At 43.3% G+C, this 72089-nt stretch overlaps 1 protein-coding gene across 1 annotated transcript; it reads left to right on the plus strand.

Moving 5' to 3' along the window:
* Positions 1-26228: 26228 nt before the first annotated feature.
* On the plus strand, positions 26229-32453 carry LOC138729898 (hydrocephalus-inducing protein homolog). Its single transcript, XM_069874489.1, has 5 exons — positions 26229-26354; positions 27793-28048; positions 29950-30093; positions 31739-31882; positions 32379-32453. The coding sequence occupies exons 1-5, from the start codon at positions 26290-26292 to the stop codon at positions 32451-32453; spliced, it is 684 nt and encodes a 227-aa protein (XP_069730590.1). The 5' UTR covers positions 26229-26289.
* The last annotated feature ends 39636 nt before the right edge of the window (positions 32454-72089 follow it).

Consider the following 72089-nt stretch of genomic DNA (forward strand, 5'->3'; position numbering starts at 1 on the left):
ACATTCCTTCCTTTTCTTTGCTTAAGGACCCTCACATTCCCCCCTTTTCTTTGAGACTGAGTCAATTCTTTGACTCCTAGTCCTCGGTATAGAGGGGCTGTCTCCGATTCAGTCCTGCACGAACCTCATGAGGGGGTTTATCAGGCATGGTCCTATGAGCAATACTGCAACACTGAGAAAGGAATTTGAATTGGTTTGAATGCTTGCGGGGATTCCCAAAATACATGGAACACTGGAAAAATTGCATTTAAACAAAAGGCCACACTACTGTATGTTATACAAGCAAGTTTCCCCAAATGTTTACAGAGGCATCCAACCTATGGGAAAATAAGGCTCCTCTTAATGGACACATTAACAATAATATTACAGTTCACTTTAGTTAGCCTTGATTTTTAAAGGTGTTACGCGTTCTGTTGTCCACTGACTGGTAGGTGATTTTCTTCACTAGATCCAAGTTCTTCCACCCCAATTGCTGCCCAGGCTGTTAGCAATACTTCGTATGGCCCCTTCCACTGTTCTCCCGGTGGTTTTCCTGTAGAATCTTTAACAGAAAACTCATCTCCGGGTGTAAAGGGATGTACAGCTTGATCTTAAACCTCTACACCATGCAGCTTGTTTTCTTTTTATTTTGTTTGTTTCTCAAACAAGTTCAGCTAGTTTTGTTAGCTGATTAGACAAATTCTCACCTAATTCTGTGAGATCTTCTCCTGTACACTGCAATTGGTATACAGGGCTAATACTTTACTTCTATTATTTCAGAATGCAAGCAAGGCCAAAGGCAATGCTCGATGCCAACATAGATTGGCTTCTTGTCAAATTTTTTAGCTGAGCTGATTGCTGTTTTATCAGCAACAATCTGATGATTCACTTTCTCCACCTGGCCTCTGGCCTGTGGTCAGTATGGAGAATGTAACTGCCAATCAGTTCTTAAAATTTCACTAATCTTTTTACCATTTTAGCATAAATGTGTACCTCTACCTGGCAATATTGCTGCAGGCACTCCAAACGAGGTATAATCTCAACCAACAATACTCATGTGACTTTTGCTTTACTTGTCCTGCAAGGAAAAGCTTCTGGCCAACCTGAGAAAGCATCTGTTAATGCTAATGAATACCAGTGCCCTCCCCCCCCCCCCCATTTTATTGGAAGTTCAGAGAGATCGATTTGCATTCCTATTATTCACACCCCAAAGGGTTTGTTTTGTTTTCCTGCCATATTGATAATCAATTTTATATCTTCTCTTGAATATTTATCCAATTTTAAATCAGAATCAGGGATTTGAAGTTTACTGTCTGGAATCAAAGCAGATATTACTTCTGCATTTTTCTGCTGCCATCCTGGCCTCAAAATCTCCTGCCAATTTGTTACCAATTTTCCAGCCGGTATTACCTCTCTGGTGACCTTTGTAGTGTGTGATAGCCACTTCTTCTGGAAGATTTACAGCTTCCAGCAGCTTTAGGATTTCTGCTGCATGTTTAACGTGTTTTCCCTGGGCAGTAAGGAGTCCTTGCTCTCTCCATACAAGCACCATATAGCATCGTGAGCATGCACCACTCCAAAGATGTCCTTTTGCTAACTCCAGTGCTTGAGTTAAGGTGATTATTTCAGCTTTCTGGGCTGACATTCCTCGGGTAATTGTCTGTCTTCGATCACTTCTCTGGTGGTAGCCACTGCATATCCAGCCTTGCGATGTCCTTACTTCATGAAGCTGCTTCTGTCAGTGTACCAGGAATCTTCTGCATATTCTGAAGCAGCTCCCCTAAGGAAAGATGCTGGATTCACAGTGTTAGTGGTGATTATATCCACATCTTGATCTAGAGGGGGAAAGCCAGTGACCTTTCCATGCCAACACCGCTGAGGCTGTGTGTGACACCATGGCAGTGGTTTTTGGCCCATAGTGAATTCTTGGGCTTCTTGTATATTCAGAACTACAGCTGCATCTGCCTGTAGGCATCCAGGCCATCCAACTGCCTGGAGAAGTAGGCTGCAGCCCTTTTTGCAGGGACCTAGCTGCTGTGTCAGCACCTCTAGGGCCATACCCTGTCTTTCATGAGTTTTAATTGTTCAAATGCCGTTTTTGCCTCCCAGTCCAACCAATTTCAATGATCCCATTGGATATTCTTTCAATGGTTCATACAACGGTTTCACTAAGAGTCCATCCATAAATGACACCAACCTGTCATTCCCAGAAAGGTTCTGATTTCCTTTACCATTCCTGGCATGAGTGTACAGCAAATAGCTTCCTTTTGGGCTGTCTGTGTCCTCTGGAGATCTCGAATCCAAGGTAAGCAAGTTGTCACTGCATAGGCTGGGCCTTCTGCTGAAACACCTGATACCTGCTCAGTCCAAAAGTTCAATAGACTTAAGGTCCATCACTCACAGTCCTCTTCTGTTTGTGTAACTCTCAGGAGGTCACATACTGCAGCAGGGTTCCAGTCCCATGTTTCCAGGTCTCATGCTAGCTGGTTCTCAAAAATAGTTCAGCTGTTCTCGATACTTTGGGGCAATACTGTTCAGGTTAGTTGTGTTTTACTACCAGTTTCAGGGTTTTCCTATTCAAAGGCAAGTCACCTTTTGGCTTTCTTCAGCCAAAATCAAGCAGAAGAAGGCATCCTTCAAATCCAGTACGGTAAACCACAACTGATCTTTTAATTGGTTGGCAAGGTACAGGGATTTGCTACCACTAGATGTAGCTTTTATCTAGTTTCTTTACAGGAAATATTGGAGCATTATATTCTGCTTTTCGTTCTTTTAATAACCCATATTGTCAAATAATCATTTTTATCCCCCTTGCAATCTTCTAATTGCAGTGGGTGTTACCTGACACGGGCCAAATTTACCTCCGCATGCTCCACATTTCAGCCTTCCAGATATCTCAGAAGTCAACATGACTGGATAAACCTGTCCCAAAATCTCTGCTGTTACCGGTGTTTTTTCCACCTGTTTTAAAGACAAACTCAATACTATGATTAGTTGATGATCTCTAGCTTTAAATTCTGTACCTCCTGTCCCAAGTCTCTAACTGCTTTAGTAAATCTTTTCTCATTAAGGTCTAGGGGCTCCTAGCAAACAAATTCATGTGTGCCCACTTGTTTTCCAATTCATATTTAGCAGACTGCACAAAGAATGCTTTTTTTGGTTTGGCCAGTAGCTCTTATTACAATCACAATATTTCATTTTCATCTACAGGAATCAGTTGCTGGTTTACACAGAGGCTCCTGTATCTATCAAGAACATAACCCTTTCATTCGTATTCCCCAGTCATTCAAGCTTAGCTACAGCACCCGATTCTGATTCCTCTACAGTATGCACATCGATTATTTCTTAATTCCAGACCCCATTCTCACGCCACGTTCTCTTGCCGCTCCAGGTGATTTTGCAAACTGGAAAACATATCTGCACACATTACTTCTCCCAGTTCTCCTCACACTTCAAGAACAACATTAATTACAACAAGGTGTTATGGCCACTCTTCCCACAATTGAGCTCATACACCAGCCACCACTGATTATTAAAAAGCTTTTATCAGGGTTTACCTGTTTGTCCACCACTCGGTGGACCACTGATCCCCTTATGATTTAAGATCTTCATGATCTAAAATACATCGCAGCTGGCTCTTCTTTAAAGCGCAGCCACTCTGCCAGCCTCCCATCTTGTGGGTTCTGCGTTCTGGCTCCCCAGCCACAAATCACTCGCACTGCATAGGTGGATCTTCCCTTGTTGTCCTGGAGTAAGTTGCCGCCTGTTTGCTTTTACTTTGACCCATTTAAAAACAACAACAACTATGAGGCAGCACAGGGAAAAATCAAGCAACCAATAACCAAACTATATCTGATAATCCGATGATCCTGACGCATTAATGACTGAAGACAGAAATATAAACCCAAAACCGACAAAGACCTCAGAACAGGAGGGGACCGGGGGTAACCCGGCAAAAACCCGAACAGAGCCGAACAGAGCCGGCAAAAACCAGAACAGAGCCGGCAAAAACCCGAACAGAGCCGGCAAAAATCCAAACAGAGCCGAACAGAGCTGGCAAATCCTGAACAGAGCCGGCAAAAACCCAGACAAAGCTGGCAAAACCAGACTCAGAACGTGAGGGGGCTGGGGGGGGTAAACCCCCTGTCTTCCCCCTCCAGGAGTGGTGGGGCGTCCCCTCACCAACTCTGCCTCTGGGAAGCAATACTGCGTCCCGTTTCTTCCCTTGGAGAAAAAAAATTATCATTTTTTAAAAAAACAATAACAAGTGACTGAAATCAGAAATTTTGCATTTCACAGCCAGAAAGCGCACTACAGTAAAAATAAAAAAAAAGGAAAGAAAAATGGGTAGTGGTTGCTTCCTACTTTCAGTTATGATATAAAAAATCATTAAAGGTTTATCAGCCTGTAAAACTGCTCTTTTTCTTGAGGCTACAGGGTCCATCTGTCCACCCAATTCCAACAAACTTTTACATCAAAGAATGCTTATGATGGTTTAGAAGGAGCATTTCCATTTATGCTTTTTATGGTGGTAATAAAATAAGTAAAAGACACCCTTCCCCTTTATGTTCCGGTCCACATAGTGTAAGTTCCATGAAACATCTTGAAATTAAAAAAAAAAAAAAGGAGGGAAAGATGAACACGATACTGTGTTATATTTGTAATTAAGATGTCTATAGATGAAATCCATTTACTCACGTCACACATCACAAACAGTCTGTACGTGCTTGGTGAGGTGGTCACATCTGGGATATGTTAGCGTCTACATGTGTATTTTTCACTAGTAGGTTTGATTTACAGTATGTGTACTTGAAAAATAATTTGTGAGCTGTAGCATTATGATGTTATGGCATCATTAAATTCTTGATGCGCATTATCATTATGCTTATAAGCCAGTTGTCTCTCAGACTGGCTGAAGGCTGTGCAATATTTGGAAAAAAATAGCCAGAAAACCTACATGGCTCTTTTCTTGCAGCACCATCATTAATTTATCGCTGTCCACGTAAGAAATACACATCAATACTATTAAAACTCTTCATTGCTGAGTCTCTCCAGCATCTGCTCTTTTCACCTCTATGTGTGTCCATAAATACAGCCCTGTGTAATTCTGCTTATGCTCTCCAATATAACACCGTGTAACATACAGGAAAGTGTATAAACGTATAGCTTGATCGAGCTGAGTTCATACAGCTGCTGTGCCTTTAATTCTTGCATTTCTTGATGTGTAAGTCTGTGGGCGACACTTGTGCTGATGCCTGTCGTGCACATTATGTCTCTGTAATGAAACACCTGGAATTTGATGCACTCTGCTCCCACTGTCTAAATAACAGAAAAATGAGCATTTAGGTGATCACCCACGGGATATGGCATTGGAATTTCTGTCAGTTCAAGACATGATGCAAAATAATTTGACATCTGCTGACAGAGGCTTTTTAGTAACTTGTGTGTCTGTGGACATGGGTCAAACATGCTATTTCATCACAGCACTCTGCCACCTGAAGAGCGTCGCTTAATTCCGGTGAAAACCAAGAACCTCTCAGAAGAGTATGCAGAAAAAGTTGGATGTGGGGGTCCTTAAGGAAAGAAAAGGAAGGAATGTGAAAGCCATTCTGGCAGGGGGCTGCCGGGCTGGCAGCTGCTGGCACATCTCCGCCCCCTGAGATGATGCTCGGATGGGAGGGTGCTGCACACACCCCCTGGGATAAGAATACACAGACAATAAGAGATTGCTGGAGTCCATCAGAATGTAACACGACTACACCGAATGTACCCTTAGACCAGCCAAGAAGATTGCAACTAACAATTTTGTATGTGCCTACTTTTACCATAAATGTAACTCCACAGGCACAGCCGGGGTCGCTCCCCTTGAAGAGCTCCTTGAAGGTCCTCCCCGGGCTGTCCCACTCCCCCTTCCCTTTCTCCCTCCTTCCCTCTCTCTCTGCTTCCCTCTCTCCCTCCCTCCTTTCCTCCCTCCTGCCTTCACAAGCTGTCTCGCTCCTCCCTCCCTCCCTTTCTCCCTCTCTCCCCCCTCCCTCCCTCCCTCCCCACTTCCCGGCTGTCCCGCTCCCCCTTCCCTCTCTCCCTCCTTCCTTCTCTCCCTCCCTCCCTCTTCCCTTCCTCCCTCCCTTCCAGCACAGAAAGAAGCTCCAGGAATGCTGGGGAGGGCCTGGATCAGGGAGGGCAGGGATAGGATGAGGGGGAAGCTGAAAGAGGGGAGATGAAGTTGAGATTTTAGGAAGAAATATTTTCTTGTGGGAGTGGCGAGGCCCTGACCCAGGTTGCCCAGAGAAGCCGTGGCCGCCCCATCCCTGGAGGGTTCAAGGCCAGGTTGGATGGGGCTTGGAGCCCCTGATCCAGTGGGAGGTGTCCCTGCCCATGGCAGGGGTGGCACTGGATGAGCTTTGGGGTCCCTTCCTACCCAAACCGTTCCATGAGTCTATGACAATCCGTATCAGAATGGAGAAGATACTGATGCCAAACTTGATGCATAATTTGGCTTTCTGTAGGGCTTATCATCTTCTAAATCCTTCTGAAGTCTTTTTGAGAGCCTTCTAGTAGCATGTGGGGAGAGCCTGTTAATACTCCTGCTTGAAAAATGTGCTGTTTAAAGAAGGAGCAGCAGGTCTAGGGTGCCAAGCAAACAGGTGCTGCGCTAAGACTCATGGCATGACCTGGGGATACCATTTGATTCCTTTGTTTCTAAGTACTAACCATCCTATGGGATGACAAAAGAAGTCTTTCAAGCAGTGTGGCATCCTAATTTTAACTTAGGTGTTTAGCTTGAAACCAATTCCTCTGTACAGTTTGAACATCTGAAAGTGGGAGAAGGCCACCTGAGTATTTGTGGAAGCAGATGTCTTCTATAGTCATGTGTGTGCCCCTGGGGGGAGCAGGTAGTGGTGAAGTTGGGGAGCTTTCTGACTATTCATGTGGCTGAGTTCTCCAGATCTAGAGTTGGGGTGTGTACAGCTCATTTCATTGAAGCTCTCAGGGTGTTGTTGCTTGTGCCTGACCTCTCTGGCTCTCTGTTGGCCACTGGAGCCCATCCATAAAGATGAGTGCTCGAAGGAGGTTTGCTTTTATGCTGGAAGTTATGGAAGTGCTGCAGTTCAAAGATGGAGCATAAGTGGAAGTAATAGTTTATGAAGGGAGAATCCAAAATAGTTGCGTTTCAATTTTTCTGACAAAAGGCAGGACTAGGGTCGCATGTGGAATATGTGAAAATTACCCCGGTTGTTTGGTGTTCTGTGCTAGAATAGCCAGAGGGTGTGGTTAGGAGGGAACAAAGCTTTTGTCTGCCTGTTACTGGGTGGGATGCTCTGTTCCAGACCTCTTTTTCTCCTGCTAAAGTAGACAGGAGAAACTTGTAAAACAGAAAACTGTGCTACAAATGTGGCATGCAACATGTATGCCTTTTGACTGCTGGTAAATGTTTTAAAAACTTTGGAGTTGCATGAAGTTCTTGCAACCGTTGAATATTTTCTGTTTGCAAGGTTGGTAGCATTATATGAAGAACCAGAGGAACCAAGTAGTGCACCGGAGTATCCTTTTTATCCTTGTGAATGGTTCATAGAGATCTCACACCAAACAGCAATACTGCTACTGACTCGTAGAAGAGCTGAACAGGCTGATTTAGAAGATGTATGCTGAGAATACGGCTTTTATGGATGCCTTTTAGCATTCTTACAAGCTAACAAAGTTTGACAGAATGCAAGAGAACTGTGTGTGCGCCAGCAATTACGATGTTAAGTTATAGGCCGTTACAGAATGACTTGTAGCATGAGTTTTGAGTATTTACAGTATCTGTGGCTTCTGAAGTCTTTAATGATACAAGAGGGACAAGAAAGGAACATCTTTTGTTTCTTGCTGGTTTTAAGCAGCAGCCCCTTTTAGCTCTCACTTCTGTTTCTTGTTTATTCCTTGTAGCTTCAAAACTTCTACATTTAAGAGAGGAAAAGAGGAGGAGGGTGTAGTGAAACATGAGAATTTCTGCTGTGTCAACTGATGTCTTGGTTTAGTTCTTTTTTTTCCTTAGGGACTGTACCAATGGACTTGAAAAGCTTTCTTATTTTTGTAACTTTTTCCTGGAGAATAAAAAAATTGTAATAATCTTGAGCAGTTTAATGCAATTTTGGTCATGCATATTGCAGCACTGACTTCATTGTAAGTGTGAAAACTAAAATGCAGTTCTGCTGCCTAACTGAAGAAATACTTAACATCTGAACATCAGCTTTCTGAAGCATCATCTGGGAGCTTCGGTTCCTGAGAATCCAGAAATAGAGACACTTTGCTTGGAAGTGGCAGAGATGAAATTAAAATATGAAGCTGTGTTGGAAGAAAATAAAAACCTGAAAATAAAGGTAAGAGATAAGTATCAACCACAACAGGTTGTTTAGCCTGGAGAAGAGGAGGCTGAGGGGAGACCTCATTGCTCTCTACAACTACCTGAAAGGAGGTTGTAGAGAGGAGGGAGCTGGGCTCTTCTCCCTAGTGACAGGGGACAGGACAAGAGGGAATGGCCTCAGGCTCCACCAGGGGAGGGTCAGGCTGGACATCAGGAAAAAATTTTTCAAAGAAAGGGTCATTGGGCACTGTCAGAGGCTGCCCAGGGAGGGGGTTGAGTCCCCTTCCCTGGAGGGGTTTAAGGGCCAGGTGGACGACGTGCTGAGGGACGTGGTTTAGTGTTTGATAGGAATGGTTGGACTTGATGATCCAGTGGGTCTCCTCCAACCTGGTGATTCTATGATTCTAATGTATCTCTTGTAAAGGCTTTCAAAAGGCAAATGGAAGGAGGGCTATTGTATATTAGTTTGCATGTGACCTGGCAGACTTGGATGTAGCAGGATGTTACCAGTGGAGGGACTCCTATCCATGTGGAACTGGCACTTTTCAGCTAAAATTATCTAGGTATTTCTGACACAAGAGTGGATCTGAAGTGCCAGCTGAGGCACAGCTGTTCTGTAATGGGTTCACAGGCTGTGAAACAGCTCTGGGGAGCAAACAACTTGCCTTTATGAGAGGTTACTGACTATAAACCTAATGACATTGCAGAATGGAACCTTTGAGAACCTTGATAAGCTGGAGGCTTATGTGCTGCTGTAGGTTTCCATGCAATTGTTGGAAGAGGGTGGCTGTTCTTTTATGTGACCATCACTCTGGGTTTGTTACTGGGAAACAACCACCCCACTTTAGTTCCAGGAGGAGGAGTTCTTGGTCATTACTCCTTTGTATTTCTCTCCTGGAGTGCCCTTTTGCTGTCTTAGTAGCTCTCAACCTCCTCTGTTATCCACTGTGAGTCCTTCCAGCTACATTTGTTATTTCTTACTAGGAATGATACTGAAAATGCTGGCAAATAAACTCTCTAAGACTCATTATGGAGTTTTACAAAGCAAGCATCCTTGATTACAGTGTTGGATGCATGGAGGAATAATTCCATCGATTGTGCCTAACGACGCAAGCTTGTTGCAGAATTGATTTCCCATCTGCCTGCATATGTATAACATTTCCCAGTAATCTCATGCATATTCTGTTACTTCCAAGAACTAATTTTAATATCATTATGAACTTCACAAAAGGCAAATCTCCCCTAATTTGTACCAGTTCCCTTGTCTGTTCAACTGTGCATTCTTTAGGTAAGGAGAACCTATAAACAAATGGAAAGGATAACATAAGACACATCTGTCCAGCACGTAATATACCTAACACAAGGAGTTATTCCTAGCAAAAACAGTGTCTGACAAACATGCTGGGAGACACGCTGTCTGAAAAGCAGCAGCTGGCTTTCAACAAAATAGTTACTTGGATGAGTCTTAAATGAAGTTAGAAAACTGATTCTACTTTAGCTCAAACCAGAATATCCCAGTTTTGCAACAGTTGCTACTTCTTGCATCATATCCCTGCTTTTCTTTTGGACCCGTTGATTCTCATCTAGAGGTCCACACCTTTCTCCCTGCAAGATAACAAGCAAAGCAGAATGACACTAACATTGTTAGCCCAGCTGGGCTTTCCCCTCAGGCCTCTGTACCCCCTTGGTTCCCACGTGGTGAGCAGTCGGGGATTGCTGTTCTGCAGTCCATGTAGCAGCAACCTTCTTAGTCGGTGAATAATGAATCCGAGGTCCTTTTCCAGCTTACTTCACAGCTCTGTATATAGTCAAAAGTACTCTGTACGGTCCTTTCCACCTGGGTTCGGAGGCCCAGGACTTGATATACACCCAGTCTCCAAGCTGGAATGGATGTGCTGGTGTATCAAGGCCTGGAATTTGTTAGCAGTCACTAATTTCTGCAACTCCTAGAGAGTCCTTCCTAAAGACAGCAAATAGTTATTAATGTCCAAGTTCCCTTGAGTGGTGATATCTCCTGGGATATGCAGCATCTCCATGTAGCAGGTAAAATTGGATAAGGCCTCCTTATCCAATCCAAGGTTGAATTAAAATTCTTAATAATGTTGAAGGTAGAGCTTCTACTCAGGTCATAGAAGTTTCCTGACATGTTTTACCCAACTGCAGCTTCAAAGTGTAATTCATTCTCTCTGCTTTCCCACTAAACTGAGGCCTGTAAGGCATATGCAAATCCCAAGAAATTCCTAGGACACTGCTTATTTGTTTGATTACTTCTGCCACAAAATGAGGACTTCTGTCTGAAGACCTTTCTTAAGGCACCCCAAACCCTGCAATAATTTATTTAAGTAAAATTTTTACCATTTCTCTTGCCTTAGCGGTGCGAGATGGGAAAGCCTCTGTCTGGCCCAAAAAGGTTTCTACTAAAACTAGAATGTGTCGATATGCTTATTTTTGGACTAACTTAGTAAAAGCTATTTGCCACTCTCCAGGGGAATTTCCTGCCTTAACCTTCCCAAGTATTACTCGATTATTGAGACTGGGATTGTTTCTTTGGCATACCCCACACTTTTCCACACAGAAGGAACAACTTTTGTCATGGCTTTTCCTGTAACTACTTTCTTTAAGTGTTCTAAAAGATTTTCAGTTCCTCGGTGTACTTTATAATGCTCTACTCGGCCAATTCCCTTAAAGGAATAGGAGGCATTACCACCAGTGGGTATGACAAAGTCCTTTGCCTGCTCCTTCGCTTGTTGTGTCCTAATCAATTCAAGCATCATATCTAGGAACTGTTTCTGGCAATTTTATGCCCTTATCTGGTGCTAAGGCCACGATGCCTGTTTCTGCAACCTCTTTTGCAGCTTTGTTAGCTAATTGATTTCACAATATGGTATTAGATTTCTCCAGCTGATGTGCCTTACGGTGCATAGTACCCACTTCTGTAGGTTGCTGAATGCTGGCTGGTAATTTTTTCATTTCTTCTGTATACTTGATTCCAGTCCCTTGTTCTGTTAAGCTCCCTCTCCTTCCATGTGGCTCCAGGGGTGTGCACAACTCCCATGTTTGGAGTCTGTCCAGATATCTACTTTCTTGTCTCGACTTAAATCCAAGGCCCTGGTTAGGGCCGCTAATTTGGTTTTCTGAGCAGAGGTGGTTGATGGCAAAGCACAAGCTTCCACTACTGAGCTTATTGTGGTAGCTGCATACCCTGACAACCTCTTTTCACCTTGCACAGAGCTGCTCCTGTCTGTAAATAATCCCTAATGTGCAATCTGAAGTGGTTGATCTTTAAGGTCCAGGTGGCTGGAATATACTTCTTCAGTCGTCTGCCAACAATCATGCTCAGGAGTCCCTTCTACATGGTCAGTAGAAAGAAACACTGCTGAGTTAACAGCTGAAGTGATCTTAAGCAGGACATCACCCTGCTCCAAAAATACCACCTGGTACTTTAACATTCAACTAGGAGAGAGCCAATGTCGTCCTTTTTGTTCCAGGACAGCGATAACCGTGTGTGGTACATATACTGATATTTTCTGGGGGTTGTAAATCTGCGAGCTTCCTGGATCGACATAACTGTAGTGGCAACTGCTTTCAGGCAGCCCAGCCATCCTTGGCTGACGTTATCCAGTTCTTTTGAGACACAGGACATTACGTGTCACTGTTCTCCCAGAAACTGAGATAGTACTCCCAGGGCCGCCCCACGTCTTTTATGCGTGAAAAAGCTCAAAAGGCTTTATTAAGTCCAGTACATTAAGTCCAGAGTGCTGGTACTTTAATTAGAGGCATTTTTAAATATTTGTAGGCTGCTCTGCTGTTATCGGTCCAGTCCACATGCTCAGGGGGAGATATCTTTAATGCCTTGTACCAAGGCTTTACTAACAGTCTATAATTTGAAATCCAAAGCCAACACTGTCCACTATCCCAAGAAAGGCTCTCAACTCGTGGACTGTACGGGGCTCGGGGGGTTGATAAATAGCTTCTTTTCTTTCTGTTCCCAATTGCCGCTGTTCTTGTTCTCAGATCCAAGCTAAGTCACAGTTCATCGTACCAGCAGAGCCTTCTCTCTAGGAACTCTGTATCCACTTAGACCCAAAAAGTTTAAGACTTATGATCAGTTGCAAACAATCCTCTCTAGCAGTTGTAGCAAGGAGGATATCATCCACATCCAGAGCATCTTCAGCCTCTCAAGGGATTACTTTTCCTTGAAAGCTGACATCCTGTAATAACAAAGCTGTCGTTTGATGTATTTGGATTCTGATATATAGACCTCGGTTTCCTGTTGCCCAAATCTTATTTGAGCCTTGGCCTCTTCCCCTGTATCCTCCCCTATATCCTCCTTTTCCACAAGCATTCCCTTCCAGCACTGCTAATAATCTCTTTCTCTCCCTGTTTCTGTATGCCACTCAAGCAACATCCAGTAATTTTCCTGAGTCTCGTGCTCAGCTCCTTGTAAAACAACGAAGCCACTATTCCCCATAAAACTCCCAGTGCCTGCTTTATGAATCCGCTCCTTCTCTGTACCATCAAACATTACTTGCTTAATCACCATAATGTCTTCCCAGTCATTGTCTTGCATTTTAATCGTTATCTCAGAAGCGCTAACTGTCCGATCTGGATTATTTCTATAATTTCCCACTGTTAACTTCCAATTGTTCAAGTCAGTAATAAGAAAAGGGACTTTTCTAATCACTTGTTCTTCATTTCCCACAGCCTGATATAAGGGAGTTTGTAGAACTTCTCCTTGTTTACTTCTCATTCGTCCCGCTATCAGACTGAAGCCTTCTGCTCCCATTAATGATCAGCCACCCTGAGCGTCATTCTCTCATTCATCTACTTGTCATCCTTCATTGTGAGACCCTCTACGGTGGTGTCCAGAAACGATCAATAAATCAGTTTTGTCCTCAGGTCCACCACCTTTTTGTTGTTCATAAACTTCCAAACATCTTTGTCCAATACTACAAGCAGAGCAATATCTTTTCAAAGTCTTTCCCTTATCTTTTTCCAAGGCTAAGAGAAAGGGATTACCAGGTGCTAAGATCCCATTCTTTTGGCCGCTCTGGGCGATTCTGCAAAGTGAAAACCATATCAGCATATATTGCCTCATGCCACTTCTGTTCCCTTCACAAAAACATCATCTGCAGCAAAGTATTAGAATCTAAAGTCATATTGAAATACTGAATAAGATTTTCTCTAGCTACCACCTGATTTGGAGGTCCACTGAGTTGTCTCCAATGCATTAAAACACACACCAAAAGGGATTTCTCTGCAATGATCCCACACCCATATTATAAACAGTCAATTATGGACAGACCAACCAAAATAAATTGCAATTACCCCTGCAGTGTCAAGATATTAGACAAAACAAATGATGCCAAAGTCAGTTTCCCAAACTTAAACAAATTGGAACTCTTGACTGCTCACACAGACAATCACACAGACAGTTATGAATCACAGGCAAACTGAAACAAAATCATGATTATATGCTGAAACTGGAGACTGTGACCCCAAAATCCTGATGATATGCCAAAGCTGGGGACTCTAATGTTGAGTCCAAATTCAGGGACTAACCCCTTAAGTGCCTTTACATCCCAACCCTGCAGGGCTTTCACCGCCACCTTACTAGCAGGCAAACGGAACTCAGAAAGGATGCTTTAATTCTTGCCAGTGGAATCCTTGCTCCCAAGACACAATCCAAAGAGTCAAGAGTTTGGCCCTTAGTGGAAAACAAAATGGTCTTGATTGTGTAGTGGCCATCCTTTGTGGTAAAAACTACAAGAATGATGAAATGCTGCTTTAGCGGTTCTCGGTAGTGCATAGTCATTGCTGTAATTTAGTGTTGCTATGAGAAACATGGATATTTTAATTTTTTGGAGTACTTGTTTATTTTTATACTACTCTGCACTGGCATATTTCAGAGACTCGGTCCTAATGCTTTAGCTGTTTTAGAAGCTTGAGCTTCCCTTTAATTGACCTCAGCTCCAATAAACACCTTCATGTGTTTCTTTGGGAATGGCTTGACAAGTAAAGGTCGTCCTTTAGTGCCATACTTTCCAGAAAGTGTAATGAGAGCCATTCTGATTACAGGAAATGTTAGTTTAGGTACTGTTGCTACGAATGTGACAAGGTATGGTGTCTAATGATTCACTAAGAAGAGCTGGCTACTGATTTGTTTCAGTAACACCTGAAATCATATGAGTATCATGAGTACACTGTCAGCAGATCTGTCGTGACAAATAAAAGAGGTCCAGGAAATAAGGGAGAAAATTAAAGTAGGACTCCTGGTTGTCCGTAATGCTTTTTTTGTTCAGTTTCTTTTGGACTCTCATTTCAACCACTTCAACAGGCTCTAAGATTAGTTTGCTCTACAAAAGGCCAGCTGCAGGCAGTGCGGGTGTGAGCTGGTAAGTAAAATCTGGTGTTAGAACTCGGTATTAGTTCCTGGTCCTCCCTATTCAGCATTATCAGTACAGCCTGGAGTCTAAATTAAAAGCCTTTAGCTTACCAGTTGATACAGATGTTTTACAGTTTTCTTGATATCATCCTGACTTAGACAAGTACACTGAGAGTCACAGGACAAGACTAACTCCATCTCACTCTAAGCTGAGAGTTGCTCCGCATACGTCCTAATATCTTAGGACCACCAGACTAACTCCTGAAAGAGATTTGGACACATTTTCAAGGTGGAGTTGGATGGCTCTGAGTTTAAACCGAGGTATCCTAAGAGCAGTGGTGATCTGCTCTCCAATGAAACTAGAGCGACTTAGGAACTTCTGTGCTTGTTTTTAAAACTATCTGCCTCAAATCTTGGGACGCTTTCAACTCTATTTAAAGTTCAGAATTTGCCACCTCTCAGATGTGCCTTTGCTGCAGGTTATGAGGGAAGTGGATGGGGGAAGTGACCAGACTTTAGATAAAAGCTATCAAAGATGCTCTTAATCCAGATGATTTCTTTTATTTGCTTTAGAGCACGGCTGCCAGCACGAAAACTAGGAGGAGGTTGTAAACTTTTAAAAATATTGCAGTCGAAGATGAATGTATACACCTAGAATATTTGTGCAGAGAAGCTACAAAATGTTTCTTTTGGTGCTGTAGCCTCACTAAGTGACTTATACCATAGTCAGAAAGAAGTAGAGCAGGTAAGGGCTGTAAATATAAGAAATATTGCACAAAAAAAATCCTCTGTGTAAAATAATGCGAATCCTGGATGCTGGCTAATTCAAAAGGGATATGTAAATTCTCAGGCATTTGCCAGAGACCTATGACTGTATTTGTCTAGTGTTCTCCACTGGGAAATTCTGAGGATATTGGCAATACATTTTTAATTAAAAAGTACTTTTTTGCAAACTTTAATCTTGCACATCGCACCACAGCTGACTGTGGTGTGTGCATTGTCTCATGCAAAAATAAATGTATTTCCAGAATCCAACAGATTAACATCCTGAATTCAAGTTATATCCACAGTGAACCTTGTTCTGCTTATTTGCCCTCGGGAGACATCAAAGCTAATGAACTTAGCCTGGAGATCACAGACTCTCCTGTGTCATGCTCATAGCCGTAGTATTAACCAATTTGACTAGTATCTGTGGTGTGGCGTGTTCTTTCATCTGTTTTGTCTCTTCTTTCCTAAGTAAATTTTCACAATTTTCAAAGAACAAACCCCAAATTATAATCCTTTTAGTGGGTTTTATTTTAAATAACTGTTTTGTAAAATGAAAGTGCAATAACAGCAGAACAGAACAGCAGTGACCAAAGCATTGCTTCTCTTCTCTATCTTTAACCATTAAATATTTACCTCCCATTCCAGTTCGTGCATAAATCAGCAAAACTTTCTTAAGATTTTCTTCCTTTTCTATCCACAGCTGCCAGTGGAGCTGTGCTAGGCACCAGAGCGGGTGTCTGACTGTGTTCTCTCAGTCTGCCTCGGAGACAGGCATGACCACAGTTATTTCTAAATGTCCAGGGAGTGAAGGAGGAACAATAATTGATGCTGCTAGTAGCATCTCTCTTTTTAAACTATTCTCTTGTTTAGGATCACAAGAAAGATGTTTTTGTAACATCCTGTACAGAGAAAGTGCCTTCTGGCTACAGCTTGTCATCACTGCATGTTTGAAGCACTAAGTTGTCGTCCTCGTGCCATACAAGTTTTGCACATTCAGAGCTGCACAGTTTTCACTTAACCTGGCCATGTGGCCATGAAAACTATTCACTGCCAGCACAGGCAGATTTATAGTTTAAGGACTGACTTTCTGCCTAAAAGACAAGGATTTAAAATCTTGCTGGTACCAGCTGTTTTATTAAATACCAGTGATGTGAGGGCTTTAACAGAAGTTCTGTCTAAGTATCTGAAGGCAGTGTTTGCACAAGTGTCTGTTGCAGGTCAGGGCTAAATTCATTCATGGAATGACCGGACTGAATTCAAGTCATACTAGGAATAAACTGTCCTATTTATGCCTTTTGCTAGATGAATGAACAGATTAGAGACATGTGGATGTTAATGTACCATAAGATTGAGTGGGACTACGCCCTGCTGGATCCCCTCTGATCACTCTAAATGTATCTGAGCACTTCAGACTACAGCAGAGCATAGATCTGTGTGGGTGGCAGTTATCACCAGCTTGCAGCCATATAATCTACAATTACCATCCATTTATCCTCATTTAGCATTAGCAACAAAGATTCTGGCATCAGAATTAGTATGCATGGCTCCACACTCTGTCTAGGTCACAGCCCAGATGTATTGAGTCCTCGGAGACCCAGGATGTTTCCCATATGCACGGTTTGACTGTAGCTAGTGGATCTGATGCTCATCGCTCTTTGGATTGCTGACTGGGAATCTCTGCAGTCTGATTCACTGTCTGCAGGCGATCTGGGGTTGAGTAACTGTATCTTGCTGCCACTGAAGTTGGTCTGGGAGTCCTTGCAACACAATTGCATGTCCTTTAGGGAATATCTTCTTTAATATTAAAATAAACAGATGTCTTGGTGGTTTCTGATATCATAAGTATTCTTTCCTGTGAAGTAGTACTGCTATTATTAGTGGGTTCATATGCATTCAAAAAGTTCTTTTATTCCCCTCTCCTTCTTTCATCCCACAGACATGCTGGTTTTACACGTGCAAAGGACATTGCTCTCCTTGTGGTTCTTGTCAGTGTGTTAAGCTGCTCCTAATGGGATTTCAGTATCATCATATGAGTCTGGGATGTCTGTGTGGGGATTTGTTAGTCATACATTTGTAGTAAGAAGTCTGTTGACAGCTACAGGTTGGATAGTCTGAGTGCATTTTTAGATACGAACATGTGCCATCAGTGTAAATACACACAAACACACACACACACATATATATTTATATTTACTGTTTGACTAAGCCCGTTTCCCTAAGCCATGGGATAGCGACACAGGGGCTGGACATGTGGACAGAATCTTATCTGTTGATTTGGGGTCCTGAATACCTTGCTATAGTACCAGGCTGTAGGTTCAGGATATGTATGAGTGTAAACTCCTGGATTTTGGGCCTGTTCTTCCTTGCTAAATAAATCGTGGACAGCTTCCTCATCCAGATGCCAAAGGATGCAGGCTGGCTACATTCACGTAGCTGTGTTTTCTGCGCTGTTTGTGTGACTCTTAACACACAGTTATTAGTTTTCTCATTCTTGTTTTTTCTCAGTTCAAGATGCTGGAAATAGTGCAAGAACTGTATTGTAGCCCATCAAAACGGTGGTTTCATGTTGTGAGTACAAAGATGCTGCATGCCTTGGGACGTACCATGAATGTGTACTGGGAATTTCTGAGGATGTAAAGTCTCCTGGACAGTGTAAGGTAAAGAAGCCATGCTGGTGCCCTCTTTCCTATGTTACCCATAAGCCCTGGAACTTGTTTATCCCAGAACTGGGTCTAGATGTTGCTCTGAAGACTGCTAGGGAGCATAGACCACAACCGTGCATGGGAGACAGCAAAGAGTTGCATGGTATTGACTGTAACCACCAGAGCTCAAACCCTTTGACTCACCCTGTTCCATTTGGTACTATAACCACAGCCCGTGTGACTACAGAGGAATCTCCTGAGGCTGGAGTTGTACCTTTATCACAGAACTATCATAAAATGGTTTGTGTTGGAAAGGACATTAAAGCTCATCCAGTAGCAACCCCCTGCTATGGTCAGGGACACCTCCCACTGGGTCAGGGGGCTCAAAGCCCCATCCAACCTGGCCTTGAACCCCTCCAGGGATGGGGCAGCCACCACTGCTCTGGGCAACCTGGGCCAGTGTCTCCCCACCCTCACAGGAAAGCATTTCTTCCCAAGATCTAAGTTTATGAGCTAAAGACAAATGTTGGCTGTCTAAAGGGCATCCTGCAGAGGTATGCAAAGAGCTTAGTAAGAGGTTGCCACACTAGTATGATTCTACTTGTGTTCCTTCCCCAGGGCTGGCTGACACAGCTGTACTAAGCCAGCCAGCGAGCTTTCCTTGGGAAGGACGGATTGCGCTGTGTAGGAAAACCCTGGTTACAAATGTCCTGTCTTTGTGGTCTGTCTGTTTTGGTTTAGGGATCAGCTATAAAACACCTAGATGTTCATTTTGGAGTTTTTAAGAATGCAGAATGTTAATGAAGTATTTTGTTCCAGAGGGAAATCCATGAGTGAATTAAGGCACGGGTAACATCCTAGGCAAAATTTATCTGTGAGAATAGAAAAACACAGTGGGAATACTCACTGATTAAGAATGCTGCTGCTGTCATCTCACATAATTTCTTAATGTTCGGTGTCCTCAAAAAAGCATAAAGGAATTAGGGCCCTAAATTCCAAGAGGATTCACTGGGTCTTGGTTACGCTACTTCCATGGCCTGTTTGGTAAACAAACCCTATTACAGTCACCTTTGCTCTTCAGCACATACGCACAGCCCCTACTTGTCACTGCTGAGGAAACATGAGCTTGTGCAGATGTGCATACTTGACTTCTGCTCCTCTGGTGCAGTGTGAAAGCTTGTTGTGTTGCATTTAGCGTACAAATTGCATAGTAACGTGTGATCAATATGCTAATCCCACAAAATTTTAAGGTTTTTCTCACACAAGCTGAGAAAGGCTTTGCTGTGGTGCTCCTTTCGCATCATTGAACCTCACTTGCTTCCTTCCACCACCCCACACGACAGTGATGCTGCAGCAAAACCAAGCAGGCTGCCTTGGACAGATTGACCCTTGGGGAACTGTTGTTGATGAAGCAGACTGTAGCCTGCTTACTGAACAGAGTAACTCAGCAATGCCACAGCTGATACTCAGAAGACTCTGTTCTGTTCTTGAACCAGCATATCCAAAAGCCTGGGCCTGGATTTCCTCAAAGGCTGTGTTCTACTCCACTGACTAGCTCTGACTCCAGCCCTTGAGCCCTAGGAGCCAAGTGTGATGGTGTCAGGCCACCACCACTGAGACTATTCCCTGTGGAGATCAGCTAGTGTCTAATTTTGGCGCCTTTCATTTCTCAATGCAAGATCCACCCACCTGTTTGAGAAGGTCTTACCAGAACAATGTCCCTCCATAAGCACTGTACACTCCCCTCGCAAAGAAAAAGAAGAAAAACAGAGAAATAAAAAGGAAGAAATATGAGTGTGAGTTGGGAGGGTGTGAGAGGCCAGAGAGCACTAATAGCCTTAATGGCCCTCACCAGCCTCACCTGAGGCCTCCACCCTGTCTGTGGGATTTAAACTCAGTCTTGAGACCTTGCTCCTAGTTCAAGCTCTGCTGTAGCATTAGTGGTTTGTAGCTCAGCCATGGATCTCTTTGATGTGGATCCTGAACCAGCCACTGACTGCCTGGGTTGGCCTCAATTCTGCATTGTCACTATGGACCCATCTGCAGTCACTGGGCTATGTCTGACCATGTTTGCCATCAGAAAAATTAATTCTAGGTTGTACTTGCTCCTGGCTTCTCCTTAAACCTGATTCATCACTAGGAGCTTGCTGGTGACTAGGACTCTTGGTTGAACCTCTCCTATCCTGCTTACCTTACTCAGTGGCTGGTGAGGCTCCTGCTCTGCTGGCCCTAGAGGCATTGAAGGTAAATTCTGAATGACCTAGAATATCCTGAAGAGGTGTTCATTGAAATGAAGGGGCTAAAACTGCTGCACTTACCACTGAGAAGTACAGTTTTAAAATTGTGTATTTGATAAATCCTTCTTGCCAGATTATGAAGTTTTGGGGAAGAACTTTTCTGGTTTGCTTAGAAAGCTACAACTCTGGAGAGCAGACTGCCATGAGCTGTTTTTACTGTCAGCATTATTCAGGTCCCTAAGCTGATTAAATGAGACCTTGGCTAATGTGTGTCATGTCTCAACACTGTGAGGATGAAGCGTTTCATGAGTTTTGGGAGCCAGAGCAGACTTTTAGTTACATCATAAGAACTCTGGTTACACTTGAAAGGCAGCTTACCTCTGCTTCTTGCAATCTTTCTCCCAGCTGTGTCCTCTAAAGTCCTTTCTGTCAGTAGGTATCATGACCCAAATTCCAGAAGGGTTGAGAATGCAGAATTAAGTGATGTATGTACACTGCAGGGAAAGACTTTGGTTGTCCAGAATAGAGACGAGGGCAGGGAAGCTCTGTGCAGGAAACTATCCCCTCCAATAAGTCAGGAAATGCTGGGGACAGGCTGTGTTTTACATCTCACTCTCTTCAAAACCTTGGAAAAAGGGTCTTTTCTATATGAGCTGTTGCTCTTTTTTGTCATTTTCTCTAGTAGGCAGAGCCATCAAGATCTGATTTCCTTCTCTAGTCACAAGGCAACAGGTCATCCTCACCCGCTCATTTGTGTAACTGAAGAACTGTAAATGTTGTCTGCAAGGTGGAACAGATTCAAGCAGAATCAAAGTAAAAGTTCCTTGCCCCTCTATTGTGGAATAGCCTCCTTTTTCAGGCAGTGTCACCAGAAGTGAAAGCTCTGATGTTCAGACTGTTTAAAAATGAAATTTGGGAACAGAAGTGAGATTTAAAGTTGCAAAGTTTTCTCCTTTCAGTACAGAAGAGATGAAGTCTCCATTATTTAGTGCACAGGAAGGAATGAGACAAACAGTAAATTAGAAACTAAAAACCATAATGTACTGTCTTTCCCTCCAAAAGAATAATTATTTTAGATAAGGCGCTTGGCAGAAAGACCATGCATGGCCTAATCTAGGAAGCATGTCATTATTTAGCTTCAGTTATCTCCCAAATACCGTTTAAAACTTCTAGCTTCCTAGTAAATTAGGATTAAAGACCAGTTAGCCTAGTGATGAAGGTCACTTTGTGATACATAGTTGGCCTATGTGAGAGTCACAGGTTTTTCTGTGAAAGAAATCCATTTCTGCTAAACTGATTTTTATACAGAATGGATTGTTTTTTGCCAAACTGAACTGGTTTTCAAAATTGTAACCAAAAGAAAAATCCTGCAACTGTGAGCCTACACCCCTTTCTGCATGAATATTTTGCATGTCATTAATGTGGACACGTATCAACTTAGAAAACAGAATGAAACTAAGAGCTCATTTCACATGGGCCACCAAAGAATTCTTGGCTCACTTTCACGTTCGAATGTTGCTTGCCTGCAACAAATTCACTATGAACACACCTTATTTTGTTAACACTTCTGGTTTAATGTGTGTAAGAGCTCTGTAGTTGGACAGGAAGATTCTTATAAGGCCACATCAAGACACTCTTCCCTTTGGTGAGGATGCTGGGGTCTGATTTTTCTGCATATTACTTACTTGCAGTGAAAAGAGGCTTTCAGACTCCTCTGATCCAACAGTACATTGCATGACCTTTGAATTTGCCTTGTGACTGGAAAAGCAAATTCAAAACTCACTATTACTTTTTGAGGCCTGATTCTCTGCTTAAACTGGCTTAAGTTAGTGATTTCACTATGATTATTCCCTATTTATATTGCTATTTTTGAGGGGAGAACCAAGTGGGTTGCTGGTTAGGTAGCTGAATAGTGACACATGGAGGGAAAAGAAAGAGGCATGGATGTACATAACAGAAATATAGAAACCTATGCTCCGTTCTCTGCTTGTGAACAGACCACATAGCACTTACCTCACCTGTCAGTGCATTGCGACCCCTCTCAGTCAGAACGAATAACCCTCAAATGGGATTATAATACTTCCCTATTTTTGTAGTCTTTTATCCAAGAAATGCAAAACTGAAAGAATTATTTGCTGGAAGACTCATATTCCCTAGAGTGGTTTGCATTGTGTGTATTTCCCCCAAATCATTTTCATGTGACTACTGGAATGCTTCTCAAAATCTCTCTATTTGCCTTTGTGGATATTCCAAAACTCTTCCAGAAAGTCTAAAGTTCCACGGATTTTCTGGGATTATTTGATTTCAACTGGAACGTGACTCGCTTTGCTCCAGGCAGAAGAGAAACAAAGTCAGCGTGCATCTTCAGAAGCTGAGTCTGTGTGTATAAACACAGCCCTTCCACTGGTGACTCTTGGTTGTAGAGGACCATAAGCCTGTGTTTGTGCTCAGGAGGCCCTTTGGACGCTCAGGGTGCAGATCATTAGTGCTGGCTACAACCCTGTGGTGTTGACTCAGTCAGGAGTTGAGGTGCAGGGCGGGTGGCTTCACCGTACAGCCAGGGAGTGAGTCCAGGGGGAATCGTCGCCCTCTCGGAAGGAGCTGGGCTGGAGCATCCACCTGGCAGAGAGCTGCATCCTCTGTGCTCACCACACTGAGTGCAGCCACCCAGGTCCCAGGCTGCAGGGAATGCCAGAGCCTGTCCCTGAGAAGTGACAGCAGCAGACAGAGCGGCTGGGAGAGAGATGGCAACAGGATGAGGTGCTGGTGGCAGAGCAGCCTGAGGAAGGAGATAGTTTTAGAACCAGGGAATCTGAGGGACGGGCCATGGAGCCCTGCTCTGCCCTCCCCAGGACATCAAGAGGAGCAGCCCCCAACACAAAGCCAGGATGAAGAGGATCCTACACCCTCCCCCTCACTCAGGAGTGAGTGGGAGCCAGTCCACAGTCAGGATGGCAGGGCAAGCCCCTCCTTGCCCGCCTCGCTTTCCCAGCTTCCTCTGCACAGCAGCTGGGAGGCTCTGGAGGTGGAAGGTCAGGCAATAGATACGGATGGCAGCTCATCTACCCCAGAGATGTGGCCACGGTCAGACAGCCCCTACCTCCATATTATAGCCACCTCTATGGGGAAGAAAAGACAGGTTATAGTTGCCGAGGGCTCCATTCCGAGCGGAACAGAGGGTCTGATGTGCCAGACAGACCCTCCCCTTCGGGAAGTCTGCTGCCGCCCTGGGTCCCAGGTTAGGGGCATCCCTAGGATGTTCCTAGCCTCGTACAGCCCTGTGCTGTTGCCCATTCCTGCTCGTCCATGTGGGATCTCATGGAGCTGCAATGCACAGCCCAAGGGCAACCAAAAAGAGACTTCAGGGCCTTGGTACGTGCGAGAGTTCGGCTACTTGTGTTTTTACAAAATGGAAGTTTTAGCATTAAGATGGAGGGCCTTGCTGAATTGAACTTGTAATATTCCTGCAAAATATGATTGCATGAGCTGTTTTTCACCAAGAAATGGCTGAGCAAGTATTTTGGAGAAGAGAAATGTTATCTCCTGGTACCTTTCTGGCACAGTACAAGATATGCTTAGGAATTTAAGAACTGATATACAACAGATTGGGTAGAGAAATCTAATATATTAAAAGTAGCTGAGTAACTGCCTTGTAATAGCTTTGTGATAGGCTGTAAATTTGGGGAGAGGGTGGTGTTGCCCTGAAAAGATATGGTCTATAAACTTCTTCAGTTTTCGATAAAGGTTGAGGACTTTCCTGCTTGCCAGAGGGAGCTGCTCCTGCAATTGCAATCACGAATAAATGAAGAAATAATGGTGCTTCATAAGATGTGTGCCTCAGTTTACCTATTTGACTCATGAGCGGTTCTGACCTAAGGGAGGTGTGGGGAAGATGAACAGATGTCATCTTCTTGGAGAGAGTTATTTCACAATTTGCAGTAGGTGGATGGGAACTCCCTGCCGGAGCTGTGTGGGCATTAGCAGCCTTTTGGGAGGCCTGGGCTCTCGTGATGTGTTCGCGGTCTCCCTCCCCTCCCCTGAGCTGACAGACACTGCTCTGGATCAGGGGGGCTGCGGGCAGGCACCACCCCTCTGCGGGGACCTGGTGGGTGCTGAGCACCCCTCCGTGTCTGACATCACATTCCACAGCCCTGCCTCCCTCTCTGTGACCTCACGATGCCGGGTGGGTCGGGGCAGGCTAGGAGTCCCCGTCGTCGCCAGGGGACGAGGGCAGTAGCCCACTGACGGTGGAGCTGCTTTGTGTGTCCCAAACCGTGTCCCGTGCGGAGTGGGAACATACAGATCTCAGACTGCTTCAGGAGCACACAGATCGCTTGTCACAGGTTGTCCAGCCTTGCTGCTTGGCTGAAGCGGGGAAATAACTCAGGGTTTTCCTTCTATGAATCTCAGCTCCGCAGCTTTAACGTGGTCTGCTCATGAAACAGGGTAGGGAGGCCCCCTGTTCACATAGGAAGGATGCCAAAGCCTGGAGACACAGGGGTATCCTATCTGCCACAAATGAGATTCTAGATTTTCAAAGTCCCGTTGTTGCTTTTTCCAGGTGACTGAGTCATGGCCACTGGCAGGAGCCACCAGCCTTTGGGGCTTCCCAAGAGGGTTGATGGATTCCAGAGCGAAGTGGCAACATCTCATGATGGGAAGCAGGGCAGAGGGGCAGAGAAGCCTCTGACTGCCAGTACAGACCAGGTAAGAGCTGTGTTTGGGCTGCGAAGTTCCCCTGTGTCCCTCCTCTGCCCACTTCTCCTGTTGTCCAGCAGCACTGGGAAGCTGGACGCGGGCTCCCGTATCTGTGCCACTGTGCTTGTCGGAGGTGGCTCTCGTGGTGCAGTGAGGTTTGGGTTGTGAGCTGCTTCAGGGCAAGTCCAGAGTCTTGCCTGAATGTGCCACTGGAGCCGAGTTAAACGATTTTCCTGGGTGTTCAGCTGAACCAGCTGGAGCGTGGGAATGTACTTCTTTCCATCCTCTGTGGGTGGCCAGTGATATCTGCTGCCCTGCTGGCACACTGGCCAGTGCTGCTCCAGCTGTACCAGACATCCAGGATCTGGGCGTGTGGTGGGCTGCTCCAACTCTGGCTGAAGACTTGGAGACATGACTGGTCCCAGATAGAAGAAGTTCCAAACTTATCTGCCGGTGGCATTTGAACAAGTAAAGCCTTTCTGGACCAATTTCTGTAGCTCTTGCTGAGCTGCTGTTTTGTGTTTCAGCCCACTCCTTCTGCCGTCATGAAGGAGAAGTCTCTCACCACCAAGCAGAGGCCGGCCCGTACTCAGGAGGCGAAGCTGCCCCGGATTACCCAGCTTCGAGACATGAGTGAAGCCTCTTATCACAAGGTAGCCTTTTCCTGCCCTTCTCTTTGCTTTTTGATGTGACGTTTGCAGAACGTGTGATGTTTGTCTCACACTCTGCTGCATTATTCGATAGAGCAACTGCTGCTTCCTTGGGACTTTGGTTGAGGAGCACACAGGGAAATCCCTGAAGCCTGCTATAGCAAGCACTGTGTAAGAAACTGTGCTGAGAGTCACATCTGAGAAATATCCATCACATCTCTCTGTCAATGCCCCAGCCAAGGCCACGGGCCCGGAGCGGTGGAAAAGCAAGTGTGAGAAACCGGCCTTGTTCATCTGCTGCTGATGGGAGCCTGTGGCTTTCAGACGGATTCACTCTAGGTCCCACACTTGCTCCAGGCTTTCTTTTTCGGTCTGTCAACACTGCAAGCTTCAAAGAGCTGTAATTATCCCTCAGGCTTGGAGCACTCAGAGCTGTCTGACCTTTTTAAACTTTCCCTGGTTTTTTTTTTGATCTTTCCTACCTGCTTCCTGGAGCAGGAGATCCATCTGGTGAGCTTTGGAGAAGGACCAGTTGTCTGTGTGCATCCAAGCAAGATAGATTTCGGCAGTATCCAGGTCCTACAAGATGTTTCCCAAACTCTCCACCTGTCCAACCAGTCTCCCACCCCTGCATCCTTCTGGGCAGAGATGGTAGGTATCTGTGGGGCTAATTTCCAACAAAAGTGACTGGTCCGTAGCAGCCTGTGAATTAATTTTTATATACAACATTTTCTGTCAGAGAGAAAGCTAGCTGTTCCACCACAGTGCAGCAAGAGGAGCCTGGCTCTGGGGGCAATTTTACCTGGAGCAGTCCTCAATAAAATAGGGAGTTTGTATGGCTGTTTGAGCAGAAATGAGCCTGGATCATTTTGACAAGTTATTCCTTTATTTTGTGGAAAGGGCTTAGCTCTGACAACCATGCTTTTGGAGCTCCAGGAGCTCAAGAGAACCCTGTAGCCCACTGCTGCTGAGAGGGCATGGGTTCCCCTCTGGTATCCCTGTTCTGTCTGCTTTTGCTTTGTGTCACCTTCCTGTTAATGACAGAGACCAGGGTGTGGATGCTCTCTGAGGAGAGGTATGGCTTGGCAAAATACAGCTGCACTTTTAATGCTGAGTTCTGCCTCCTCTTTCACTTGTGCAAGGCCAGAATGACCCAATCATTTTAATTAACCAACCCTAAGTAATTTCAAGAAAATGGAATGTGGTGGCTTGTCAGCCGTCCCTTAGGTCAGCATCCGTCCATCTCTCAGATGCTGCTGGTGTCTATTGTAACCAAACTGTGGTAGCTCTTATTCCCAGTGCTAGTCTGTCCTGGTTTCCCTCCTCAGCTAGTGTCTGCCTTGTCTTACAGGCTGGCAAATGCTCATGCTGGAGGATTGAACCCAGTAAAGGAGTGATCCCCCCCAACGCCGAGCTGTCTGTGGCTGTCACAGCAAACTTGGATGACACTGAAATATTTAATGACGAAGTGAAGGTGTTCATTGAGAACAGCTGTAGCTACATCATCCCCGTCCAGGCTGTTGGCACCGGCATCACAATTGTCACCGACAAACCCATTGTTCCGGAGCTCGACTTGGGGCCCCACTTCAGGTAGAGTATGTCTCAGCTCCTGCTCCTCCCGTGGGCTCAGCAAGGAGTTGTTTTGCCATAGTCCTTCAGCTCATTCTCCTTCTGCACTCAGGGTCCCAGTGCCATTTCATTGACACTACAAGAATTCTTTTAGAAACGTTTTATGGCCACGTGAATGTGGGTTGTGATCCTCAAAAGGCACCAAAATGGAAACCAGTTGCTAAATCATCTCTCAGTTACCCTTAGTTTTATTGCTCTGTCCACTGTGACTGAGATGATGTTCTTCAAAAAGCTTTACCTCGCGGTCCACACACAGACCAGCTGCTGGACGGGGATAAGGTTAGGGGCAGCCAAGGTCTGGCTCTTGCTGCGGGGTGGTGCTAGGTTGCTAGGGCAGCCTTTTGGGAGGTGGCTTTCTTGCCAAACGCACAGTCAGAGAATGGCTTTGGGGGATTGAAGCTGGGTGACTGCTGTGAAATAGCAGGTCCCGTGACATTTTCCATCTGCGCTTCTCTTCTAGCAAAATTCCATTCTGTTACCGCTTCAAGGTAACGAACAAAGGAAGAAAGACCCATTTGCTCTATTGGACAACTGAAGGGTTTTCCACATTTCATCAGCATCATTGTCTCAATGCCCTCAGTACCACCAAGGGCGAGGATTCCTCCCAGAACCCCAAATCTGCCTGCCCCATGTTAAAGCTTCGACCGCTGAGCATGGAGCTGATGCCGGGCAAGAGTATGGAGATGGTGGTGGAAGGCTTCTCCAGCACTCCACAGGTGAGGTCCCCCATGAGGGCTGAGTCCTTCCCACTGGATCACCTCCGCTGGGACTTTTTCAGCAGCCCCTTGATATTTGCCTGAGAAGAGAGGCAAGTGCTTTCAACAAACTGTTTTAGTGCCAGAAGTTACCACGGCAGCACCAGTTGCTTTCCTTGCTGGCCACCATCAATTGCTAAGGCTTTTCCATGTTTCTGTAGCTACCGTAAACCCAACTTGTTGATAGCCAAATTTGATCTGAAGGAAGCATCAGTGCTTCAGGGGCAGACAACGGGTTACGAGGTGTCGTGTGCTGAGGCAGAAATGAAGGGCAGAGAGTTACACTTAGACTAGGAGCACAGGCAGAAAGTGAATTAACAAAAGCAAGGTAATTATCTGGGGGAAGCAGTGAGTGGACCAAAATCCCTTGGGAAGGAAGGGGAGTGTACGGGAGCAGCATTGATTTTCCTCTGTAGACAAAGACAAGCAGCGGGCTTGTCTAGCACCGAGTCCTGGAGGAGAAAATCCAGCACAGTGTGTCAGCTTGAATGATCAATGTGATGTTCTCCCTGTGGGAAACTGTTGCCAAGGATCATTATAACTGACAGCTTGACAGCTCCTCCCAGCCTCTCAACCAGCCCTGCTGTCCTAAGGGCAGCCAGGTCTTGCAGCGCCCCTGGGTGGCAGCTCAAAGGGGGAGATTTCAGCACAGTCACTGGGTGTCCTCCTCCCTGGACCCTTCTTCCCAGGGGAAACGCAATGCTGTGGAGAAGCTGCCAGCTAAGGCTGGTGTGCATTCCCTGTCTCTGGAATCACTGGGCACAGATGTTTAAGTGAATGTAAGATAGGCATGCATTAAGCTCCTGCTGATAGGAGTGTTTTGGAAGGTGTTTTAAAGGGTTGCCTCAGGGGTAGTTTGAGGAAGACTTGACTGTGATGGGACTGTCCCTGTGCATTTCTGAGCTCCAAGGGTTTGCTGAAGAGGAGAAAAAGAGTCCAGAAAGGAAATAAAATGGTCTGGGCTCTGGTGAGGGTGTCTTGCCTGGAAAGCCAAAAGGGTGTCTGTGAGTACAGCTGGCTCCCACAGTGAAAATCTGGAGGAATTCATGCTCTTCAGGCTGGTCAGAAGCCCAGCTCCCTGCACTGCACGTGCAACACAGATGACTTTGAAGACTGTAGGCTCTGATGAGGAGCTGGGTTGTGGCACTGTACCAGAAGGAAGAGTGAGAAATGAAGGGAGGAATTTGGGGAAGTAAAACCATGAGAAATTGGGAAAAGGCGTTGAATAGAAGAGCCTCCAGCTTAAGCAGAGAGTTTCCCTCTGAAGTGCAAGACAACCTTTTCCTAGGGAGATTTCTCTTAAAACCATCTCCAGGAGGGCACAATTCACCCTTGGAATGAGTGCTGCCACTTTACTGGAAGGCAGGCTGGCTGTTTGGAGTTTTCCCATGTACCTTTTCCACTAAGCTTCCAAGAGAGGGTTTGCTGGCATTGGTCCTTCTGCCACCTATGTCCTTTAATATGGTTACATATTTTTAAATTGGTTCCTGCAGCTTTCTGTAAGCATTATGTTAGCAGCGGGGTACATCAAAGCATTAGTCATTTGGGGCAGTAGTTATTAGAGCTGTAGACAGCACCTGGCTCACAAGTGAATTTGTGGCTGTTAGGGTGTAGCGGTGTGGGCATTTGAGTGTAAAATAAATAGGATGCGGTATAAAAGGAAGCAGGGCTGCTGAGGAAAGCAATGGCCGTAACTTTAGGGCAGTACTGCCTGCTGGTGGCTGATGGCCAAGTTCCCATGACACAATTTCATGCAGGCTATCAGAATCCGTTATGCCTCCAGTCAGGTGGTGAGCACATGCCGTGTGTTTTCTGGGTGCCCTGGTCACACCTGCTGGGTAACATGCAGCTCTCGCACACAGGTGGTGAAGGAGCGGCTGCTGTGGCACGCCGTGGTGGGGAGCAAGGAAGAAAAGGTGCAGGTGATGCAGGTGGATGTCACGTGTGAGTTCATTGCTCCTGTTCTGCAACTGTCCTCCACGGAACTCATTTTCCGGGTTGAGAAGGTAAGGCTCCGGATTGCATCCTGGCAGTTAATTGTGTGGCTGATGACTGAAAGCCTGTGCGGGGTGTGTGAGATTGTGTTCAAAGGAGGAAGCTAGACAGCTTCTGCCAGTCTGTGGGGCTTTGCTGATTGATTTGGGTGGGACCAAGCTTTTGCCATTAGCACAGAGATGGGGCTGGGGACAGTCTTGCCAGGTCTGTTCTACTTTTCTTGATGCGGAGACAGAATTGAGCTGCTGAGCCAAGGGCATGAGGTGAGATGTGTGGGACCCACAAGAACATTGTGGGCTTTGCACGGGCAGTGACTGTGGGCAGGAGAGCAGATCGCTGCAGCTGAGCGACACTAAATCCATCCTGAGGTGCTTTGTAAACTCATTGAGCTTGTTTTTGGAGATGCGACTGCTTTTTAACTTCATCTTGGTTTTATTTCGGTGACAGCTGATCTGTCAAAGGGGATCATGACCACCTCTAGAGAGACACACTCCTAGAGGGACATTTGCAAGGATGCTTCAAGGCCCAGTGAAGTCTGAACACCAATCACGCAGGGCAGCTGAGAAAAACCAGTCAGCTCTGGATTCCTGTCAGCTCCCCAGGCTGATGAGGAAAACCTGCCATCTCTTGTCTCTCTTTGCCTTCTCTGCATTAATGTGGATGCAAGCTTTTTGCATTTCCCTCAGCCTTGCTTTCTTCAAAGGACCTGCAGGAGTCCTTCTGCAGCAGTGGGAACACCAACGCAGAAGCCCTTCAGTCTGTGGATCCTGACTCCTGCATTATCACCCTCTTCCTCGAGGTGTCTAAAAGAAGAGAGGCTACTTCATTGTTTAGTTTCTGTGTTTTCAGGTCTTTCCTTTAGTTCTTAGGCGTCCAGAGAAGCACAAAATGCCATGAGCAGGCAGTTCAGGTTTAATTAGAAGGTTTTCAGCTATCCCTGATGTCTGCCTGTGGTCTCTTTGGTGTTGTGCACTCTGATTTATTGAGTGCTATAACACTGCAGCTGTTTGATACCAATACATGCAGAACTAGTTTTGCAAGCACTCTCTAATTTATAGAAACCATGCAGGAAGCCCAGAGCAGCGCATAACCAAGAAGAAACAGCTTATGCTTTGCTTAGCTTTGAAGCCACAGACGTGCTGTCATTGCAGCAGGGGCATCAAGAGTCATGTTGCAGCTGGACTGCCGAGGTTTCTGGCTGGCTGTACATGCATGTAGAAGTTCAAAACTAACCTTCAGCTACTACAGGCTCTCCTGTCTCCTCTGACCAGCTTCACTGCTTTTGATGAGGCTACAAAAGATAATGAGGTTGCAAGAAATTGTTGTATGGGAGTGAAAAACATCTTGTGCCATTCTACCCAAGAGAGGATAAAAACTGCAGACAGATGATCTGGGTTCACTTTCTGGGTTTGATATTGTTCAAGCAGCTGCCTCTGCTCAGGGTCCCTTTCTCTGATCTGTGCAGGAAACTGTTTTCCTGTTCCCCCAAGGGATGCTGTAGTTTCTAATCATGAAAAGCATCTGATATATTTAGACTTTTAGAAGCGTACAAACTAATAGAAATAGTAAATAGAGATGAAAATTCAAAATACATCAGAAAGGGAACGAGGTCCATGGCCGGTTCAGGCTGTTTTCTCTCATTTTCTGTTTCTGTAGCAACCGAGTGACGTCTTGACTCTTCAGTATAAGCCCTTTTCTTTAAAAAACACCTGCCTCCTGCCACTCAGCGTGTTCTTGGCCTTGGAGGAACCCTTCTCAATCTGCCATGCGGACCGGCAGCCCTTCCCTGCAGATACGGAGGTGAGCAGCTCTGGAGCTTCCTGCTGGTGGGGACTGAAGAGGAGACGCGTGGTGGTGTGTTTCTGTTGGGAGGCCCTCCAGGAGAGAATTTTTCCCTTTGGAGTCAGCAGGAGACTGGCCTGGACTAAATGACTGAATCATAGAATGGTTTGGGTCAGAAGGGGCCTTAAATCCCATCCAGTTCCACCCCTCTGCCATGGCAGCGCCACCTTCCTGTGGATCAGGTTGTGTAGAGCCTCATACAACCTGGTCTTGGACACTAGATTTGAAGCTGCTGAAGGTCCTCTGAACTGGGGAAACACATCTTGGCTCTAAGACATGAAGAGAAAGGAGCAGGCTGCTGGGTCTGGGCAAGCCGTGTGGTAAAGGTGTCTCTTGGAAGCAGTCCTAGTGCTCCAGCAGCCATCGTCAGATAACCGCAAGAGCTGCTTGGTCTCTTTGAGGACAGGCCTTCCTTCAAGAAGGCTGAGGAGCCTGGCACCTGCTCTATTGCTAGTGGAAGGTGTTGGACACCGTCTCTGCTAAAGGTGTTGTTGTCGGCACAGCCACCGCTTCTGTGCTGTGCCTGTAATTGGCCCCAGCAAGAGTGGGGATGCGATGCCACGGGGCTTGTGTTGAGCATGAGGGTAAAGGAGTTCCTCTGGGGTCAGGGCAAAAGGCCCTGGCTTGCCAGGGTGCCAATTTGGTTCTGTATCTAGCACACAGCTTTTGTAGGTCCAGAATTCAGTAGAACAAGATTTATTTCCCTCTTGTACTGACGAAGAGCACAGAGGTATTAGCCTAAGATGGTGTCAGACACTAGTCTCGTGGTGCTTGCGGGCAGGCACACACTGTAAAGGATGTGAAGGATGAACTGAGAAGCCCACATGGAGGGCTAGCTTTGAGCATTAAGATATTTTGTGCCATCAGACCTTGGGGCTTCATCACACAGTGGTTAATACCCTTCCATCTCCTTGCAGCCTGTGAAGCTGGAGGCAGGAGAGGAACGTCATCTCTCCATCAGATTTAATCCTGCTTATGAAGAGGGTTTGACTGGCAGGGAGGTGGAGAAGGTTCTGCAGATACATGTTCTTGAGTACCCTCATAAGGAACAGGTCACTGTTCGGGGAGAAGTCTACTTTCCGAACCTCCATATCCAGACCACGGCCCTGGACTTTGGCTGCCTCTTGAATGACACTGAAGCTGTGCGTTCCATTGAGGTAACCAACTGCAGCCCAATTCCTGTGCAGCACCGCTGGTTGTTCCTGACAGAGAGCCCGGCAAGCCAGATGAGGTATGTGCACCTTTGCCCTTTCCTTGAAGCTCCTCTTCCTGATGTGTTTTTTTCTTTGGAAAGGCTTAGTCTCTTTTCCTGGGATCTGACAAACTGCTTTCAACTTTTGCTTGTGGGAAGATTGCCTCCCATCTATGGTCAGTGTAGATGCTTAGGGAGCAGGTGATCTCCACCAGTTTGATGCTAGGAAGGAGGAGCTCTGGAGCTTTAAAGCCACTTTTAGGCACCTGGAAGGCAGATCTATAGTGACTTCTTCTCCTTCCCTGCCAACCCAGTTTGTTGTCATCTCATCCTAAAGAGCCTACTCAGGCACTGCCGCCGGAATGATTTGCTGCTGTCTCGGCTTCTTGCTGCTGTTTTGCTGTAGCCTCAGTACTGGTTCCCGTGGGGAGGAAAGCTGGTGGGGAACGCTACTTTCTCAGACCTTTGTAGCCTGAGGTAAACACCACCCTGGTGAGGGGAGTTTCTACCTGTGAAACTGCATCGCTGTTCATCCATCCCTGTGCAGGGAAAGTCACCCGGGAAAAACCTTGTTCCTGCACGTGGCTGCAGGAAGGACAAGTCACGTGTGACCTCTTGGGGGGCAGAGTAGAACCTCTAAATCCAGAAATGAAAACCAGCCTTAAGTAAAAAGCTACAAAGCTAAAGATAAATATTCATTTAGGATCATATCCTTAAAGGCAAAATTCCCAGCTGGGAATGAGGCATCCGGTTTGTCTCTGGGGGAAGCCTTGCAAGTGGGGACAGTGACAGCAGGTGTGGTTTGAGTGTGTCTTCCATGTGGCTTTAGAAACACCAACAGACTTACTGTGAGCACATCTGAAGTTTAAAGCCTGGAATGTAATCAGAGTCACCTGGGGATGTTTGTAGATGTTAAGCTCCATGCTTTTTACTGATAGATGTTGGTCAAACTATAAACTCAGCTTTCCTTGGCAAAACGAGCTGCTGAGCTGCTCTCCTGAATCATTTGCCAAACTGGTCTTCAGACAGTTTGGATTTGGAGACATCTGGGGAGGTGATCATGCCATCAGCAAGTGCCACATCAGTTACAACCTTGCTCCAGCAGAGCTGCTGCCTTTTTAGCATGAAGGGCTGTAGGAGCTCTTGTTTTGCAGCCAGGGAATATCTGTAGCACAGCAGGGAGCTGGATCTTATCGTGATCTGCAGTGTATTGGTTAAAAGCGGCCAAAGCTTCCTTCCCCAGAGTATGCGTCACCGCTGCTTTGGCGCCTACCAGGGCTTGATGGGCTGCTTAATTGTGAGTCTCTGCCTGGAGCTGCTTGACGTGTCTTTCTGTGTTGCTGGTGGCCTTGCATGTGCGAGGGTGTCCCATGTTGGGCTCTGCGGGTGCCCTTGAGTGGTGCTGGGCTCTCTCTGGCCAGGGCACAGCCGTCTGGGACTCCATTGTGGCTCCTGCCTGATCACCCTTGGAGAAAGCCACCATCACTGCCACTTGCTTGTGCTGACCTGCAGATGCAGGGAACTGTCAAGGGAAACATTCGGGATAAATATCCAGCACAGCTTCAGAATTACTTCCTTTGGCCCTCTGGGTGAGGGAAGGGAAGTTCCACGGATGTGGGTGTTTTCAGGAGGATACTTACAGGTGGGTCTGTACTAGCTCATCTGTCTGGATCTGCCCTGGATGTCTCAGTCTCACTATCTTGCACAAGCTGTGTCTCTTTTCCTTTCCTGCTGCACTTTTGACCTCCCCACATGGTGTTCACCTCTGTCCTCTTCTATTTCTGGTTGCAATCAGTTGCCAGATTCCTGCACCACCACTATAGCAGCATTGTCCTTGGGCAGGAGCCCCAGGCGTTGACCTGCTCCATCCTGGTTTTGGAGCTGCTGGCTCAGACCCACTGCTGAGCTCCAGTGCCCACCCAGGAGCCACGTCCTGCTGAGGAGCAGCTCCTGCAAGCTTCTCTCCTTCCCACTGCAGGTCTGTGATCAAAGTCAAAGTTAAGCTATTTTCCAGGTTCAGCCCTCCTGGAAGTCAGCGTTTCATCACACCCCAAGCACCACAGGAGATCACAGCCCAGTCACAACACTCAGCATCTGCAGAGAGCAGCCCCAGGGAGGAGGCTGTGGAGGAGCCAGCCAAAGGCCTTGGAGCAGCAGGAGGTCGTCTCCAAAAGCCAGCAGATGCAGATGATTCTCTGGAAGCAAAGGTAGGTTTTCTTCTATAGCCACAAGCGTTGTTTTTTCTGCTCAGGTGGACAAACGTGTGACAAGGAACGTGGAAGAGAAGCTGCTCCAGGACTTGACTAGCAAGCTCCGTGTTTTCACTGCGCTGCCCTTGGCTGGAGCCCTCTCACCAGGACAGCGATGCAACGTGCAAGTCAGGTTTTCACCCACAGAAGAGGTGAGATTGGCGATTGTCATTTTGGGAGGTCTGGCAGGGCAGGGTGGTAGTGAGAGCCCAGTCTGGGGAGCAGGAGAAGAGGTCTGCTGCCCCGTGGAGCTTTCTGCAAGCCCCATACCCACGGTGCCTCAGTTTCCCCTGCAGCACCCTCTTCTGAGAGGCGTTCTGAAATCCCCTTGGGGAGCTTGCACAGAGAGCATCAGAGCACTGCAGTGTGGCTCCCTCTCTGCACGCGGGGGGAAGTCAGGCTGTTTTCTCTCCTCTTCCTCCTTGCGTGGGTGCATTTGCAGGCTGTAAGCCCCTCGTGCAGAGCAGCTGCTCCCAGGGGATGGTAACCTCGGGAGGGCTGTGCTCGGCTAATCCTGCTGCTGGTACCCACAGGCACAACGGCCACCAGACACTGTTCTGGGCATGGCAGAAGAGTCACCCGCAGTGGTGCGCTGCCAGCAGCCCCTGTGGCGGTGGCCCAGCCCACCTGCACACTCCCAGGCAGTTCGGGAGTCAGCAGAAATGATAGAGCAAGTGTTCCCAAAGGCACTTTGCATGTGGCCACAATGACTTGGAAAGTGGCAGCATGTAACAGTGTGGACACAAGTGTTTCCATGCCTTGGAGCAGTCCCAGGGATGTTTTAACTGCTGGCAGAGATGTAAACATCTTGTCTCTGGCTTTGACCAGGGGTGGGGCATCTACCTCATCCCCGGGCAACCTGTTCCAGTGTTTCACCACCCTCAGCGTGCAAAACACACAAAACCCCATGCTCCAGCAGAGCTCTCCTGGGCCTTACAGGTTGTTGACACAGTGCAGTCCTGGCTAGCATGGCTGCAGGATGCTGCACCGGGGGCTTACAAGCTTGTGTCCATGATGGCCAAGGGATGTGACCCCCAGAGCTGTCCCCTGGCGCTGCTGGCCTGCAGGTCTGGTCTGGTCTCCCACTAGTGAGATACCGCCAGGCCTTAGGTACTCATTGGCAACCAGACTTCCCAAAGAACCAGCCCCCCACAGGAATGCTCCGCACACCAGAAAGCTGTGAGCCTTCATGAGAGGCCTTTCTACCTGCATTGCCATGCCCAGGCCCTTAGCAACAAGGGACCTCTCACTGCAGGATAACAGCAACCCATGAGATAAACAGGGTAGGAAAGCTTGGGAATCCACAAACACTTGCCAAGCAGGGGAGGCCATGGTGCAAACAGCTGGCAGAGACAAGGACTCATGTGTTGTCTGCCAAAAGGGTTTAGGAGAATGGTCTAAGTAGTGTTTGTTTCTCCCTGCCCCAGGTTTCAGATGCAGAAAAACTCCTGGGCACTGCTTCCAAAGTAGAGCTGGAAACTGGCTCTGGAGGAGGCCGATGGGGACCTGGGATGGGGGCAGGGGACAGAGACAGATGTTGGCCTCTTTGCAGTATTTAACAACCCTTCCCCCGGCTACAGGTGATTGATCACAGCATCTCTGAAGGAGACAAGATCACCTCTGTCATCCCGATCCAAGAGTCAGCAAAACCTGCATTCAGCGAGTACAGAATTTCCCCCGCCTCCTTCATCAACTTTGGTTCCATGCTGAGGGGCACCAAGAAAACCTGCACCTTCACCCTGGAGAACAAAGGCGTCCAGGCCTTTAAATTCCAGATCTGCCGAGTGCCGCCAAAGCCAAGGTGAGAGAATACCTGCACCCCCCTTCCTGCTGAGGAGGCCCTGTAACATGGCTGCGTGGGAGAGGCAGCCAGGAGACCCAGGTTATTGTCCGCTCATGTCACTGGCTTGTGAGCAGAACACCTCACATGTGAAGGACAGAGCTGGCGATACTGCTGACCTCTCCGTAAGCTACAGCAATGGGTGCTGCAGGCAGTCTGGGAGCCGTCAGGAGCAGGAAGGCTTTCCTCTGTGGGGAGGAAGGCCAGCTTTGTCCTCAGAGAAGGGCAGGGCGAACTCAGCATGATGGATGTTTCCTGCTTTCTCCTCTCAGTGCACATCAGTTGAAACCTGCCCACCCCTGCAAGAGTAAAGACACAAGGACTGTCTTTGGCAAGAGAAGCAAGCCCTTGCTGAAACAGGATGCAGGCCCTGTCATGGAGGTAGGTGGCTCCTGCTCCCCAGCGTGTGCTGCTGCAGGTGGTGTGAGAGGACGCTGCTGTGCCCAGGCTGGGGGCTCATGACCATGGGTTGGGACGACGTCTGCATGACGGACGTGCTCTGGCTCGGACCTGGAGTTGTGGGGTCAAGGGAAGGGAGCAGGTCCTGTGTTTGGTAGCTGCTAGCCAAAAGAGGTCTGTGAATGCCACAGATGAGAATGTCCCTGTTTGAACTCCCAGTCCATAGGTATCAGGAGACTTGGCTTTTTCTTATTTCCAATCCCCTCTCTCCTCTCCCATCGTTTCTGACAGCTCTTTCCGCTCTCCTGTATTACCCATAGAGTCTGAAGGATCCTAGCTACCACCTTCACCCTTTACACCCAAAGTCTTTCCTCTATGCCACTCAGAACAGGCCTGGAGCTCCTCCTGGCTTGTTCTTCCTGTTCTGAGGCTGCCACTGGGCTATGGAGTCATCTGTCCCTGCCCTGGAACTGGGCTTGGGCCCAGCCGGAGGGCCAGGAGCGGCATGCTCCTTGCTGAGGATGCTCAAGGTAAGGCTGTTGGACATCAGTCTCTCCTGGGATTCTCTCTGCAGACTCGCGTCACTGTCGGCATGTTCACCGTGTACCCTGGCTTTGGATCCATCCCTCCTGGGGGCCAGAAGACAATCACGGTCGAGGGCTATGCAGGGATGCTGGGGAAATGCAAGGGGCAGCTCTCCATCGATATCCAAGGCAGATCCCCCACGGACAATCCCCATGGCATTCCCTATACCCTGTTTGCTGAGTCCTGCCTCCCAGGTAAGCCTCATCCACAGGTTCTGGTAGCCAGACCTTCTGCTGATCAGACCTGAACTTACTGCTTTGATAGAGAGGTGCCCTGACCCTAAATTCCTCTCTTGAAATGCTCAGAGGTTCCAGTTACTTCCAAGTCCACCAGTGGGGGGAGGCTCGGGGAGGATGCTTGGAAGGACAAAAGGAAAATCATGCCCTTTAAGGCTGAGGGTGACTGAGCCTCCATCCTCACAGCCAATTCCCTTACCCAAGGCCAGGTTTTGCAGTGACTTGGGCAGAAAAGGCTTATTGAGCCTTCTGAGAGGCCAGCAGGGCTCCCTCTGACTTTCTGGAAGAGGCTTTTGTGGGAATGTCTGCTGGTCTAACGATGTGGCCTTATCAGGTTTCTAGGGAGAAGTATGGAATACATCAAGGTCAAGAAGCAGCTGCAGCGTGACAACAAGAAGGCCGTCTACATGCAAGATTATTTCTACAAAATCTACTAGGGGAAACTTTGGGCTTTAGACAAGATGTCAGGAAAGTACAAAAGGCTTGCTTGCTTGCAAATAAATGACTTGATTTCCAGTCATATTGATTGTCTGTGATCTTGTCTGGGTTACGTGCACGGGTTCAGTCTCTCACAAATGGTGACCAGCGACGTGATAGGAGCGCCGTGGTAGGTCGTCAGTGTGGAGATACACTGTCCAAATGGGAGATCAACAAGGCAGGTGGAAGGGCTGCTGTAGTATTTAGTAAAAAGAAGAAGAGGAAGACGAGGGCCAGTGAGATCGAAGGGCCAGTGGTGCACGCGCTTGAGGTGAGCAGCCATGGGAATCGCGGTATCCACGGAAGAAAAGTCAGTCCAAGACTTCTTGATGAAGCTTGCGAATCAACAGGGCGTGAAATTGAGCCCAGTGGCACTGTCCCGACTTTTAATACGGTGCAGGGACTTTTTTGTGTGTCCTAATAACGTTTTCAATTTCATAGAATCATAGAATAACCAGGTTGGAAGAGACCCACTGGATCATCGAGTCCAACCATTCCAATCAAGCACTGAACCATGCCCCTCAGCACCTCGTCCGCCCATCCCTTAAACCCCTTCAGGGAAGGTGAATCAACCACCTCCCTGGGCAGCCTATTCCAGTGCCCAATGACCCTTTCTGTGAAAAATTTTTTCCTAATGTCCAGCCTAAATCACCCCTGGCGGAGCTTGAGGCCATTCCCTCTCGTCCTGTCCACCCAGGAGAGTGTGCGCCTCTCCAGGCCAGAGGTGATGGATTCTGAGGCAGAATGCTGTGAGAAACTGTGTCAAAGGCTTTACTGAAGTCCAGGACGATACATCCACAGCCTTTCCCTCATCCAGCAGCTGAGTCACTTTGTCATAGAAGGCGATCAGGTTAGTTTGGCAAGACCTGCCTTTTGTGAACCCGTGTTGACTGGGCCTGATCACCCGGTTCTCTTGCATGTGCTTCATGATCGCACTCAAGATCTCCTGCTCCATGATTTTCCCTATCACTGAGGTCAGACTGACAGGCCTGGAGTTCCCTGGGTCCTCCCTGTGACCCTTCTTGTAGATGGGCACTACATCAGCCTCCAGTCCAGTGGAACTTCCCCAGTCAGCCAGGACTGTTGGAAGATGATGGAAAGGGGTTTGGCCAGCACACCCGCCAGCTCCTTCAATACCCTTGGGTGAATCCCATCCGGCCCCATAGACTTGTGGGTGTCTAGTCGGGCTAGCAAGACTCTGACCACCTCCTCTTGGATCATGGGAGCCTCATGATGCTCCTCTAGCTCCTGGGTTTTTACACAGATCGAATGACTCTCTTCACAATTAAAGACTGGGGCAAAGAAGGCATTAAGTACTTCAGCCTTTTCCTCATCCCCTGTTACTGTTGTTCCTTCTGCGTCCAATAGGGACTGTATGGTCTCCCTAGTCCTCCTTTTATTATTTATATATTTGTAGAAGGATTTTTTGTTATCTTTCACAGACTTGGCCAATCTGATTTCTAGCTGAGCCTTAGCCCTTCTGATTTTTTCTCTACACAATCTCACTTCCCTCCTGTTGTCCACCTAAGAGGCCTGTCCCCTCTTCCAGAGCCCATAAACATTTCTCTTCTTCTTGATATCACTCAAGATCTCTCTGTTCAACCAAGCTGGTTTTCTCCTCTGCCGGCTTTTTTTCCGGAACATGGGGGTGGCTTTCTCCTGAGCTGCTAGGACTTCCTTTTTGAAGAGCCCTCCTGGGCTCCCTTGCCCTTAAGGACTGTCTCCCATGAGACTTTGCCAACCAGCCTTCTGAAGAGTTCAAAGTCTGCCTTCTGGAAATTTAATGCTACTGTCCTACTAACCACCCTCTTCACTTCATGTAGAACAGAAAACCCTATCATCTCATGATCACTTTGTCCTAGACATGTCACACACCATGTCTATGTTACATAAATGCCACGTACACACCATGCATACGCCATGCACAAGCCTTGCACACAGAAGCAACGTGCCACACTCGAGCCTTGCACACAGAAGCAACGTGCCACACTCGTGCCTTGCACACAGAAGCAATATGCCACACGGTGTTCATGTTATGTACATGCTGTTTACACACCATCCACATGCCTTGCATACGCTAGCACATGCCAATAAGATGACGCACCAGCCATGCACACACCATGCACATGCCATGCATACGCCACTGTGCCCATGCATACGCTGTGCACATGCCAGGCTCGTGCCACAAGCACGCCATCCACATGACACGCACATGCCTTGCACACACAAGCAACATGTCACACACGCCTTGTGCTTGTCATGTTTCTGCCTCGTACATGCTGACACACACCACAGACACGCAGCACGCTGCCCTCCCGCCGGCTGCAGCCAATGGGATGCAGGCTGGGACTGGGAGAGGGACAGCGCCCCGTGTCCCTCCCGTCCCCCCGAAACCCTCCTGTCCCTGCCTGGGGTGCCGCGCGAGGCCGGGGGGAGGGCCTTTCCTCTTATGGCTGCTCACTTTTTTATTTTCTCTATGACAGCTTTATTGGACTCGACTTTTAGCCTCATGACTGTGCATAAGACGTGGCTGAATGTGACGGGAAGACTGCTGGGGAAATGGCAAGAAGAGGATTGAGAAGAAACAGTGGAACATGCCCTTTAGAGTTTGCTCCTCGTCCCGCTGCTGAGAAATGAGAATGTCTCTGAATTTACTACTGCGTGAGACAGATTAAAGACGTTTAATAAAAGTTCAGTTCTATCTAAATGGTAGGTGGGACTATGCTTATGTAAAGCATATTGTATGTAACTGTAACCCATACGCTTCAAAGCACTGTATCTCAGCAGCTAGAACATGGAAGGAATCTTCTAATCTGTACAGGTTTTTAACAATGATAATTGACATTTAGTGGCTTAATAACATCTATAATTTTATATCATTTCAATCAAGCCTGGCTGTCATACATTGAAATTTCAGTAAAGCCCCAACATTTTATACTTAGGAGTAATTTCTTATTACCCATCCTAAGTGGGATGCTATAGTTTTGCTGTTAAAAGGGTGGGTCTTGTTCAGAAACCTCTGCAGGTCATAGTTGGGTTGGTTAAGTCTGTGCCACACCTGTGGTCAGCAACTAGGCACAGGTGAAGCGTTTGCCCCTTAAAAGGCCTCTTGATTTAGAGCTGCCTCTCACCTGCAGCTCGAGTATTCAGTGAAGGAAGGGGCTACAGAAGCCTGCCTTTCTTCCTTTCTTTGCTGGGTTTTGAGCAGTCGTGTGGTCTTCTTTGTGGGGCCTTTGAGCCTCCTGTCATCGTTTCTTCTGTGAGTTTCAGGTAATGATTTTGCTTGTGGATTTGCTTTTCAGTCTTAGAGTAAAATTGGTTTGTAATGTGGCAGCTTCAGAGAAATGTTACCACAAACCTTTGCAGTCGATGTCATCTTTCTTTGTTCTTGTTTTATTAGTAGAAGCAGGGAATTTTTTTTTTAGCTTTTTTTTTTTTCTTAATCTATTGGGGCCCTAAGGATTTAGGCTCAGCCTAAATAAGATTTCCAGTGTAGTTTTAGCGACAGCTGCTACTGTTTTTCCCGGAGGTGGTTTGTTTAATTTGGGGTTTGTGTCATAAGCAGTTGAAAATTATATTTGCCCAGAGCTTTTTGACGAAATGCCCAAGAAAACTGTTATCTTGCCTATATTGCCAAAATTTTTTTTTTTCTTAATCTGCATCAGTACTAGAGGACTCAAAGGAGGTAAATACGAGAGCAGTATTTAAAGCACTTTCTAGGGGAAAGTTAGTAAACTATTCACTGGTAAGGCTGTGACAACTGTGCCAGGCAAGTTATTGGAAATGGTAACTAAGAATGGAGTTAGAGGGTTATGGCTAAGTGTGGTGTTTGGGGTTATCCTACCGCATGCATCTGTCGGAGTTTTTTGAGGAAAACTGCAGTCATGTAAACTAGGATGATTTGGTTGGCACTGCTTTATCTACTGTTTAGATGATGTTTTCTCAAGAGCAGGAAGAAAAAGCTATTCCTATGCACTAGCTAAAGCTACGTATGGTTTTTTTTTTGCCGGCACAACAGAACTGCTGAGTTCTGTTGACTTACTGAATGAGAGTATTGGGGGGGGAGGTGTTGAATTTCTGCCCTCTTTTGTGCTTTTCTGTTGTTGTTTAACTCCTGCTCAGAATTGAAAATGTTTTGAGTAGAGAGAAGTAAGAGGTTTTAGATGTAGTGCCTACATACACAAGAATTGTACTGTTATCATGTTTTTAGAAAATGTTTTCATTTATGTGGTGACTGTTCCAAGTAGTTTTATGTAGAAAGCCTTGTTTAAAAAGCAGTGAATAGTGAGCTCTTGCAGAGGAGTTAAGGTTGTTCAGACAGGGTAAATGAATGTGGTCCAGAAACACTGCTTTTTGGTCAAGTGAGTAAAATAGCAACAGAATGATGCTCTTCCTTGCCAAGCTGTGTGCGGCTGTGCCATTATGGAATTTCCTGTTGTGTGTTTTCAGTTTAGGAAAAGAGATAATTTGGTTTATGCTTTGATCAAAATACTTTGCTGCGCTGCTTTTCTGATAGTACTCTTGGGATAACAATTGCGAGGTTTTATTTTTTGTATTTTATGTGTTTTATTACATGACATTTCAGACTGCAATGCCGAATAAAACTGCTACGATTTTACTGTAAATATATCTCAGCCCTAACTCGGTCTCTGCCGTTTCTAGAAATTGTTCCAAAACCATCACGTGGCTTGGCACAGTTAAATACAGTTGGCAATCTCTGTTCCGTAAAGGTACTTAATGGGGCCATTGTGCAGGGTGAACTGGTTTTCACAGTGGGATGCAGTGAGGTTTATGCAAGTTAGCGCAGAGGGCACTGCCAGCCCTGTCCACATCGTGTCTCTCTCAGCTGGAGTTGCTGTGTATTGCTTGGAAAACTCCCTCGGTTTGGTTCTGGCTTCTGCAGTACATCCTCATGTAAAATTTCACACAGGGAGTAACCGAAACAATTGCGTAACTGGAGGGAAGGGATAATGCAAGTGCCTTCCCATGGGGCTAGGGAACTCCCTCTGTTAACCAGGCTCTGTTTTCCTCCCCCCGACAGTGGGGAGGCCTTGCTACTGTGCCTGACTCCTTTATTGATGCGAGGCCGGAGATTATCATAAGATCAGAAAGTGGCTGTCTGCAGAAGCAAGAATGATAATTAAGGCCAGATATTGATCATCTTCCCGTGTCTTGTGTCTTTTGTCACTGAGGAAATGCCAATCCAAAAATTCCTACTTGCCAGTCCATAGGAAGAATATTTTCTCCGTAATGATGACAAATTGTCAAGTCTGGAATTCAGTGGCTGTATTAATATCAAGTGCGTCTTTTTTTCCTTCATTGAATTTTAAGGCAAAGCTTCTGGAATCCATACAAACAGGTGTGAGAGGAAGGAGCCCTCTGTCTGACCAAATATATGCATCTGCATGATCTAGGCATGTTTCAAACTCCTTTTCCACTCAAAGTGCATAAAGGCTCTGTGCGTTTCATAACATTTCTCAATATTCCTTTTATCAGTGCACCTTTTTACTCTTTGAGCGTTTGTGAGTTTGGCTTAAATTGCAGGCATTGAAGGGCTTAGGCCAGAAGTTCTCTTCTGGAAGCTTAGTGTAGGGCATCCCCTAGTCCTGGAAGTGCAGTACAGCTCAAAGGAATGATTATCTGAGTGATGAATGCCGTACAAGGCAGTTATTCTGACAGTGCTTCCCTGTCCCTGGAATGCCACCCGCCTCTGGCTTAGGTAAGTAAAGCCCCAACCGTGACTTGCTTTTGTCTTTCTCACTAAGTGCCGTCTTGAAAATGAATCAAAAAATTAATCTTGAGGGGAAAAACCATCTACTGCTATTGATGTTGTTTATGAAATGTTTATGATGCTGAAAAGGCAGCACACATGAGCATTAGGCATACCTGAATACTCTAAGCAATCACTACGGAAGCTTAAAATATTTGAATACATAAAAGTAGTAGGAGCCACTGGGAAATGTCTATTTTTTTATTGTGTATTTAGATTTGTAAAACTTGTTTTATGGACTTAATTATTCTGTACAGTTCAATAGATCTTTCTCTTATAATGACTTTTGAATGGTGCAAGGTATAGCCCATGTCATTTAAAGAAAGAAGAGGGGAGGGAGAATACATCCACGAAAAACCTAGCACTGAAACACGAACCCATTAAAACTGTTTTTGTGAATTAGTCCTTTCTGCAGTGCTTTCTGCGACGGTACTTTTCTAAGGAGTGTAATTCATATTATTCCACAGAGAATTAAAGGTCCATCTGATTTATTTCTGACCTGATGAACTGTTTTCTGAAGCAATGCTTGCTCGGGGGTCGAGGTTCACAACTTGAAATATGTTAGTAACTCCAGTGGAAAGACAGACTTTATGGTTGTGCACTTCTAGCTGTATAGCATGTTTTATAAACAAAACACTTGCAAATACCGTGGCCTTAACTCTAGTGTGACTAAATGCAGGGAGGAATTTGACCTTGCAATTTCAGTCGTGGTATTGCTTGTTTAAAAAAACCAATTATGTCACCATCAAATAAATATTTTCTGTCTTGTGTCTGTACTTTCAATGTCTTTATTTTTACTTTTTACTTTATACTCTAACTTACTTCAACATACACAGGAAAAAAAACACTTAAGCACTTACGAAAAGCAAATAAAAAGCTTCTTTCGAAAGCTTTTCAAAGGAAAGTCTTAACTGACTGACAAGCTTCAAAATTCATGACTGTGTGTTTTCCTCATCGTTACTGACATAATGAAAATAAAATAATTGAATTCATATCATAGAATCATTTGGTTGGAGAAAACCTTTGAGATCAGAGTCCAACTGTATCCATCCACCACTAAACTGTATCCCTCAGCATCTCATTTTCCCTGAGTGGCTTCTTCTGGTGCCTGATACCCCTTTCCATGAAAGGGGTTTTCCCAATATCTAATCTGAAACTCCCCTGGTGCAACTCAAGGCCATTTCCTCCTGTCCTATTGCTAGGTACATCTGCCTTGCTCCAACCTCCTTTCAGGGATCTGCAGAGCACAATGAGGTCTCCTCTCAGCCTTCTTTTCTCTAGGCTAAAGAAGTTCCCTGGGCTGCCTCTCAAGTCTGGTTCTCCAGCCCCTTCACCAGCCTCAGTGCCCTGTTCTTGATACACTCCAGCTCCTCAAAGCCTGTCTTGTAGCCAGAGGCCCAACACTGACTCTAAGCCCAAGTGTGCCCAAGAAGGCCAATGGCTTCCTGACCTCTATCAGAAACTGCTTGGCCAGCAGGACCAGGGAAGCGATTATGCCCCTCTACTCAGCACTGGTGAGGCTGCACCTCAAACACTTTGTTCAGTTTTGAGACCCAGGAGGGTTGAAGAACCTTAAACAGCAACCATGTGCTACAAAAACTTAATTTATAACTTTTGTTTTTCTTTAAAAAATTCTGCAGGTTCTATAAATTACAGAGCACCTTCTCTCTGCTACTTAGCAATTCAGAGGTGTGGATGTAGTAAGATGGATGAGGTAGGAGCTCATCAGTGACACTGAGATTGGGGGCAGCCTGGACTGTGGTGATTGCTCACTGGTGCAGTTCAAAGTGCTGAGGGTTATGTTTTAGGTTCATGAAATAATTACTATACCTTGAGATAAATGAGCTCAAATGCCAAAGGTCAAGGAGTTGATTATCCCAGGATAAAGGTATTACCATATTTAAGAGAACACTGGTAGTTTTTTCCCAAAAGATTACACTTGCACTCGACGTCTTCCCACGTTAGCTGCGAAAACTTTTCTAGTCTGCATGTGGCCATTTTTTCAAAAACTGCTCATCCATATTTCTTCAAATACGGGTTTAGCAAAGTTTACCTTGTCTTTCTGCCTTGTCAGTTCAGCTAATAGATACACTTATTTTGTTACCTTTAAATCCCTTTTTTCCACGGAGTAAAATAAATTGCTGTTTCTTCACTTTGAGAACTTAAAGTCAATGAAGATTTCAATGGCTTTTGTATCTCAAGAAAGATAATTTCCATATGCTCTCAATATGGGTAGGATGCCCCCTTATTTGTTAGCTTTGACAGACTGACTGCTTGTATGAAGCTTTAGTGCAACTGTTCGGACTTCGACTAACTTCTGGATGCTTTTCAGGTAATGTGATTTTTGTCCCTTGGGAATATAGCAGAGTTAACTGAAAGAAGCCACTTGATAGCTTAGCAGAAGAGAAAATAGAAAGCCTTGTCTTGCTGTAAGCAAAGCATCCTCTGACAGCAAAGGAAAACTTTTTCTGCAATAGCTAAGTAACTAATTGGGCAATAACAGTCTCTCAAATACACACAGAGAAATGTTTTCTTCAGTCAATTTGTGCCACAAGATTTTTCTTTCATAGCTTATAATTTGGATCTAAACAAAAAGATTAACAAAACCCCATCCAGCTGCTCTGAATTCTCTTGTGATGGTAGATCTCCTGCCTAGAAATCCACTCTCAAGCCTTGCAGTGTATGGCACTTGGTTTCCCATCAGTCTCAAAGCTTTCTGAAATCTCTAGAACATTTTGGGCAGCAGCTGTAGGCCTGGAGCAGTGAAGGTAATCATACCAAGTCACAGCTTGCAGTTTTCAATTCCTTGTCAGTCTGTTTTCCCAGCAGGAAAGATCTCATTGGCTGCTCTTTTTCTTCTCTGTTTTTTTTCCCCTTTAGCTGTTACCTGATGCACTACTTGAACAACATTTTGCTGCTCGTAGCCCTAAAATGTGAGTGTATTATTGAATTATTTGTATGTGGCATCAAGATTCAGTCTGCACCCTGAAATAAATAATCTGTTGTGTTAGTAGGGTATTAAGTCCATGTACTGAGGGATCTGTACTTTTCCACTTGGCAAATCACAAATAGCTGTAGCGTTAGACCAGTCCTCGGTACTGGTACTTTGGTTCTTGGCCCAAAGATCTATCAGTTGCAATTCTGGAGCTCAGTTGATTCTGGAACAAGTCCTAGTGACTTGGATGCAAGGACCCACTCTGTGAAGCCACGTGGATTCAGCAGCGGTTCGTGTGACTGTACCAGTCGACAACTGGAGCCCTTTTGTTTACTACTACAGATGTCAGCTAGTGAAGGTTTACTCCAAGTTTGGGCTAAAGCCCATTTCTTTCTCTCTCTTTGCAGAGACAGCTTCAGCTCTGTCTCCGTTGCTAGGCTTAAGAAATCTAATCATTGGATTCACAGCCAAGCAGCTGCATGAAGGGGGAAGTTCAGGCAACATATTAGTAATATTGGGGTAAGAATTCCTCCAGATTGCTGGTAGATGATGCAAAGAGGTTTGGCAAGCACCTCCACCAGCTCTCAATACCCTTGGGCGAATCCCCTCTAGCCCCACAGACTTATGAATATTGAATTTGCCTAGCAGGTCTGTAGCCCTTTCCACTTGGAACCTTGTTCTGTTCTTCCTCCTTACCTGCAGCTTCATCAGGTGGAGTATCCAGGGTACATCTTGCCTTACTACTAAAGGCTGAGGCAAAGGTGGCCTTAAGCGCCTTATCCATCCTCATCCTTGGTCACTATTGTTCCCCCTGCATCCAGTGAAGGAGGGACATTCTCCTTGGTTCCTTCCTTCATTATAAAAAAATCCTTCTTAAAACATATTGATAATCTTTCAGGGAACAGGCTAATCTGAGTTCTAATTGGTCTTTAGTCCTTCAGATTCTTTTCTCTACACAATCCCACTCTGTCTTTGTAGTCCTCAGGAGTTACCTGCCCCTTCTGCCAGAGTTTGTATATTTTCCTCTTTTTTCCTGGTTTCCAGCCAGAGCTCTTTACTCAGCCAGGCCTAGGATTAATACAGCGTGCGGGGGGACACCTGCACAGGGAGCACAAAAATAGGAGTGGAGACACAAAGAAAGAGCACTGACACCCACAAAACAAGCCCAGAGACAACAAAAATGGGCACAGAAATCCCAAAACCAAGTCTGGAGACCCAAACCCCAAACCTAAGGCCTTCCAAAATGGGCTCAGAGATCCAAATACCAAGTCCCACAAATGGGCTCAGACTCAAACAATGGGCAGAGAGACTCCCAAGAACGGGATCACAGCCCCTCCAAATGCACAAAGACACCCTAGAAGAAGTACAGTGGTCCCCAAAATGGGAACAGAGATGCAAAAAATCAAGTACAGAGAATCTTAAAATTGGCCCGGTCCATGTGTGTTCACTTCAGCACTGTCTGTCTGTAGAAGCATTTTGAGTGATAAATTCTGAAAGAATTGTTCCTCTTGATGCCCCTTTCTGTACACATTGCTAGAAATAGTGTATTTTAATACTAAGAGGGTGCCTCGGCTTCTTTTCTATGCCAAACTTTCACAGGAACGATTGAGAACAGCTTAGCACACAGCGTTTATATTTGGTGAGACAAGAGTTTGGTTTAAATAACTGTTAATCATGTACTAATAACTTGGTTAATTATTTAGTAATGTAATGACTGTTAATCATGTACAAATAATAGAGAACTGAAATAAATTGGATTCTCCCTGGTTCTTTGTAAATCTCAGTCCAGTGATGCTGTTTACAGTCCTGCCACCCGTCTCTCTGCTGCCCCCGGGTGGCCGAAGCGTGGTACTGCAGCCCGGGTGCCGCACGCGCAGTGGAGCGAGAGCCGAGCTCTCTGCTGCCCCGGGGAGGCTGAAGGGGGATGTGTTGGGGGTTAATGAAAGGGTTTATGTAAGTAGCACGGCCGGGCTTGATTTAAATGATACAAGTTAACTGCATATACATTATTTATCCATTAAGTATCAATAATCCTTGTTAAAACTTGTCCAGAGTACAGTGAATATTTTACTCTCTGAGACACGATTTTAAGAAGCAGATCAATAAGTTCCATACAACACGGGTTTATGAAAGGCAGGTCTTGCCAAATAAACATGATCGCCTTCTGTGATAAAGTGACTCGGCTGCTGGATGAGGGAAAGGCTGTGGATGGATCTTCCTGGACTTCAGTAAAGCCTTTGACACAGTTTCTCGGAGCATCCTGCTTAGGAAACTGTCACCTCTGGCCTGGACAGGCGCACACTCTCCTGGGTGGAAAACTGGTTGGATTGCTGGGCCCAGAGAGTGGTGGGAAATGGAGTTAACTCCAGCTGGAGGCCAGTGACAAGTGAGGATCCCAAGGGCTCAGTGCTGGGTCCAGCCCTGTTCAATGTCTTTATCAATGACCTGGATGAAGGCATCGAGTGCACCCTGAGCAAGTTTGGGGATGACACTAAGCTGGGTGGAAGCGTGGATCTGAACAGGCTGGACCACTGGACTAAGACCAATGGCAGGAGGTTTAACAAGGCCAAATGCCGGGTCCTGCACTTGGGGCACAACAACCCTATGCAGTGCTACAGACTAGGAGAAGTCTGTCTAGAAAGCTGCCTGGAGGAGAAGGGCCTGGGGGTGTTGGTTGACAATGACTGAGCATGAGCCAGCAGTGGCCCAGGTGGCCCAGAAGACCAATGGCATCTTGGCTTGGATCAGAAACGGTGTGGCCAGCAGGTCCAGGGAGGTTCTTCTCCCTCTGTACTCTGCACTGGTGAGACCGCTCCTTGAATCCTGTGTTCAGTTCTGGGCCCCTCCCCACAAGAAGGATGTTGAGGCTCTGGAGCGAGTCCAGAGAAGAGCAACAAAGCTGGTGAAGGGGCTGGAGAACAGGCCTTATGAGGAACAGCTGAGAGAGCTGGGGTTGTTTAGCCTGGAGAAGAGGAGGCTGAGGGGAGACCTCATTGCTCTCTACAACTGCCTGAAAGGAGGTTGGGGAGGGGAGGGTGCTGGCCTCTTCTCCCAAGTGACAGGTGACAGGGTGAGAGCGAATGGCCTCAAGCTCCTCCAGGGGAGGTTTAGGCTGAACATTAGGAAAAAAAATTTCCAGGAATGGGTCATTGGGCACTGGCAGAGGCTGCCCAGGGAGGGGGTTGAGTCACCTTCCCTGGAGGTGTTTAAAGGATGGGTGGATGAGGTTTAGTTAGGGGCATGATTTAGTATTTGATAGCAATGGTTGGATTTGATAATCCAGTGGGTCTTTTCCAAGCTGGTCTCATAGAGTAGCAAAATCACAGACACTGCTATTTCTCAGCAGCCAATGAAGTAGCAAATTCTAAAGGACGTTTTCAACTCTTAGTTATTGATCCTCTCCTTGCCCTTCTCCCAACAGCCTTACCATGCATATAGCCACATCTTTTATGTAGTCATCAGGCCAAAATTTCCAGGCTGAGAAAAACAATAAAGCTGTCACAGAGAAGCTAACCGTAATAGCAGACTCCAGACATAAGAGGAAAGGCTGTGAAACTCCTATATTTACATCAAGGACAGAGACAGCCTGTGCTTTTATCAACTGAGCTGTGGCCCTTCCTCTCACAGAACTAACTCAATACGATGACTGCTGCAACATCCTCAGTCAGGCTCCAGTTGCAGGGGCCTGTGAATCCCAGGCACGTACAAAAAGCAAGTCAGCTAGGGTCCCATGCCTCTAAGTTACAGAGCGCTGGGGTGGGGAGGGGGAGAGGGGAAGAAAATGCCCTAAAGCTCTACTACTTCAGACATCTGGAAGATATCAACACACGGATCTTTTCAGCAGTAGAAGCTTAGAGGAACATTTCAGCCTAGGGGTCTTATCAAGCCATGTGTGTACATAAAAAAGAGCTTGACTTATTTGAGAGGAACTAGGAGCCCTACGGACTGACAGAGGATTATAAAAAAGGGCAGGGACTAGCCCAAAGATTCAGAAACAGCAAGAGGAGCAAAGAGGAGTGTCAAGATACAGAGTGAATTTAAAAGCTGGAACAGCAACAGTGAGCAGTACAAAGAGATAGAGAAAGAAAGAGATGGAAAGAGAAAAAGAAAGAAAGAGAGAAAGAAAAGCAAGGCATTTGCAGGTACAGAGGAAGAACAAACTGCAAGGATCAAGCCAGTGAAATTCTGGGGGAAAAGAATGAAGAATGCAGATTAGAACAAAGATGGAAAAGGAAAAAAAAAAAAGAGAAAAGAGCACAAAAAAAGAAGAGTAGGGGTATAGGGATACAAGGGAACAAAAATTGTAGCATCACGATAAATGAAAGGAACCAAAAAGTCCAGCTCTAAAATGCTGGTTACCTAGTCCCATCACTGTCATAACAAGCAATGTTACAGTGAAAGCGCACATACCCTTATTTCTTGTAAGGATGTTTTCAGGCATGTAGTAGTGTTCTTCCTGAGAATGTAAGACAGAGTTAATAAAATACAGCTGCTTCCCAGGCCCTGTTTCATTTAGGTCATTTAGGTTCTGGTTTGGGTTTTTTGTGTTTTGTTTGTTTTTTTTTTTGTCCTCTAAAGAAGCAGAGGCATCTGTTGGAGGTATGAGTTTTGGAAGAGTTCAGGCTAAACGGCACATATAGTTGTAACTATGGGTTTTTTTTTGTCAGTAGTTTTTGATTGGGTGTTGGAGGGGGCACAATGTATTAACAGTTTGATTTCCTTCTTTGTTTTTTTCTGGGTGCTTTGCCTAGAGTTTCTGGTTATGGGATGATTTGTTGTTCCTCATTCTGTGTGGGATGATGCGTTGGCCCTAGGGCTCTGCAGTTTGTAACAGGCACCTCGTGGGTGATAATAATCTGGAATTAAGTTTGCCAGCCTAGGGTAGGAAGTTGAGTCTGTGGGTTGGTGGAAGATAGAAGGGGCCAGGGGAACCTTGGGAAGGGCTCAGAAGCACAGCTCCTAAGGAACAGCAACACAGAAGGCTCAGGGGGGTTAAAATATAGGGCGGGTACTGTTAGGAAGGAGCAGGGTTCCTTCTCTGATACTTCAGGGGTGGAAAAGGGCTTTAATGGTTTGGGGAAAAGGAAATGGGTTCATCAGTCTTTCTTGGGTCAGTTTGGTGGTCAGATGCAAGTGCCATTCAGGTGTCGGTTGTTCTAGTCTCTCTGTAGCCAATGAGGTAACGATGAGGTTGACACACAAGTTGAAAAGTATCAGTTACCATAAAAAAATGTAATCTCTAGGGCTCTGAGATCTCTGCTCCCTATACCTTCTACTTATTGTGTTCCTCAACTAAATTTGTGTCCATCCTGTCTCCATCCATCTGAATGTCCAAAGAAGAGCTGGTGAGGGGGCTGGTGAACAAGCCTTATGAGGAGTGGCTGAGAGAGCTGGGGGTGTTTAGCCTGGAGAAGGGGAGGCTGAGGGGAGACCTCATTGCTCTCTACAACTGCCTGAAAGGAGGTTGGGGAGGGGAGGGTGCTGGCCTCTTCTCCCAAGTGACAGGTGACAGGGTGAGAGGGAATGGCCTCAAGCTCCTCCAGGGGAGGTTCAGGCTGAACATTAGGAAAAAATTTTTCACTGAAAGGGTGATTGGTCCCTGGCCGAGGCTGCCCAAGGAGGTGGTTGAGTCGCCTTCCCTGGAGGTGTTTAAAGCATGGGTGCATGAGGTGCTGAGGGGCATGGTTTAGTGATTGATAGAAGTGCTTGGACTCGATGATCCAGTGGGTCTTCTCCAACCTGGTGATTCTTTGACTATCAGAGACCTTGCTACTTAAAGGTACAGACTCACTGCCTATCTACAGCGCAGGATTCTGTCCCTTGTTTCCCTTGCATTTCTTGGGGAAGAGATTGGATATTATTTTGGCTTGTAACAGTTAGCAGCTGAGCAACTCTTCTTCATCTGGTCTGTGGGCATGCAAGCCTCCCTTATTTAGTAGAGTTTTGGATTTTTCCTGAACTTACCAGTGAGGTTTGCTCTATTATTGCTCACAGCAGTTGTTACCTTGTCCCTGTTATCCATTGTGGTTTTTTACGGTCATTGGGTTTCCAATTTAGGTCTTAGAGCAGTCAAATCCCACTGTTGTGAGTATTTCATTGGCTGACTGCCTCTGTAATTCCAGTCTCCATTGCTGTGTGGTGAGTGTCCTGTGTTTTTTAGGTCTTCTGTGTTAATAACCTTTACTGGTTTTCGATAAGAATGTTTTTTCAAGTTCTTCTTGTTCACTCCTGTGACTAAAGTCTGGTAGCTTCCTAGAATTTGGATCTCCATGGCTCATCTTCCTTTTGTCCTGGGTATCACCCACTACTGGTCCTACAACTTAAGTGGTGAGGAGGAGGAGAAGTAAGCAGACAGCAGAGAATTTTGGGGTGCTACTGGGGTAGTCAGGCTTATTCTCATCATTGTGGGGCTGATGGTGAGGAGGAAGTTGAGTATGTCTAGAAGAGCAAAGTGTTCTTTGGCAACATAGTATTTACTTTTGGTTTGGCAGGCACTGTGTGGGCCACCTTGGGAATGGGAAGAGCATTTGAGATGAGCTGGGTAGTAGGGAGAAGGAGCATGGGGCAGACTTCTCACAGGTGTGAGAGTAATTCTATTAATTTAATTACCCTGGGTGATAACAGCTGCAGCATCTGACATTAGAACTGCTGTGAGTGGAAGGACATGGCAGTTAGGCCGAGCAAGTTGTCATGTAAGGTGCTGACATTGATGAGTGCAATGCTGGCTGTTGGCACTATTTTAGTTTTCCCTTTGGTTTTCTTGCAGATGGCAAAGCGGAACCTAGCAACTGTAGGATCATCCCAGGGAGCTGATGCTCTTGGAGTTTTTTTTCTGCTGAGGAAGCCTCTTGGTGGTCTGAAAGTTAAGTTGAGGGGTGGGGTGTGACAGAGAGGAGAAGGCTGGGGATGGCAGGGAGAGGTTTTAAAAGTAGCCTAGGGGAGAGGGCTGTGTGGGAAGTGTCCCCTTTGGGCAGGGAGAGCTGGAGGGTGTTACTTCTCAGCCCAAAGCTAGCATGTTCCAGGCAGGGCCGTTGCAGCTTCTCTGTGCTGTGTGCTTTATGTTCTGTTTCTCTTTCATGTTTCTTAAGCCTTGATGTCCCCTTTGCTTTAAAGGAATGCAGCATATGACTTGAGCAGCATCTCGAGGGTCTTGAATGCCTGTACTTATGGGTACAATACCAATTAGGCACCATTCTTCTTGCATCATAACCTAAGTGTGGATTGGCTTCACATTTTCCAAGTTTCTAGTCAGCCATCTTTTCCTGTGGCCTTGCAGCCTGTGTTGGTGGCCACAATCGCTAGTCATATATTTTCAAGGATCCCTGTTGACCCGAGACTTCTTCCATGCATCTTATGCCCTTAGGCATTTAATCGGTGATTCTTTCACGTACATCCTCCCAGTCTTGGCCACATCCCGTTGTAATGAGGGATCCTTTACAGCATGCTGGACATGCCTCAAACACCATATCTAGGGTCCTGAATGCTCGTACCCATCAATGCACTGTCAATCAGGCACGGCTTTTCTTGAATCATGCTCCTAAAGCTGGGATCGGTCTCGTTTTGGCACTGTGTATTTCTGTTTGTTTTCCTTGCAGATGCTGAAGAGGAACCCAGTGACTGCAGGATTATTTCCGTTAGTCGATGTGATTTGAGCTTCTTTGGCCAAGGACAGATTCAGTTGTGGCCCTCTGAAAGCTAAGTTGAGGGACCAGAGGTGGGTTGGGGATAGCAGGAGGGGTTTTGAAGGTAGCCTAGGCTGTGCAGGGAGAGTCCCCTTTGGGCAGGTGAAGGCAGAGGAGAAACTTCTCAGCCCAAACCCTGCATGGGCAGGGCAGTTCCAGCCTGTATCTGTTGTTGTCTAGTTTGTGTAGTCACCGTGCCGTGTCTGAAATTTTCTGCAGGTCTTGATGTCCTCTTTTGTGCTCAAGGCATGGCAGTCATGCATTGGGCACCATGTCTAGGGTCCCAAATGCTCGTACTCATCAAGGCAGTGTCGATGGGGCACTGCTTTTCTTTCTTTGCACTTCTAAAGTATGGAAGCACCCGGTCAGTTGTCTTTTGCTGCGGCCTTGCAGCCTGCCTCGCCAACCGGGATAGTTAGTCTTCCGTTTTCTTGGATCTCTGTTCTGGGACTTGTTCCATGCATCCACTGCATCTTTAGAACTTTAAAAGGGCTTCTTGCCCGTTGTTCTTGCCAGTTGCGGCCGCATCTCTTTGGAACCATGCATGGTTCTTCATTTTTCCAGGGCTTCTGTGGGTTCTTCCTCAGGGCCCTGTCCATTCCCTTGCCCATTGGCATGCGTGGTCCAGGAATCCTCCTTGTTGCCACTACTCTTCTTTTGTCCCCGGTTCACGACATCGGTCTTGTGTGTTGGTGTTCTGTGTGTATTTGTGTCTGGTTGGAGCTGCTCTGCCAGGTGCGTAGAGGAGGTGATGAGTCAGCCGAGGTAGAGTGGCCTGATTCTGACCTTAAAGTTTTAACATGACTAGATGTTGAAGTCTAGGGGCATCCATTACCTTGCAGAACTAGCAGCCCTAGGTGTGGCGGTTTCTGCTAGTCTCTGGAACTATGGAGGGGACGCAGGGAAGTACCCTAGGGAAGCTGCTAAGATCATATGCTAGCTCTGGTTGGAGTCTTCTCTGGATGCGCTTTCACTGCAAGCTGCATAAACACAACTAACAAAGTTTTAGTATAGGGTACTGAATTGTGATTTAACTGTGCTTATTAATGCGCTTAAGGAAAAGTGAGAATCTCCTGCAGGGAAGATGCTAGCATGGAATGCTGCTGCTTCTGAATGTCTTCTTTTAGAGTGTTTTCACTGCAAAGCAAGACTTGTGGAGCTTTCAGTCCAGGCTTGTGTACTGTAACATCAGAATGCCTATTGAAGCATCATTCAAAATTTCAGGTCATTCAGCACAAGTATCACAGGGAAGCTGGTACGATCAAATTCTGGCTCTCATTAGAGTCTTCTCTGGAAGCGCTTTCACTGCAAGCTGCAAAGCACAACTAACAGAAGGTTTTAGTATAGGGTACTGAATTGTGATGTAACTGCACCTATTAAGGCACTTTAGGAAAATTGAATAACTCCCGCAGGGAAGATGTTATCATGGAATGCTCCTGATTCTGAATGTCTTCTCTAATAGCTCTTTCACTGTGAAGCAAGATTGTAGAAATTTCAGTCTAGGTTTGTGTACTGTAACATTAGAATGGCTATTAAAGCTTCACTTCAAAATTTCAGATTGTTCAGCACAAGTACCACAGGGAAGCTGGTATGATCTAATGCTGACTTTCGTTAGAGTCTTCTCAGGAAGCGCTTTCACTGCAAGCTGCATGAGCATGACTAAGAGAATGTTTTAGTATAGGGTACTGAATTTATATACTAAAATGTTCTGTTAGTCGTCCTTATGGATGGAGAAGACATTCAGAAGCAGCAGCATTCCATGGTACCATCTTCCCTGTGAGAGATACTCACTTTTCCTAAAGCGCATTAATATCATCTGTTAAGCCACAATTCAGTGCCCTATACTAAAATGTCCTGTTAGTCGTGCTTATGAAGCTTGCAGTGAGTGTGCTCCGGGAGAAGACTGAGAGCCAGCATTTTGTTTTAGCAGCTTCCCTGGGGTACATACCTGTGTCCCCTCCATGGTTCCAGAGACTAGTAGAAACCACCACACCTAGGACTGCTAGTTCTGCAAGATAACTTCACAATAGGCACAGACTACACAGGTATTGTATGTGATGATGATGTCAAAATAACCACAGATGACACAGGCATTGTAAATGATGATGATTTCGCAACAGGCACAAGCATTTTAAATGACGATGATGTCACAATGGCCATAGGCATCATTGTAAATGAAGATGATGCCACAATAGGCACGGACAACACAGGCACTGTAAATGACAACGGTGTCACAATTGGAACAGGCATAATTGTAAATGATGATGATGTCACAATAGGCACAGGCACAGTAAATGACGATGATTTCACAACAGGCACAGGTATTTTAAATGACGATGATGTCACAATACACATAGGCATTGTATATAACAATTATTTCACAATAGGCAAAGGCATTGTATATAACGATGATTTCACAATAGGCAAAGGCATTGTATATAACGATGAGGTCATAATATGCACAGGCATTGTAAATGACGATGATGACACAATAGGATCAGGCATTGTAAATGTCGAGGATGACACAATAGGCACAGGCTTTGTAAATGACTATGATGGCACAAAGTTCATAGGCATTGTAAATGACGATGATGTCACAATACGCACAGGCATGTAAAAGATGTCTCCATGGGCACAGAATACACAGGCATTGTCCATGAAGATGATGTCAGAATGGGCACAGAAGGCACAGGAACTCTACATGACGATGATGTCACAATGGACACAGACAACACAGGAATTGTACGAGACGGTGATGTCAGAATTGGCACAGACAACATAGGCATTGTACATGACGATAATGTCATAATGGGAACAGAAGACACAGGCATTGAAAATGACGATGATTTAACAATGGACACAGACAACACAGGCATTGTAAATGACAATGATGTCGCAATAGGCACAGGCATTGTAAAGGACGATGATGTCACAATAAGAACAGAAAATGTAAATGACGATGATGTCACATTGGGAACATGCATCATAGTAAATGTGGATGATGTCAAAATAGACACAGTCGTTGTAAATGATGTTCATGTCACAATAGGCACAGGCATTGTAAATGACGGTGATGTCGCAAAAAGCAAGAAGACACAGTCCTTGTAATTTATGAAGAAAAATCACAGAGGACACAGACCTAAATTACGATGATGTTACAATAGGCACAGACGACACAGGCATTGTAAATGATGATGACGTCACAATAAGCACAGACAACACATACCTTGTAAATGACGATGATGTCAAAATAGGTACACACAATGTAAATAACGATGACGTCACAATAGGCACAGGCATTGTAAATGACGATGATATCACAATAGGCACAGGAATTGTGAATGACGATGATGTCATAACATGCACAGAGAACATAGGAATTTTAAATTACATAGATATCACAAGAGGCACAGACAACAAAGGCATTGTAAATGACGATGATGTCATAACAGGCACAGAAGACACAGGAATTGTAAATGACGATGAGGGCACAATAAGCACAGGCTATGTAAATGACGCTGGTGTCACAATGTACGCAGGAATTGTATATGACAAAAATGTCACAATGGGCACAGGCATCTTTGTAAATGATGATGATATCAAAATAGGTATGAAAGATACTGGCTTTGTAATTGAAGATGATGTCACAATAGGCAGAGGCATTGTAAATGACGATGATGTCAGAAGAGGCAAAGATGTAACAGGCATAGCAAATGATGATGATGTCACAATACACACAGGCATTTTAAATGACGATGATGGCACAATAGGCACAGACATTGTAAATGATGATGATTTCCAAATAGGCACAGGAATTGCAAATTACAATGATGTCACAATAGACACTGATGTCAAAGACATTGTAAAGGACGATGACGTCACAATAGGCACAGGCTACACAGGTATTGTAAATGATGATGATATAAGTATAGGCACCGGCGTTGTACATGACAGTTATGTCGCATTATGTCGCAAGGCGAGGCGAGGCAAGGCAAGGCAAGATCTGGTCAGGTGAGGGTAACGAAAGATCAAGTAAGGCAAGGTCAGTTAAGGTAAGGTAATGTAAGTTAAGGAAAGATAAGGTGAGATAAAGTTAGTTATGGGTAAGATGTGGCTAAGTTAATTTAAGGTAAGGTTAAGAGTTAGGTAAGTTCAGGTAAGGTAAGGTAAAGTAAGGTAAGTTAAGGTAAGATTAGGTAAGTTAAGGAAAGTTACGTTAAGGTAAGGTAAGTTTAGTTAAGTTAAGTTAAGATTAGGTAAGATAAGTTAAGGTAAGTTGAAGTAAGGTAAGGCAAGGTAATGTAAGGTACTTTAAGTTAAGGTAAGTTAAGGAAATTAAAGGTAAGTTAAGGTAAGTTAAGGTAAGTTAAGTTAAGGGAAGTTCAGGCAAGGTAAAGTAAGGTACGTAAAGTTAAGGTAAGTTAAGGTAAGATAAGTAAAGGTAATAGAAGTTAAGATAAGGTAAGGTAAGTAAAGTTAAGTTTAGGTAAGTTAAGTTAAGGTAAGGTAGGTAAATTTAAGTTAAGTTAAGGTAAGGTAGGTAAAGTTAAGTTAAGTTATGGTAAGGTAAGTTAAGGTAAGTTACGTTAACTTAAGGTAAGGTAAGTTAAGTTAAGCTAAAGTAAGTTAAATTAAGGTTAAGTTAAGTTAAGGTAGGTTAAGTTAAGGTAAGTTAAGTTAAGGTAAGGTAAGGAAAGTTAAGTTCAGGTAAGTAAAGTTAAGTTAAATACAGTTAAATTAAGTTAAGGTAAGGTAAGTTAAGGTAGGTTAAGGTAGGTTAAGGTAAGGTAAGTTAAGGTAAGTCAAGGTAAAACAAGGTAAGTTAAGGTAAGTTAAGTTAAGGTAAGTTAAGGCAAGGCAAGGTAAGTTAAGGTATGTTTAGTAAAGGCAAGTTAAGTTAGGGTAAGTGCAGTTAAGGTAAGGTAAGTTAAGTAAAGTTAAGTTAAATTTAGTTAAGTTATGTTAAGGTAATTTAAGTTAAAGTAAGTTAAGGTAAGTTAAGCTAAGGTAAAGTGAATTTAAGTTAAGGTAAGTTAAGTTGAGTTAAGGCAAGGTAAGTTAAGGAATGTAAAGGTAAGCTATGTTAAGGTAAGTGAAGTTAAGTTAAGATAAGTTAAGGTAAGTTAATGTAAGTTAAGGCAAGGTAAGTTAAGGCAAGTTTAATTAAGGCAAGGTAAGTTAAGGTATGTATAGGTAAGTTAAGTTAAGGTAAGGTTATTTAAATTAAGGTAAGTTAAGTAAAGGTAAGTGAAGTTAAGGTAAGGTAAGGTAAATTAAGTTATGTAAGGTAAGGTAAGTTAAGGTAAGTTAAGGTAAATTTAGTTAAGGCAAGGTAAGTTAAGGTATTTTTAGTTAAGGCAAGATAAGGTAAGGTAAGTTAAGTTAAGGTAAGTAAAACTAAGGTAAGTTAAGATTAGTTAACGTTAATTACGTTGAGTTAAGGAAAGGGAAGATAAGTTAAGTTAAGTTAAGGTAAGTTAAAACAAGGTAAGTGAAGGTAAATTAAGTTAACGTAAGTTAAGGTAAGAGAAGTTAAGGTAAGGCAAGTTAAGGTAAGTTAAGTTATGTAAGATAAGGTAAGTTAAGGTAAGCTAAGGTAAGTTAAGTTAAGGTAAGGCTAGTTAAGTTAAGGTAAGTTAAAGTAAGTTAAGGTAAGTCAAGGTAAAACAAGGTATGTTACTGTAAGTTAAGTTAAGGTAAGTTAAGGCAAGGCAAGGTAAGTTAATGTATGTTTAGTAAAGACAAGGTAATTTACGGTAAGTACAGTTAAGGTAAGGTAAGGTAAGTTAAGTTAAGGAAAGTTAAGGAAAGTTAAGTTAAGGTTAGTTAAGGTAATTTAAGTTAAGGTAAGTTAACGTAAGTTAAGTCAAGTTTAGTTAAGGCAAGGTAAGTTAAGGTAAGTAAGTTAAGTAAAGTTAAGGCAAGGAAAGTTAAGGAATGTTAAGGTAAGTGAAGTTAAGGTAAGTGAAGTTAAGGTAAGATAAGTTAAGGTAAGTTAACGTAAGTTAAGGCAAGGTAAGTTAAGTCAAGTTTAGTTAAGGCAAGGTAAGTTAAGGTAAGTAAAGGTAAGTTCAGTTAAGGTAAGGTTATTTAAATTATGGTAAGTTAAGGAAAGGTAAGATAAGTTAAGGTAAGTTAAGGTAAGGTAAGATAAGTTAAGTTTAAGGTAAGAGAAGTTAAGGTAAGGTAAGTTATGTAAGGTAAGTAAAGTTAAGGGAAGTTAAGGGAAGTTAAGGGAAGTTAAGGGAAGTTAAGGGAAGTTAAGGGAAGTTAAGGGAAGTTAAGGGAAGTTAAGGGAAGTTAAGGGAAGTTAAGGGAAGTTAAGGGATGTTTAGTTAAGGCAAGATAAGTTAAGGTAAGTTAAGTTACGGTAAGTAAAACTAAGGTAAGTTAATATTAGTTAACATTAATTAAGTTAAGGAAAGGTAAGATAAGTTATGTTAAGTTAAGGTAAGGTAAGGTAAGACAAGGTAAGTGAAGGTAAGTTAAGTTAATGTAAGTTAAGGTATGTAAAGGTAAGTTCAGTTAAGGTAAGAGAAGTTAAGGTAAAGGCAAGTTAAGGTAAGTTAAGTTATGTAAGGTAAGGTAAGTTATGGTAAATTTTGTTAAGGCAAGGTAAGTTAAGGTAAGTTAAGGGAAGGCAAGGTAAGTTAAGGTATGTTTAGTTAAGGCAAGATAAGTTAAGGTAAGTTAAGTTACGGTAAGTAAAACTAAGGTAAGTTAATATTAGTTAACATTAATTAAGTTAAGGAAAGGTAAGATAAGTTATGTTAAGTTAAGGTAAGGTAAGGTAAGACAAGGTAAGTGAAGGTAAGTTAAGTTAATGTAAGTTAAGGTAAGTAAAGGTAAGTTCAGTTAAGGTAAGTTAAGTTAAGGTAAGAGAAGTTAAGGTAAAGGCAAGTTAAGGTAAGTTAAGTTATGTAAGGTAAGGTAAGTTATGGTAAATTTTGTTAAGGCAAGGTAAGTTAAGGTAAGTTAAGGGAAGGCAAGGTAAGTTAAGGTATGTTTAGTTAAGGCAAGATAAGTTAAGGTAAGTTAAGTTAAGTAAAACTAAGGTAAGTTAAGATTAGTTAACGTTAATTAAGTTAAGGAAAGGTAAGTTAAGTTAAGTTATATTAAGTTATGTTAAGTTAAGTTAAGGTAAGGTAAGACAAGGTAAGTGAAGGTAAGTTAAGTTAACATAAGTTAAGGTAAGTTAAGTAAAGGTAAGTTAAGTTAAGGTAAGTTAAGTAAAGTTAAGGTAAGAGAAGTTAAGGAAAGGTAAGTTAAGTTAAGTTCAGGTAAGTTAAGGCAAGGTAAGTTAAGGTAACTTAAGATAAGGTAATTTAAGGTGAGTTAGTTTAAGTTAAGTAAAGGTTCGTTAAGTTAAGTTAAGTGAAGGTAAGTTAAGGTAAGTTAAGGCAAGGCAATGTAAGTTAAAGAAAGTTTAGTTAAGGTAAGGTGAGTTAAGGTAAATTAAAGTGAGGTAAGTTAAGGTAATTTAAGGTAAGAGAAGTTAAGGTAAGATAAGTTAAGTTAAGGTAAAGTAAGTTAAGTTAAGATAAATTAAGTTAAGGTAAGTTATGTTAAGGGAAGTTAAGGTAAGTTAAGTTTAAGTTAAGGGAAGTTAAGGTGAGGTAAGTTAAGTTAAGGTAGTTAATTACCTTAACTTGTCTTAACTTTACTTAACTTTACTTACCTTAACTTGCCTTAACTTAATTTGCCTTAGCTTTCCTTAACTTAACTTGCCTTTACCTGCCTTAACTACCTTAACTTGCCTTAACTTGCCTTTGCTTGCTTTAACTTGCCTTAAGTTAACTTGCCATGCCATAACTTACCTTAACTTAAATTAACTTAAACTACCTTAACTTTTCTTACCTTATCTTAATTCACCTTACTTTAACTTAACTTACCTTAACTTAACTTACCTTAACTTACCTTGCCCTAACTAAACTTACCTTACCTTAACTTACCTTGCCTTGCCTTAATTTACCTTACCTTCACTTACCTTACCTTAACTTAACTTCACTTACCTTAATTTAACTTACCTTAAATTTCCTTAACTTAATTTACCTTACCTTAACTAAACTTACCTTAACTTACCTTACCTTACCTTAACTTACCTTGCCTTAACTAAACTTACCTTAATTTACCTTACCTTGACCTAACTTACTTAGACTTACCTTAACTTAACTTACCTTAATTTCACTTCACTTACCTCAACTTAAGTAAACTTAACTTAACTAACCTTACCTTAACTTTACTTACCTTAACTAAATTTATCTTACCCTTACTAACATTAACTTCTCTTACCTTAACTTACCTAAACTTACCTTAACTTAACTTAACTTAACTTACCTTACCTTACCTTAACTTATCTTATCTTAACCTAAATTACCTTAACTTATCGTAACTTACCTTACCTTAACTTATATTAACTTTCCTTAACTCACCGTAACTTACCTTAACTAAACTTACCTTAACTTACCTTTCCTTAACTTAACATAACTTATCTAACCTTAACTTACTTATCTTAATTTACCTTAACTTAACTTACCTCACCTTAACTTCCCTTAACTTAAACTTAACTTCCCTTAACTTCCCTTAACATAACTTACCTAAACTTAACTTAACTTAACTTATCTTACCTTAACTTCTCTTGCCTTAACTTACCTTAACTTACCTTAACTTAACTTAACGAACCTTTACTTAACTTAAACTAACTCACCTTAAATTACCTTATCTTAAGTTACCTTAACTTACCTTGCCTTAACTTACCTGAACTTAACTTAACTTACCTTTCCTTAACTTCTCTTACCTTAACTTTACTTAACTTACCTTAACTTACCTTGTCTTACCTTACCTTACCTTAACATAACCTAATATAACTTAACTTAACTTACCTTTCCTTAACTTAACTTAATTAACGTTAACTAATCTTAACTTACCTTAGTTTTACTTAACTTAACTTACCTTAACTTATCTTGCCTTAACTAAACATACCTTAACTTACCTTGCCTTCCCTTAACTTACCTTAACTTACCTTGCCTTAACAAAATTTACCATAACTTACCTTACCTTACATAACTTAAATTACCTTAACTTGCCTTTACCTTAACTTCTCTTACCTTAACTTAACTTACCTTAACTGAACTTACCTTTACTTCCCTTAAGTTACCTTGCCTTAAATTAACTTAACTTAACTTAAACTCAATTTACCTTAGCCTAACTTAGCTTAAATTAAATTACCTTATACTTAACTAACCTTAACTTAACATAACTTTACTTTACTTACCGTAACTTAACTTACCTTACCTTAACCGAACTTACCTTATCTTACCTTCTCTTTACTAAACATACCTTAACTTACCTTGTCTTACCTTGACTTACCTTAACTTACCTTAACTTAAACTAACTTACCTTAACTTACCTTACCTTACATTAACTTACCTTACCTTAACTTACCTTAATTTAACTTACCTTAGCTTACATTAACTTACCTTGCCTTAACTAAGCTTACCTTAACTTACCTTGCCTTAACTAAACTTACCTTAACTTACCTTGCCTTGCCTTATTTTACCTTAACTTACCTTAATTTACTTACCTTACCTTACCTTAACTTACCTTGCCTTAACTAAACCTACCTTAACTTACCTTGCCTTGCCTTACCTTACTTTAACTTACCTTAACTTAACTTACCTTAACTTCCCTTAACTGATGTTATATTAACTTAAATTAATTTAACTAAACTTAACTTAACTTACCTTAACCTTACTTAACTTATCTAAACTTAACTTACCTTAAATTAACTTACCTTAACTTACCTTGTCTTACCTTAACTTACCTTAATTTACCTTAAGTCACCTTAACTTACCATACCTAAACTTTCCATAAATTACCATACCTTAACTTTCAATAACTTACCATACCATAACATTCCATAATTACCATAACTTACCTTTCAATAACTTACCAGACCTTAACTTTCCATTACGTACCATACCCTAACTTACCTTAACTTTCCATAACTTACCATACAGTAACTTTCCATAACTTACCATAACTTAAATTTCCATAACTTACCATAACATAACTTTCCATAACTTACCATATCTTAACTTTCCATAAATTACCATACCATAACTTTCCATAACTTAACATACCATAACTTTCCATAAATTAACATACATTAACTTTCCATAACTTACCATACCTTAACTTTCCATAACTTACCATAACTTAACTTTCCATAACTTACCATACCCTAACTTTCCAGAACTTTCCATAACTTACCATACCCTAACTTACCTTAACTTTCCATAACTTACCATACCTAAACTTTCCATAACTTACCATACCCTAACTTACCTTAACTTTCCATAACTTACCATACCTTAACTTTCCATAACTTACCATACCCTAACTTACCTTAACTTTCCATAACTTACCATATCCTAACTTACCTTAACTTTCCATAACTTACCATACAATACCTTTCCATAATTTACCATAACTTAAATTTCCATAACTTACCATAACTTTCCATAATTTACCATAACTTAACTTTCCATAAATTACCATACCTTAACTTTCCATAACTTAACATACCATAACTTTCCATAAATTACCATACATTAACTTTCCATAACTTACCTTAACTTAACTTTCCATAACTTACCATACCTTAACTTTCCATACCTTAACTTACCTTAACTTTCCATAACTTACCATACCTTAACTTTCCATAACTTACGATATCCTAACTTACCTTAACTTTCCATAACTTAACTTACCTTAACTTTCCATACCCTAAGTTACCTTAACTTACCATAACCTAACATACCTTAACTTTCCATAACTTAACTTACCTTAACTTTCCATACCCTAAGTTACCTTAACTTACCATAACCTAACATACCTTAACTTTCCACAACTTACCTTAACTTACCTTAACTTTCCATAACTTACCATACCCTAACTTACCTGAACTTTCCATAACTTACCATATCTGAACTTTCCATAACTTAACTTTACATAACTTACCATAATTACCATACCCTATCTTACCTTAACTTTCCATAAATTACCATACCCTAACTTTCCATAACTTACCATACCCTAACTTAACTTAACTTTCCATAACTTACCATACCCTAACTTTCCATAACTTACCATACCCTAACTTACCTTAACATTCCATAAATTACCATACTCTAACTTATCTTAACTTTCCATAACTTATCATACCTTAACTTTCCATAACTTACCATACCCTAACTTACCTTAACTTTCCATAACTTACCATACCTTAACTTTCCATAACTTACCATAACCTAACTTTCCATAACTTACCATAACTTAACTTTCCATAACTTATCATAACTTAAGTTTCCATAACTTACGATACCCTAACTTACCTTAACTTTCCATAACTTACCATACCTTAACTTTCCATAACTTACCATACCCTAACTTACCTTAACCTACCATACCCAAACTTTCCATAACTTACCATACCCTAACTTACCTTAACTTTCCATAACTTACCATACCCTAACTTACCTTAAATTACCAAAACTTACCATACATTAACTTTCCATATCTTACCATACCCTAACTTACCTTAACTTTCCATAACTTAACTTTCCATAACTTACCAAAACTTAACTTTCCATAACGTACCATAACTTACCAAACCCTAACTTAACTTAACTTTCCATAACTTACCATACCCTAACTTTCCATAACTTACCATACCCTAACTTACCTTAACTTTCAATAACTTACCATACCCTAACTTTCCATAACTTACCATGTCCTAACTTACCTTAACTTTCCATAACTTACCATACCTTAACTTTCCATAACTTACCATAACCTAACTTTCCATAACTTACCATAACTTAACTTTCCATTACTTATCATAACTTAAGTTTCCATAACTTACGATACCCTAACTTATCTTAACTTTCCATAAATTATCATACCTTAACTTTCCATAACTTACCATACCCTAACGTACCTTAACTTTCCATTACTTACCATACCCAATCTTACCTTAACTTTCCATAACTTACCATACCCTAAATTACCTTAAGTTTCCACAACTTACCATACCCTAACTTTCAATAACTTACCATACCCTAACTTACCTTAACTTTCCATAACTTCCCATACCCTAAATTACCTTAAATTTCCATAACTTACCATACCCTAACTTTCCATAACTTACCACACCCTAACTTACCTTAACTTTCCATAACTTAACATACCCTAACTTTCCATAACTTACCATAGCCTAACTTACCTTAACTTTTCATAACTTAACATACCCTAACTTTCCATAACTTACCATACCCTAACTTACATTAACTTTCCATTAATTACCATACCTTAACTTCCATAACTTACCATACCCTAACTTAACTTAACTTTCCATAACTTACCATACCCTAACTTAACTTAACTTTCCATAATTTACCATACCCTATCTTTCCATAACTTACCATACCCAAACTTACCTTATCTTTCCATAACTTACCATACCCTAACTTAACTTAAGTTTCCATAACTTACCATACCCTAACTTTCCATATGTTACCATACCCTAACTTTCCATAACTTACCATATCCTAACTTAACTTAACTTTCCATAACTTATCATACCCTAACTTACCTTAACTTTCCATAACTTACCATACCCTAACTTTCCATAACTTACCATACCCTAACTTACCTTAACTTTCCATAACTTACCATACCCTAACTTACCTTAACTTTCCATAACTTACCATACCCTAACTTTCCATAACTGACCATAACCTAACTTACCTTAACTTTCCATAACTTACCATACCCTAACTTTCCATAATTTACAATACCCTAACTTACCTTAAATTTCCATAAATTACCATACCTTAACTTCCATAACTTACCATACCCTAACTTACCTTAACTTTCCATAACTTACCATACCTTAACTTTCCATAACTTACCATACCCTAACTTCAAATAACTTACCATACCCTAACTTACCTTCTTTCCATAACTTACCATACCTTAACTTGCCTTTACTTACCATACCCTAACTTAACTTAACTTTCCATAACTTACCATACCTTAACTTTCCATAACTTACCATACCCTAACTTAACTTACCTTTCCATAAATTACCATACCCTAACTTACCTTAACTTTCCATAACTTTCCATACCCTAACTTTCCATAACTTACAATACCCTAACTTACCTTAACTTTCCATAACTTATCATACCCTAACTTTCCATAACTTACCATACCCTAACTTACTTAACTTTCCATAACTTACCACACCTTAACTTTCCATACCTCACCATATCCTAACTTTCCATAACTTACCATAACTTACCATTCCTTAACTTTCCATATCTTACCATAACCTAACTTTCCATAACTTACCATAATTTAACTTTCCATAACTTACCATACCTTAACTTTCCATAACTTACCATACCCTAACTTACCTTAACTTTCCATAACTTACCATACCCTAACTTACCTTAACTTTCCATAACTTACCATACCCTAACTTTCCATAACTTACCATACCCTAACTTACCTTAACTTTCCATAACTTACCATACCCTAACTTACCTTAACTTTCCATAACTTACCATACCCTAACTTTCCATAACTTACCATACCCTAACTTAACTTAACTTTCCATAACTTACCATACCTTAACTTTCCATAACTTACCATGCCCTAACTTACCTTAACTTTACATAACTTTACCATACCCTAACTTACCTTAACTTTCCATAACTTAGCATACCCTATCTTACCTTAACTTTCCATAACTTACCATACCCTACCTTACCTTAATTTTCCATAACTTACCATACCCTAACTTTCCATAACTAAGCATACCCTAACTTAACTTAACTTTCCATAACTTACCAAACCCTAACTTACCTTAACTTTCCATAACTTAACATACCCTAACTTTCCGTAACTTACCATACCCTAACTTACCTTAACTTTCCATGACTTAACATACCCTAACTTTCCATAACTTACCATACCCTAAGTTACCTTAACTTTCCATAAGTTACCATACCCTAACTTTCCATAACTTACCATACCATAACTTACCTTAACTTTCCATAACCTCCCATAACCTAAATTACCTTAAATTTCCATAACTTACCATACCCTAACTTTCCATAACTTACCACACCCTAACTTACCTTAACTTTCCATAACTTACCATACCTTAACTTTCCATAACTTAACATACCCTAACTTTCCATAACTTACCATACCCTAACTTAACTTAACTTTCCATAACTTACCATACCCTAACTTTCCATAACTTACCATACCCTAACTTACCTTAACTTTCCATAACTTACCATACCCTAACTTTCCATAACTTACCATACCCTAACTTTCCATAACTTACCATACCCTAACTTAACTTCAATTTCCATAACTTACCGTAGCCTAACTTTCCATAACTTACCATACCCTAAATTACCTTAAATTTCCATAACTTACAATACCCTAACTTACCTTAACTTACCATACCCTAACTTACCTTAACTTTCCATAACTTACCATACCCGAACTTACCCTAACTTTCCATAACTTAACTTACCCTAACTTTCCATAACTTACCATACGTTAACTTTACATAACTTACCATATGTTAACTTTACATAACTTACCATACCCTAACTTACATTAACTTTCCATAAATTACCATAGCCTTACTTTCCATAACTTAACATACCCCAACTTATCTTAACTTTCCATAACTTACCATACCCTAACTTATCTTAACTTTCCATAACTTACCATACCCTAACTTTCCATATCTTACCATACCTTAACTTTCCATAACTTACCATACTCCAACTTACCTTAACTTCCCATAACTTACCATACCCTAACTTACCTTAACATTCCATAACTTTCCATACCCTAACTTTCCATAACTTACCATACCCTAACTTACGTTATACTTTCCATAACTTACCATAACTTAACTTTCCATAACTTACCATATCCTAACTTTCAATAACTTACCATACCGTAATTTACCTTAACTTTCCATAACTTACCATACCGTAACTTACCTTTACTTACTATACCCTAACTTAACTTAAATTTCCATAACTTACCATTCCATAACTTTCCAAAACTTACCATACCCTAACTTAACTTACCTTTCCATAACTTACCATAACCTAACTTACCTTAACTTTCCATAACTTTCCATACCCTAACTTTCCACAACTTACCATACCCTAACTTAACTTAACTTTCCATAACTTTCCATACCCTAACATTCCATAACTTACCATACCCTAACTTACCTTAACTTTCCATAACTTACCATACCCTAACTTTCCATAACTTGCCATACCCTAACTTAACTTAACATTCCATAACTTACCATACCCTAACTTACCTTAACTTTCCATAACTTACCATAACTTAATTTTCCATAACATACCATACCTTAACTTTCCGTAACTTACCATACCCTAACTTACCTTAACTTTCCATAACTTACCATACCCTAACTTACCTTAACTTAACATAACTTACCATACCCTAACTTAACTTAACTTTCCATAAGTTACCATAACGTAACTTACCTTAACTTTCCATAACTTTCCATACCCTAACTTTCCACAACTTACCATACCCTAACTTAACTTAACTTTCCATAACTTTCCATACCCTAACTTTCCATAACTTACCATACCCTAACTTACCTTAACTTTCCATAACTTACCATACCCTAACTTTCCATAACTTGCCATACCCTAACTTAACTTAACATTCCATAACTTACCATACCCTAACTTACCTTAACTTTCCATAACTTACCATAACTTAATTTTCCATAACATACCATACCTTAACATTCCGTAACTTACCATACCCTAACTTACCTTAACTTTCCATAACTTACCATACCCTAACTTACCTTAACTTAACATAACTTACCATACCCTAACTTAACTTAACTTTCCATAACTAACCATACCCTTACTTATCATAACTTTCCATAACTTACCATAACTTAACTTTCCATAACTTACCATACCTTAACTTTCCATAACTTACCATACCCTAACTTACCTTAAATTTCCATAGCTTACCATATCTTAACTTTGAAAAACTTACCGTACCCTAACTTTCCATAACTTACCATAACCTAACTTATCGTAACTTTCCATAACTTAGCACACCTTAACTTTCCATAAATTACAAACCTTAACTTTCAATAACTTACCATACCCTAACTTACCTTAACTTTCCATAAATTACCATACCTGAAGTTTTCATAACTTACCATACCGTAACTTACCTTAACTTTCCATAACTTACCATACCCTAACTTTCCATAACTTAACATACCCTAACTTAACTTAACTTTCCATAAGTTACCATACCCTAACTTTCCATAACTTAGCATACCCTAACTTACCTTAACTTTCCATAACTTACCATACCCTAACTTATCTTAACTTTCCATAACTTACCATACCCTAACATTCCACAACTTACCATACCCTAACTTACCTTAACTTTCCATAACTTACCATATCTTAACTTTCCATAACTTACCATACCTAACTTTCCATAACTTACCATACTCCAACTTACCTTAACTTTCCATAACTTACCATACCCTAACTTACCTTAACTTTCCATAACTTTCCAAACCCTATTACTTTCCATAACTTACCATACCCTAACTTACCTTATCTTTCCATAACTTACCATACCTTAACTTGCCTTTACTTACTATACCCTAAATTACCT

This window comes from Phaenicophaeus curvirostris, chromosome 22 (genome assembly GCF_032191515.1).
Source record: "Phaenicophaeus curvirostris isolate KB17595 chromosome 22, BPBGC_Pcur_1.0, whole genome shotgun sequence".
NCBI classification, from domain to species: domain Eukaryota; kingdom Metazoa; phylum Chordata; class Aves; order Cuculiformes; family Cuculidae; genus Phaenicophaeus; species Phaenicophaeus curvirostris.

Excerpts from the sequence above, each read along its gene's own strand:
- LOC138729898 (XM_069874489.1), top strand. The coding sequence starts at position 26,290 with ATGTTTCCCAAACTCTCCACCTGTCCAACCAGTCTCCCACCCCTGCAT. Across the intron at positions 26,355-27,792 it reads CATCCTTCTGGGCAGAGATG|CAAAATTCCATTCTGTTACC; the intron begins GTAGGTATCTGT and ends CTTCTCTTCTAG. Across the intron at positions 28,049-29,949 it reads GCTTCTCCAGCACTCCACAG|GTGGTGAAGGAGCGGCTGCT; the intron begins GTGAGGTCCCCC and ends TCTCGCACACAG.